Source organism: Coregonus lavaretus (assembly GCF_964263955.1).
Source record: "Coregonus lavaretus genome assembly, chromosome: 26".
NCBI lineage: Eukaryota > Metazoa > Chordata > Actinopteri > Salmoniformes > Salmonidae > Coregonus > Coregonus lavaretus.
Genome location: NC_140013.1, coordinates 28,009,628 through 28,081,716, shown reverse-complemented (window position 1 = coordinate 28,081,716; position 72,089 = coordinate 28,009,628). Strand labels below are relative to the sequence as shown.

General features: G+C 44.0%; 1 protein-coding gene across 1 annotated transcript; it reads right to left on the bottom strand.

Moving 5' to 3' along the window:
• Positions 1–22,618: 22,618 nt before the first annotated feature.
• Positions 22,619–48,771, bottom strand: LOC311101302 (G protein-activated inward rectifier potassium channel 4-like; the record flags this gene model as incomplete). The annotated part of the gene is made up of 3 exons (XM_084142431.1): positions 22,619–22,977; positions 40,409–41,282; positions 48,709–48,771. The coding sequence occupies 3 exons, from the start codon at positions 48,769–48,771 to the stop codon at positions 22,619–22,621; spliced, it is 1,296 nt and encodes a 431-aa protein (XP_083998557.1).
• Between the last annotated feature and the right edge of the window lie 23,318 nt (positions 48,772–72,089).

Genomic DNA, 72,089 nt, shown 5'->3' with positions numbered 1-72,089 from the left:
ATAACACTCTGTGCAGCCATTACACAGAATGGGGTCCTCCACCGCCATGCCCATATGGGCCCTTACAACACAGCACTCATACTTACATTCTTGGACCAATTGCACAACATAACAGCAGCAAATCAAATCGATCATATGCAATACATTGTTGTCTGGGACAATGTGTCTTTCCACCGCTCTGCTCTGGTTCAGAACTGGTTTCAGCAACATCCACATTTCACCGTCCTATATCTTCCACCATACTCTCCATTCCTCAACCCTAAAGAATAGTTTTTCTCGGCATGGCGGTGGAAGGTATATGATCTCCGTCTCCAGGCTGAGGTACCCCTCATCCAAGCCATGGAGGAGGCCTGTGACCAGATGGAGGTAGCAGCAATGCAAGGATGGATTCGTCATTCAAGACGTTTCTTTCCAAGGTGTCTTGCTAATGACAACATTGCCTGCGATGTTGATGAAATTCTCTGGCCAGATCCAGCTAGGCAAAGAGACAATGTCTATTTATTTTTATTTTTTTTGAACTTACAATACGTAAAGTGACGTTTGGTTACAGTATTATGAATCTCCATGTCAACATTTTGGGCGTGTTGAGAAATAAATGAGTTTCTTCAGTCTGCAACATTGGTCTTGTGTAGTGTTTGGTGAATTTACATTATATTTGTACTTTGTTGATAGTAGCCTACTCTAATCATAGGGAAGTAGAAGTGCTAAAAGTGTTTTTGGTTTATCACAGCAGAGTGTAACTCGTGCAAACAGAGTATAGTAATGTGAAACGTGTGTGTTTCATATGGTAACAAAGTGTGGTTTTTAAAAAGAAGTGTATAGTTTTTACAAGAGTGTTTAATTTTGCAAAGGATCTGTAGTGTTTTGCTAATTGGGTGTGTGGTTGTGCTAATTGTGTGTAGTGTTTTGAAAACACGGGCCCTGTTTTGAAAATCGTGCTTAAGCAATAAAAAAAAACTGTAATACAAACTTTGAGAAACGTCCACAATGTGTTTTGTGCGGGGAAGTGCTTAGTAGTGCTTAGTAATGAGTCTCTCAAAACGAACAAATTAAAACGACACTTCCTGACCAAACATCCACAGCATGACGGTAAACCCATGGAGTTATCAAAGATGTTCTAACTGTGGAGTTATTTCAGAACAGGGCAGAATGCTTCAAGAAACAATGCTTCGACAGTGGAAATGTAAGTCAGCGAGCAAGGCATTGTTGTCATTTTATAGCAGGTGATGATAAGCAGAAATAAGGGAGTATTATGACTCATAGTAGTAGATGTCAGTTTATTTTTCTAACAATCCCGTTGCACGCAGCTAATGTGCAGCGAATAGCTGGATATAGGTTACTGTTGGTGACTTGGGGGAATACAGGGCTAAGAAAAGTGGGTAACAGGGCTGAGATAGGCAAGTAACAGGGATGAGGTGTATTGGCAAAGGAACTGGGGTCTATGAGTAACAAATAGGGCATTTAGAGCTAGGATATGGGTGTATCGGTACTTGATTGTACCAATATTAGGGTATTGGCATGTTGGTGTTAGGGTCAGGGCATGGGGGTAACAGGGCTGGAGTGTGTGGGTAATTGGGTTTAGGTTTGTTGATAAGTGGGCTGAGGTATATAATTTAGATATTGGGGCTGAGGAATAGGGGTAAATGTCTGTTCATTTTATTATAGGCAAACCCAGAGCACATGTCAGAGAACATTAACATATATATAAAGCAATATGGATTACATGTTAGGGTTACTAATGGCATAAGACCTGCATAGTGGCATGTCTGGGAATTTCTTTGGAACAAATGAGTTAAGTGACATGTCACATGGGGACTTTGCCCTCCTGCCTACCTGCAGGCCTGCACTGTACGCCTTGCCTTACACACAACATTCCAGACACATTTTCTGTGTACACTCTTTACTTTTTATTTATTGACTGTTTGTCTTATTCAGGTCAGGTGAATATCTTTTGCATCGCTGTTTAGATTTAGCATAGGTTTTTGTGTAATGTGAAATGATAAGAAACCACATTTCATTTGTTAGCATTTGAAGATCTGTCAATTCTGATCTCCAAATGACATTTCGTTCAGCATCATGAAACGTGTGCCTTGAAAACACACACACTCCCTTATGTACGCATTTATGGCATCACATGGAGTGTAAAAATATTCCTGGAAATAAGTGTGTTTGCTGACAAATGGTAGCATTTCACTCAACATGCCGTGTTTACTGTAAACCCAGAGCACGTCAGAGAACATTAACATTTTATCATGAACAGCTCCAGCTCCAGACCTAGGTGTAAATCTCTTGATACAGCCTTGGACATTTGCTTAAAGACAAGAACACAACCACAATGGAAATGTTGCATTGCAAAGCTAGTTGCTCTCAAACATCTATGGTTTAAAATAATTTGGCTAACAAGGGAAATATGGGGTTAGGAATATGCTTGCATAATAGTGCAATGACACTTTTTTTCAAAAATCCCCCCAAAATCATCATGCAATTCAAATTATTTGAGCAAAGTAAAACTCCATGCTCTTGTCGACCAGCTCTTGATGTGGTAACACCCACCCACGCTATGAAGAGGTCAACTTCGTCTCTCTCCATCTGCCCGATACAGAAAGACTTGAATAATAATCCTAGAAAACAATGTAAAAATACAGTGGTAAGTAGACTGTTTCATAACCCTTAAAGCAGTGTTTTCCCTGCCCTGATAATATTCATTCCAGCACTTGGAGAGGAAAATAGATCCCATGGCATTCTGAAATAATGTTGAGGACTTGTATAGTAGGTTTGTCAGTACATGTTTACTGTATTGCTTCAAATAGTACTATGACTATCTGTCACAACTGTTGCATGCACTTTTACTCATTTATTTTACAACATTAAAATTGATGTAATTTAGGTCTATCTGTGCCACTGAAAACAGGGAGCTGATTGAAAACATGTACAGAATGACTTCACCTCTGCAGTGTGGAACTGAATTGTAGGTGATCCAAGCCTTCTTTTCAAAGAGTCCTTAAATGACAGTGATATATGATGTCATTAGAATCAGTGGAGCTCAACCATGTATGGCTCACTGACTGGCTCTCTCCCTCCAACTTAACCCCTCCCTAACCAGCCACTTGGCAGCAGCAGTGGGGGTCTGATATTGGATGAGAGACCTCAGTCTATAATCTCAGTGAGAGCCATTTACATGAAGTAAATATGATTACATAATGAGGGTTTGAGAAAAACATATTTAGCCAAGCATGATTGAGGGAGAGTCGAGGAACAGTGGGCAGCCTAAATGCATTCCGGGCTTGAACAAGTAATACATTTTCTTCTGTGTGGCTTATTCTTTCAAAACGAGACCATATATGACAGACCTGAATAGATTTCTCTCTGTTCAATGAGGAAAAATTGTTTCAATCAGCAAACAAGGGGGACCTTCATTAGCTGGCCTCATGCTAAAGCTGCTTTGTAGCTGCAAAATGGCTCCAGTGCAGACTGTCTGCTTGGCACTTTTATGGGGGACTGTGTGCTGCAGAGTCGGATCAGCAGGATCTATATATCTGAGGCTTATCTCCGAGCACCAAATTGAAGAAGAATTTGAGCCAGCATAGCTCTACATCTCAGTGGCCACAAAAAGAAACACTCCAGGCCACCCGAGTTCAAAGGATCCCAGTGCAATGTTTCTGCCCCCTGCAACCGTTGTCAAAGGCCTGCAAACAATAAATCATGTTCTGGGTGTCTACCAGTAAACACATTTTGGTTCCCACTACATGGTTAGAGACAATACTCAGCTCACCTCATCTTGCAGTCATGATGTGAGCTTGTTGCAGCCTTATGGTTCACAGGGAGTGAATAGCAGTAAGTATAAGTAACCTCACCTTGTCCATTTTCTTTTCAGTGTTCTAAGAATGTTAGTTCTAAAGGAACTGTCAAGCAACGTTCCCAGAACTCCAGGGGCCGTTCCTTGATCTAATTATGACATGAATAAAAGCTTTTCCTTGGACTCTGATCATTTCTGAAAGGTTGTGCTTGACTGAGCATTTTAGGACAATCCTGGCAAACATTGCACTTTAAGGTTATCTCACAACCAAATGGGCACCAGACAAAAAAAAGTATTTGTATTCTATTATCTGGTTAGCTGGCCTTACAGAGTTGAATGTGTCTACACACAACTAACTGAAGTGCCACTAGTGATTCAAGCATTGTGTTATAACTGTATTCTGAGAAAAAGGAGCCAGAGCACTGGATTCTCAATAAGACTGACAGGCACCAGGCTGGTCTGTCAGGAGCTCATATAGCCTCTTCTAACCCCCACCACTCTCTCTCTCCCCTTCAGCCACGTTGTGAAACTGAGGGAGCTGGATGTGTTCTGTGTGGTGACGTCCCAGAGGAGAGGGATAACCCTGGGGTACAGAGGCAGGCAGTGAGGAGCAGCTGGAGAGAAATTCTCCCTTGGCTGCTGTCCCAGTTAGCGTGGTCTCACACAACACGCGTGCGGACACACACACACACACACACACACACACACACACACACACACATACACACACACACACACACACACACACACACACACACACACACACACACACACACACACACACACACACACACACACACACACACACACACACACACACACAACATATTGAATAGCCTCTGGATTGCATTAAGGCCTGTGGGGCCAGAATGCCAGTTACTGGAAAGAAAAGCATGCAACCCCAGTTTGACATTTAGACAACTCTAGTAAATATCTACCTCACAAACACGTTTTTATTTTCTCTGACTTTAAAATGTTCCACCAATTCATTTATATTCTGTAGTGACATTTGATTTCTGTATCGTCTTCTCCATTAGCATGGTGGTCTTTAGAAACCATAACATGATTTAACAAGACATCAGGACAGGAGTTAAGACCAGGACACATCCCTGTGGTTATGGACATGTTGGCACGAACCGTCAAACAACCCTCCTTTCTGTGGTGACTCAGCTTCTTGCTTTCACTTGGCACTTCCCTCTCACAGACTGACAATCTGTATCCAAGTGGTGTCCTCATCCTACCAGATGTAAAAAAAAAAATCTCTGGCAGCATTGCAACAGTCTCTGTCCTGACAACAAAGCTGTATGAAGCCATAGATCAGCAGAATATTCGCCAGCCAATTCTCTGCTCCTTGGACCTGACCAAGCTCTTCTTGGCAGTGGTAAAGCAAAAACTGGGAAATAATTTTCATCTTCATTCCAACTGTGTTCGTTGCAACTCATTCACCCGCCCCTACGCCCCACTTTATTATTCCAGCTTCTCCTAGTATGCAGATTTCAAAGGAGGCTTACTGTGACTGGGAGGGACATTTAACGGCGGCACCATTTTGAGGTCCAGTCTTGTTCTGTCTGAGCTCATTATACCGTCTCCACAGGTGACTGACAGCTGTTCTCTGGAGCTCTGCACCACCACAAGGGATGATGGGAAAGTGCTGTAGTGAGGGAGACAGAGAAAAGGGAGGGAGGAGGAAATGAGCAGCCATTAAAAGATTAAACATTGAAGATTAGGGATGGAAGGAAAGTGGAGACGGAGCTGTTAGACTGACTCCCTGTGGAGGGAGGAGGCCACAGAGGATCCTCTCTGCTGCAGCAAGGAGGAATATAGCCAGAGGTTAGGCCCAATTAGAACATTAACTGTAATTGTTTATGCACGACAGTGCAGCAACACTGCTAATTGTTTACGACAACACTAACCTAATATGACACCTCATGGTGGATCCATAGTACTACAGTTTATGGTAGTCACTGAACGTGAGTGTGTGAGCCATGCAACGCTTCTAAATAAACTACCATCAACTCGATCTGTGTCTGGACATTACTTTATTATTCATATTAAACATATGGAATATTATATTAACCAATCAAAACTCCACCACAGGAACACATTAGGGGGTATATTAGACCCTGATCACACCCAATCAATAATAACAATCACAGCAGCAAATGAGATGGTTTGCTTATCAATTTACAGATGTTGGTTATTATCCAGAGATGGTAGGTGTGGGCACAAGTCCCAAAATTGTGTGCAATTTGAAATGTTCAGATACTAATGGATTCCCTTCCCGTTGTGGAAGCAAATTGAAGCTATAGTGTTGAGAGACATCGCCACATTTTCAAGTGTAAAACAAGGAGAGCCAATGAGCTCAGGTTCAGCTATTGATATTGTCATAGGAACTTAGCTCCCTTGATTGGCCTGTAGAAGGGAGGTGTCAGGAGGAGTAGATCTGATCGGATACTGAAGTGGTCCTGACTCCTGGGACATGATGAGAATGGACGGGACAGAGTGGGGATCGGGGATGAGTCAACAGCACTTCTGTTTGCAAGGGGGTACTATGATGAAACTGAGCCAAGCAACCAATTGTCTGTGAAACAGAAGGCAGCAGTCACATAACGTGAAGGATGTGAGAGGGAATGGATTTTAATGACTGGGAGCAGACACAGCAGACTGAGGTGGACTGTATTGAGGACTCAGGGCTCTTGGAAAGGGAGAAATGCTTTGCCACTGTGAGAGTTGCTGGTGTCAAGGCTCCTGGCCAGAAGCCAGTGTAAATCTCCTACAATGGCTGTGTCAGCAGTGGTTTCATACACATAGCTTGGCGTATTATGTTCTCTCCACTCCTCCTTCACCAGTTTATGAAGAAACCAAAAAATTAAAACCCAGTTGATGTATGCCATGCTGACATGTTGCACAATGTGTCCTAGTCACCAGGCTTCCATATGATCTCATCTCCTGGCATGAGGATTTTGTCGTGCTGCAGATGGCTCGCTGTGCCTTGGCCCATATAATAACACATGACAGGAAGCTCCCCACTGGGAATATTATTGGATTAAGAATGACACAGGCATGAATTGGAGCATTGATATACTGCACATTAGTAGGGTAACAGACTATACATTGATTGTATGATGTCAATATCCCTGGTTATCAAATAGTAATGTCTTCACCTTCACCACCTTGATAAATTACACAAGCCAAAGGCAGTACTTTGGAGCAGATCATTTCTAATAGAAAAATCATCATAACTCAATGTTCTTTTTTGGAGTAATACAAGCTCTTTAAAATGTTCCTAGAAATAAAATACACACTTTAAGGAATGACTTGAGCTGGGCCATCTACCTTGGAGGATTCAGCATACTTAAAAATTATTTAACAACCCAATAGTCAAATGTCCCTCCATCTCCACTCTACAGCCTTCCTGTACCTTGGTTGTGTCTCTGAGGAGAGAGAGACTGTACTAGCAGAGAACAGCCAGCCAGCATACAGGGAGCCATCCAACTGTAATTATAGAGGCCTTAAAAGCTCATTCCTTCTCAGTCACCTGAAAAGGAACCACACTGGTCAAGTCCAATCGCAAAACCAATGGGTAACAAGCATTATACATTCAGACACACTTAACTCCCAAAGAACTTGTGAAGTATAAAACGGTGGGCATAAAGTAAATAATACATTATAAAATAGCCTTTTGGGTGACAGTGATATGTTCTAACACTGAGTGGTGGAAGTGAGTCACTATGAGTGACAACAGCAGGAGATTGAGTTGTTAGGTGTCACTGACGATTGACGTCAAAGTCCATTCAGTGTTAAAGTACTTGGGTTTCAACTTCACATGGACAAATTGAATGGGGGTCTTCTATGGTTTCAAATGGGGCTAGGAGGTTCTTTTGAATCTTTTGTACACATTTTTTAAAAAGCTTTGAAGGAATTGATTAATAAAAAAGTATATTGTTTAAGTTATTCTATTGTATAACAGGCATCCAATTCTAAATAATCAATAACAACAACAAAACAAAACAAACAACTTTTTGGAGATAACTTTCTCCTCGCCACCACCTCATGGTATAAATATTAATTTTTCAGAATAACCTATTATGAGTTCTCACCTCCAGTGTGGTGTGGTACTGTACTTGGGGGGACCCTGGGGTAAGGTGCCCTGCCTGCTTGGGAAAGAGGGCTAATATTAGTCATAAACAAGAGTTGGACTATATCATGAAAGCATGCACACACAATACATTTTATGTCTACCCCGGTGTCTTATGTTTTGTTTCTGAAATTACATTTGTCCAAGTAAAGGATCTATGGGCCATTCATTTGATAAAACACAGACATATACAAATGGCAAAAAATACTGCATACTGCATTAAGCAGATTCAAGCAGTCAATACAGTCATCTGCGTAAATTAATCCAAATAGCTACAGTTCCAATTATCTATGGCATATAGTCAATGTGGGAGATTTAAAAGAAAGCCATTGAAAACGATCCTGTCAAACATTAATTGACCGTAACAATGCTAAGCTAAGCCCCTCTGCATATGGTTGCATAACTGAACACACACTCTTTAGTCAGGACAGTAAGAACAGTACAGTACCAAAACATCCCAAGAGGGTCTGCCTCTGTCTTCCTCATGGAGCACAATTATGCAAGGGCACGCTTTATGTCTCGAGAGGCCTGGGTTTCAATTAGATGATGCTACAGCACTATGTGTGCACTACGTGTTAACAAAGCTTACCTTTCAAACCCAAGTCCATGTTAATCAGACGTCCATGTCTAATCCTAGAGCGTGTAGGCTAAACAATAGGATCACAACAAAAGGGGAAGATAAAGGTAAAGTGAAGTGGATGTGGGTGTTGTGTTGGAAGAACACGACTTTGTTCTTTATCAACGACACAAGTTTATTAGCTATCACTCTAACATGCCCACTTCCTTGAGCTCGCATATCAACAACATTTTGCCAAAGTACGATGTCCCTTCAGGATAACAATACGATGAGTCAAAAGACCCACACAACAAACTCACAGGAGCTAAATAATGAACATAACATTCCCCCTCCCAAAGTCTATGTATGAAACATAGTATCAAAGTCCTGACAGGTCTGGGCTCAGGGGAAGACAGAGCTGGCTGTTGTTCAGGAGTCTGAGCAGGTGGCATGGCAACAAGAATGTCCTGCCTGACCACTGGAGCAGTGGCCACGTTCAGTGTGTTCACGGGAGCAGGAACCATGAGTAGACAGCTGGCGTGCCAACGAGATCCATCTGCCAGTTGAAATGTCACTGGGCCCAGTTGACGACTGACCTGACTTGGAGAGGACCAGAATGTGCTCAGTTTGTTGGCCCGATGAGGTCAACGGGCTCGGACCCAGTCAGACACCTCGATGATTGGCGGCTGAGCTCTGTGCTTCTTGTCGAAACTGTGCTTCATGTCATGCTGATGCTTCCGCACTGAAGATCCAACTGGTGGGCGAAGTAGCAGTGCCCTTGGTGGCTAAGTCTGGTGAGGGGTAGCACAAGCTCACGCCCCAACATGAGTGAGGCGGGGGAGACTCCCGTAGTGGAGTGACAAGTTGCACGGTAGTGGAGAAGGGTCTGGGAGAGTGCAGTCCCCAGAGAGCAACCTTCGGCCATGTCAATTCTTTTGGGACTGATTAAATCTTTCCACCCCCTCTGTTCGCATGCGGGTGATAGAAAGCAGTACGGATGTGGGTGACACCTTTGGCTGCGACCCCTGAGGACTGAAGGGATCACTGCACAGTGACCTCATGCAATGCAGGCATCACCCCAGCATGACAGTTCGTTTTCACATGTGAGAATGACTTCAGTTCTGATGGGACACGGGAAGGCCATCTATTCCTGATGTACTCAATTAGTGTGCCAAATGATGGTTCTGCAGTCGATGTGTCCTCGAGTTCCGTGTTCTGTAGAGGAGAGTAGGCAAGATGCACCAACTCCTCTTTACCATCTGTCACCATCTGAGTTGATGAGCTCTGTGTGGTGATGGGACGGGACAGGAAGTCTGCTGCAACATATTTTTCCTGGAGTGAACTGTACTTGGAAATCGTACTGTTGTAGGCGAGCTGACCACCTATGGAGACGGAGGGGCCTGTGTCCCCTGCCAGTGGTATACAGTGAGGGAAAAAAGTATTTGATCCCCTGCTGATTTTGTAAGTTTGCCCACTGACAAAGACATGATCAGTCTATAATTTTAATGGTAGGTTTATTTGAACAGTGAGAGACAGAATAACAACAACAAAATCCAGAAAAATGCATGTAAAAAATATTATAAATTGATTTGCATTTTAATGAGGGAAATAAGTATTTGACCCCCTCTCAATCAGAAAGATTTCTGGCTCCCAGGTGTCTTTTATACAGGTAACGAGCTGAGATTAGGAGCACACTCTTAAAGGGAGTGCTCCTAATCTCAGCTTGTTACCTGTATAAAAGACACCTGTCCACAGAAGCAATCAATCAATCAGATTCCAAACTCTCCACCATGGCCAAGACCAAAGAGCTCTCCAAGGATGTCAGGGACAAGATTGTAGACCTACACAAGGCTGGAATGGGCTACAAGACCCTCGCCAAGCAGCTTGGTGAGAAGGTGACAACAGTTGGTGCGATTATTCGCAAATGGAAGAAACATAAAATAACTGTCAATCTCCCTCGGCCTGGGGCTCCATGCTAGATCTCACCTCGTGGAGTTGCAATGATCATGAGAACGGTGAGGAATCAGCCCAGAACTACACAGGAGGATCTTGTCAATGATCTCAAGGCAGCTGGGACCATAGTCACCAAGAAAACTATTGGTAACACACTACGCCGTGAAGGACTGAAATCCTGCAGCGCCCGCAAGGTCCCCCTGCTCAAGAAAGCACATATACAGGCCCGTCTGAAGTTTGCCAATGAACATCTGAATGATTCAGAGGAGAACTGGGTGAAAGTGTTGTGGTCAGATGAGACCAAAATCGAGCTCTTTGGCATCAACTCAACTCGCCGTGTTTGGATGAGGAGGAATGCTGCCTATGACCCCAAGAACACCATCCCCACCGTCAAACATGGAGGTAGAAACATTATGCTTTGGGGGTGTTTTTCTGCTAAGGGGACAGGACAACTTCACTGCATCAAAGGGACGATGACGGGGCCATGTACCGTCAAATCTTGGGTGAGAAACTCCTTCCCTCAGCCAGGGCATTGAAAATGGGTCATGGATGGGTATTCCAGCATGACAATGACCCAAAACACACGGCCAAGGCAACAAAGGAGTGGCTCAAGAAGAAGCACATTAAGGTCCTGGAGTGGCCTAGCCAGTCTCCAGACCTTAATCCCATAGAAAATCTGTGGAGGGAGCTGAAGGTTTGAGTTGCCAAACGTCTGACTTGGAGAAGATCTGCAAAGAGGAGTGGGACAAAATCCCTCCTGAGATGTGTGCAAACCTGGTGGCCAACTACAAGAAACGTCTGACCTCTGTGATTGCCAACAAGGGTTTTGCCACCAAGTACTAAGTCAAGTTTTGCAGAGGGGTCAAATACTTATTTCCCTCATTACAATGCAAATACATTTATAACATTTTTGACATGCATTTTTATGGATTTTTTTGTTGTTATTCTGTCTCTCACTGTTCAAATAAACCTACCATTAAAATTATAGACTGATCATGTCTTTGTCAGTGGGCAAACGTACAAAATCAGCAGGGGATCAAATACTTTTTTCCCTCACTGTACATCAGGGCTCTCAGGGCTTGATGGTCTGTTCTGAGGGTGAAGGAGCAACCATAAAGGTAGCGATGCCACCGTTCACAAGCCCAGATGCAAGCGAGAACCTTGCGCTCCCCTGCTGAGTACTTTTGCTCTGTCGGACTGAGAGCGCGAGAGGCGAAAGTTATGGGCTTTTCCACGCCATCATGCAGCTGAGACAGGGTGGCCCCCATAGCCACTGCTGAGGCGTCGCATGCCACCAGCCTGGGGCAGTTCAAGTAGAAATGAGCCAGGGTCTGAGACGTGGTGAGAAGGCGTTTTAGTTCCTTGATCGCTGCCTGACAGGCCAGAGTCAAGTTCCAAGGAGCGTCCTGCTTAAGAAGCTGTCGCAGCGATGACGTGATGAAGAGGTATTCTGGTAGAAATCACAGTAGTAACAGGCGGTCATACCTATGAATGATGCCAACTGTGAAGCTGATGTGGGTGCGGGCACTTCGAGGATGTAATCCACATTCGACTGCAGCGGAGAGATACCCTTGCATGACACCCGGAACCCCACAAAGTCTATGACTGACGCTGAGAACTCACACTTGTCAATGTGAGGTGTGAGGTGATGGCGGTTGAGGCTGGTGAACACCTGCTGTAGGCGCTCATCATGAGTGGCAATGTCTGACCAATGTACCACAATGTCAGGTAGACCACAACACCAGGGCAGCCGGCGAGGACGGTGGTCATGATTCTCTGAAAGCAACTTGGTGCTGAGCTCAGGCCAAAAGCCATGCACTTGTAGCGATACAGTCCGCTGTGAGTGATGAAGGCCGTTAAGTTCCTGCTCTCCGGATGAAGAGGAACCTGCATATAGCCCTGTCAAAGCTCGAGCTTGGAGAAGATGTGGGAGCCATGGAAGTGTGTTGTGAGCTCCTCCGTTGTGGGTAGTGGATATTTGTCAGGCACCACTTCTTTGTTGGCTGCTCGCATGACAACGCAGGTTCTGATGTCCCTTGTTTTCTTCTGAACAATCGCCAGGTTCAAAACCCAGGGAGAGGCGTCAATGGGTTCGATTAGATCCTCAGCCACGAGGCGTTTGAGATCCTCCTCGACGTCTTTGCGGAGGGCCAGGGGAATCCGACGCAGCGGTTGAATTACAGGAGGAGCCCTGGGGTCCAAGAGGGGTTTGTGTGTGAATGCAGTCAGACATCCCAAACCACTGAACAGCTCTGGATACTGTTGATGCCACGGAGAAGACACATTAAGTATCTTGGCCCCACTGTTGTCCTGTAGAGAGAATCCAAGACTGACAAAAAGGTCCAGGCCTATGTTATTTGCACCCTGGCGTGTGACGTGAAACGGGAAGGAGTCTAAGGCCTTGGAACCATAACGTACTGGGAGGTGGAGGAGGCCGACGACGTCTATCTTGCTCTGACCGTAGCCACAGAGTGTGGTGGACGGAGGCTGCAGCGGTACGTGCTGGAAGAACTGGTTGTATGTTGTTGTATGTTTAGCGAAGGCACCGGTGTCAAGGAGAGCGGGAACGCAGCTCTTCCAGGTAGAGAGGGCACATAGTAAAGTTCTCAGAGTGGGGCTCCACTGTATGGATCACTACCTGTGTGTTGTGGCTGTCGGAGGCATGTGGTTGCGCTGATGCTTTGGTGGGTGTGGAGCAGCTTTTCAAAATGGTTCAACTTTTGACATGTCTGCATGTCTGGCCCTTAGCTGGGCAATCTGGAGACCTTGAAGCATGATGGGTAGATCCACAATTTCCACAGCGCCTCTGCTGGCACCCTTGGTGAGGCTGTGCTAGCTGTTTGCGGCGGTTGAGTCTGTGTCACACACCTCATAGCTAGTATGTAGCTGCTGCACTGACTGCTCCCTAATGCTAGTACTTGTTGTGGGGTAAGCTTGTGTTTCAGCTATTTTAGCAGCACATTCAGTGGCAGATTAAATTTGTAGAGCAAGTGTGTGAATTAGCAAGGGTTAAATTAGCATCTTCAAGTCTTGTGTTGCTCCAAAATTACGACTGTGCTAGAGCTTTCAAATCAGCTACAAACTGGCTAGCTGACTCACCAGCTAGCTGATTGACCAGCTCGCTGACGTCATTGTTTGAACAGAAGCCATCTCAGTAGAACATTTTGAGATTTCAAAATATGTCAGTTAAGAGCTGCTATTGTTTCTTCTTTCCTGGCGCCGGCAACAGTATCCAGTCCTATGGCTAGAAGGTACGTTTCAAGCAAGCCTTTCCATTGCTCCTAGGGAATGACAAGATCGCCTGGGTGACGCAGAAACGGGTCCGGAGGAGGCAGAGAGATGGTGGGGATGACGGGTGCGGTATCAGCCATCCTCGTTCCCAAGGTTGTGTTGGAAGAACGACACAAGTTTATTAGCTATCACTCTTACATGCCCGCTTCCCTACGCTCGCATAACAACAACGTTTTGTCAAAGTACGGTGGCCCTTCAGGATAAAAATACGGTGAGTCAAAAGACCCACACAACAAACTCACATGAGCTAAATAACGAACATAAGATAAGACTGTGGACTTGGCAAGGATCAGTGGAAGCTATCATTAACATAAATGCATTCCAGTCGCAAGGTGCTCATTACCATGACCGAAAGGGCTAATCACAGTGAACTGCACAATTAAAGATGCACTTACACGTACAACGTTTCATTATTACTTCTAAAACATTAACTATCAAGATGAAATCCAAGGCGTTTCTGTCACTTAACATATGACCCTGTGAGAAGCATTAAGTATGCTGCAGTGAGGCTGAGGAGAGAGCTGACTGAGAACTATGGCTGCAGGCTAGAGGATGTCAGGGGAATCTGCGGAAAGGTCACAAGCCTGTACTTTCTCTGTTTGAGACTAACAGCAATGGAGAAGAAACTCACGTTATAGAACAATAAAGTGTGGTTGAGACTGAGGCTTGCAAACTATTTTGTTTAGTTGTATAGAGCAGTGACAATTGTGTGAGCAATTTCTCTTTCATTTTAGCTTTGTATGTGTAAGTACAATGCACTATACTATTGCTGACGATTGAAGGATGACTCATCCAGCGGGACCTTGCATGCTTCTATACAAGAGTATTTACACGAAGGCACAGGCAGTACACATAAGCAGTCAATAGAGTACATACTTACAGTAAGTCTATAAATTGCAGAGGCTAAGGAAAATGATGGTTCTGGTTGTTTTGAATTTGTTCCTTGTCATCTGGCGCTTCCCTCATAATCCAAATGCAATTTACAGCTAGAGGTTTCCAGCCAGAGGGGTCAGCCAGGGTTCACTCACTGAGGATTTAATTTGGATCAGATGAGTAATCACTGAACTTTCACTAGAGTCTTTCCCCCTTGGCCACACTAACTTTTATCTACCTTCATTACCATTTACCCTGACCTGACTTAACCCACCAAATGTTCCAAAAGTCAAAATATCCTGCAACTACAGTAAGTAATAATGGTATGAAACTCCATTGAACATAAAGGGCCAATTTTAGTCATGGAATTGGCAGAGTCCGGGAACCGGTCCAGAATATCCGTAACCTTAAAAGCTAAGAAGAATGATGCAGCAGTATGGATATGTGCCCCAATACAGCGGTGGAAGAAGACAATATATTCCGCTTAATAAAATAACGAATGGGGTGGTTTTTGCCTTACGCTGAATATATTAAGCTTAATGTTGCAGTTTAAATGAAATATATTATATTTATGAGGGACGGTAGGTGTCATTTTGTATGGGTGAGCAGAAAAATGTATACTGTTAAACTATACTGTTTAGTCATCCAGCGATGCGTCACGACTGTAGTGAGAGTGAGTACAGTATACCTCTTATGTTTCACACTGTGTTTTAGTGTGTAGGTGGAAGTGGGGAACACATAGTCAAGGTGAAGTACTCTAGTAAACAAATAATAGAGCAAAAAATAAGTGGCTCAAATGTCATTTGCTCCCTGCAGTTAATCAATACCAATAAGTAGCAAATTGCAAAGTAGGCAGTACATATTCTTTTACAATTAAAACTGGCCATGAAAATGGCACCTCAGGGCATACCCACTGGGCACACACTGGTTGAATCAACGTTGTTTCCACGTCATTTCAATGAATTTACGTTGAACCAATATGGAAGAGACGTTGAATTGACGTCTGTGCCAAGTTGGTATTTTGTCAGCAAGTTATTCAAGTGTTCTTTACAGATAGTTAATCACAATCTTTTTGGACACAGTGGACATTATTCTACAGTAGAGGCCTTACTACAGGTAGAACTACTGACTCAGTCCTACTGTATACAGTGGTGGATCTTAAATAGCCCAGAACCATTTGTCTGCCTTTTGAAGTCTGTTTATCAGATTCGGCTGAACAAGGAGGTTGCACCCCAACTGGTTGTAGAGTTTGAATATTGGTATAGAAAACTGTCTCGGCGCAGAATCAAGCCCTGCAGAAGCTCAAAACTTTGTTACAACAAAGTATCTTTTGACGATAGAGCTTCAAGACACAACTAACTGAGGCCTCTACTTAGAGCCATTGTTTGGGCCTATTGATTTACCAGTACCATTGATGTAGGTTTTCTCACTTTGAACAGAACACTCTCTCCCTCTTGAATCACCAGAGGCCTAAATGAATACTAGAACATTGGTCGCCAGGATTAATTATTGCATAATGGTGCAAGTTAGACACATGTTCATTATAGTCATACTGAGAGGTGATGTAAGGCTCGCTACCTTGACTAGATCCTCCTGAGACGCACGGGGCCTGTTGCATTTATTCACATAATAATGGAGTCAGATTGATTAATGTAGTTTATTATTATATTCAACATAATTCTACACAACTACACATGTACACTAATCTAAATGGGAAAGAAAGCAGTAGCTCCTGTTTTATTTACCATAGTTTTAATGCAAATCAAAAGTGTAGCTGAACTAGTCCTTTGACTTCGAGCACACTAGGAAGTGGAAATGTTTCAATTTTTTGCTTCATCCTCATTTGAATGTTCCTTCACTAAAGATGTCCAAATCATTAGGGAGATGTAGTCATTTCTCCAATAACCATCTGGATGCCCTTTTCCTTAACTGCATGTTATGAGACTGAAAAGCTCAAAGACAGAAGGTACTATCAGACGGACCTTTATTGTTTCCTGTCTAACAAACAAAAATTGTCAGCGAAAGCATCACTCAAACTCTGTAGACATAAACTACATACATTATGATTCAAAATGTAACTATTTGTGTTCAATGCAGAATGGGATGCATTTCACTACCCATAAGCACCTCATATATTTTCTAGTGTAGTTAATAATGGCTAGCTAATGTACCTCCAGACCACTTCAATAATGTTCCAGGCTCAAGATTAATCTAAATAAGCTCATGATCTGTCTTTCAGAGTTTGAGCTCATGCTCAGTAAAGTACTGAAAAAGCCACAGAGCCCAAGAAAAGTTTGCTGTTTATATTACATTTCCTCCCTCGCCCAAAAATGTATCTAATTCTTAAGTCTGAGTCAGAAAATGAAACACCACCAGTCCCAAAAAGATTTCAACCCTGTCATGAGGATTTTATTCCCACCGAAACAGATCAAGAAGTCCTTCTCATATGAAAAACATAATCTCACATTGCCTTTTACCTCAGTGGTCGATATCCCTTCCTGTGGGTTGACTGTTGAGCTTGTTGTTCCAAATATAATCTTGTTCCTGGGGATGTGCGGTCATGTAGCACAGCAGGTGACACGCGCCTCACAACAACTCAGTAGGAGATGGTTTCCACTGCTAGGAGAAGGGGGTTGTAACATCCCATCAAAGCCCTGACACATAAAAGGGTCAGACCCAAACTCTCTCTCGCCTCCCTGGTCCCGAGGGTGAAGTCAAAGATCTGTCTGATGGAGAGATGATCACATCCACCGGTGGTGCACCTCAACACTTGGAGGAGAACATTGAAACCAGGGGCTCAAAGAGGGAAATCAAACACATTCACATGACATCTACATCAGCCAGGTCTGTGAGGGCGGTTGGAGGAAGGGAATGATCTGATTGCTATGGGTAGACCTAAAGCGATTCAAGCTTTGTGATGCTCTTCTCTCTGGTTTTGGTCTAAATAAAACAAGCATCATTGTAGGAGGTTATGTGGATGATTGTAGATATTTATATTGAACAAAAATATAAACGCAACATGTAAAGTGTTGGTCCCATGTTTCATGAGCTGAAATAAAAGATCCCAGAAATTTTCAATACGCACAAAAAGCTTATTTCTCTCAAATGTGTCTACATTTACATTTTCAGTCATTTAGCAGACGCACTTATCCAGAGCGACTTACAGTTAGTGAGTGCATACCTTTTTTTTTCTCATACTGGCCCCCCGTGGGAATCAACCCTGGCGTTGCAAGCGCCATGCTCTACCAACTGAGCTATACGGGGCTGTTAGTGAGCATTTCTCCTTCGCCAAGATAATCCACACACCTGACAGGTATGGCATATCAAGAAGCTGATTAAACAGCATGAGCATTACACAGGTGCACCTTGTGCTGGGGACAATAAAAGGCCACTCTAAAATATCAAATTTTGTCACGCAACACAATACCACAGATGTCGCAAGGTTTGAGTCAATTGGCATGCTGACTGCAGGAATGTCCATCAGCGCTGTTGCCAGAGAATGTAATGTTAATTTCTCTACCATAAGCCGCCTCCAATGTCGTTTTAGAGAATTTGGCGGTACGTCCAACCGGCCTCACAACCGCAGACCACTTGTAACCACGCCAGCCCAGGACCTCCACATCTGGCTTCTTCACCTGTGGGATCGTCTGAGACCAGCCACACAGAGAAATTACGAAACTAAGGGTTATTTCTGTCTGTAATAAAGCCCTTTTGTGGGGAAAAACTCATTCTGATTGGCTGGGCCTTGCTCCACAGTGGGCCCACCCATGGCTGCGCCCCTGCCCAGTCATGTAAAATCCATAGATTAGGGCCTAATGAATTTATTTCAATTTAATGATTTACTTATATGAACTGTAACTAAGTAGAATCGTTGAAATTGTTGCATGTTGCGTTTATATTTTTGTTCAGTATAGTTCAGAGAAAAATAACACAAGACAGTATGTCTACCAATTCAAAATTAATACATTTACAGGTACAGGCTATCTCTAAAAGTGGAGTGTGTGTGTGTGTGTGTGTGTGTTCAGTAGTGTGTGGGTGTTGTTCAGTGGGGTCAGAGATAGAGTCTGCCCACTCCATTGTTTTGGAACAAATGCCAAGTGAATTCCTCCCACTTGCTTTTCCCTAAGTTAAATTCTCTTGCTTAAACAGGATGTTCTGTTCTGGTTACATGTTTTATTGTATTTTTTTTTATACTGCAGATAGATTGTATCTTCCCTCAATGTAATTGTCTGCATCATTTCCAATCCCCCATATATATATATTTAAATATGTATATACATATCTTTAAAAAATATATTTTCCTTTATTATTTTGGTTACATGTTTGTTAATGGACGCTGCACTTATATTCTTAATGAGCATGCATTATTGAAAGGTAAGAGAACCTGCATAAATTGCAATGGATGGCCCTGGTAAGAACAGTAGCCCCTTAGTCCAGGTAATGTATACTAACTGTACTGTATAGGTACATTCATCAGTCCTAGAGAGTTTAGCTTTTTTTCTACAGTGAGTGTGTCCACAAGCACACACACACGCAGGCACACCCACACGCTCGCACGCATGCATGCACGCACGCACAAACACTCGTGAATTTTCAGGACTTTTTGGGGAGTAAAAATGTATTCCCATTCAAAATCCTATTTTCCCTAACCCCAACCCTAACCCTAACCTTAACCCCAAACCCCTAAACCTAACCTTAAACCTAACCCTTAAAAAAGTCCTGACTTTTCTAAACATTTCTTGTTTTCCGACCTTGTCAGGACATTCTGATAATGTAGGAAAACTCAAACCCACGCTTAAGACTAAGGGTCTATTCAATCAGATCCGCTTCAGCCGACATCCGCATAGTGGTTGTTTTGGCGGTGTCGGAGGTGGAACTGCGTTACAGCTGTAAAATCCACAAGAGGCTCCTGTCATTATACTTAAAGCGGAAATTGCCATTGGCTGAACGTCGCATTATGAGAAATCCCATGCAGCCTTGTTTCCAAGTTTGAACACTGGAATATGATATGTAATCTACATCTCGATTAGATGATAGAAATCCTCATTATTATTATTATTATTTTTCTTCTATGTAGCCTGCACTTTCTCGTTCTGAACATCTAACACCAGTGGGGCGGATGTTGCTTCATGACAATGATTGCAATAGCAGTTGCTCACCGATTTGACGGCTCCAACTCGCCAGAAAATCCTCTATGCTGGTGTTTGCTATCGATGGTAGCTTGATCTGATTGTCCTAGCCTTTGATTTGAACCCAAGCAGAAATGTAATTATGGCAGTGACTTTTGTGGCGGGTTGTTTCTCTGTTCCCTGTTAATAGCTGTGACATCTTCATAATCGTTCAGCAGGCTGTTTCAGGGGGAAAGGCAACCAAATGAATCTCATTACAAATATCATAATACACTGAAGAAGCTGACTCAGAGATGGTGTTTTGCTGCTGGGTGGTGAGTATAGCTATTTCTGTTACCAGGGATTCTTACTCAATCGGAAATCATTTGGAAAGGCAACAGTGAATAAGCTGGGAATCATATAGCTAGGATTTGGCTCCTTTCCCTGGTAACCTATGACATTATGTTTTTGGTCAATACCGATGAGCACAGGAAAACTGTATCACCCACACAGTTCTTGGCAGTCATCCAAGGATTTGTGGTTCAATACATGCTGTATGTACAGTACAGATGGTGCTAAATTCATATATAGCCTTGGATCTCTATTTTTTGTTTGTATCATTGTTCCCTACCAGCTGCCTGTGCTGAGCAATGTGTTTGTGCCCAGAGCTTCTGTGCAAGATGAGATTGTTCCACACCAATTACAAATGGTTGCTTAAGTTTGTTTCTCATGATTTGATGCACCTCTAATCCAGTTGTCAGGTAGCATGTGTAAAAGTCACAACTGTTTTGCCGAGCCTTGGGTGAAACCAGGCCTCGCTTATGCAGCAGCTTCTACTGTGTGCTCTCATTTCCACTAGCTCTCTCTCTCTGTGAGGGGAATAACTCCTAACCACACATACTTACAGAGGACTAAATTAACACACTAACAAATGCACACACAGGTGTGCATGGACAGGCAGACAAAGAGACCCACATAAACGTGCACACACGTGTGGGCACACACAGACACACACACACACACACAAACACACACACAAACACACACGCACGTAAACACACACACACAGTTCTCTAACAGAAACATACTGTAATGTGCTTTTGGTCATATTAGGTTTATTCCCATGAGAACACACAGAAAACAGATGACATTCCAGCTATGGGAACTGTTTTTTTCTCTAATGATAAAGGATCTTTATGCAAATGGCATAAATATGATGCTACAATGTCACAGTGAAATAAAATACATTGATGGGACAAGTGTCCGGAAAAATGCAAATAAATGTTATAGAAGGGGGGAGAAGGGTTAAAATTTAAGAGATTTGTCATCTTAGCTATCATCAACATATTGGTTGTCAATATATGTAGAAAATGTTCATTGTAGTTTGCATGCCTAGAAAATACCCTGTAGTATTAGTAGTGTATTAAACTTGCTATGTCGGGGGGACAGTTCATTATCATGCAAGCTCTGTCACACACATCCTCAAAAGAAAACTGTAGAAAATGTGACACACAGGACAAGTGACAGGGTCATACACTCTCTCAAGCAGAGACAACAGGAGCTAGCTGAGTCCAGACCAGGACTATGGGTAGAATGGAACTGAATCTGGACATCTGCAAAATGTGTGTACTCGACCAATACAATTTTATTGTATTTTGATTTGATTTAAAGATAACTAACCAAAGGTGAAATTAGAGAAATAGCACTAATAGCTTGTATTATGTCACAGTGCAGGAAATAAATACTCATGAGCGTAGACATCATTATAAACCTGCTTGTATCATCAGTAGCCTCTACTCAACACCATGCACTAAAACAGGGTTCTTCAATTCCGGTCCTGGAGGGCCGAGACACCTCTGTTTTTCATCCTCTCCTTCTAATCAGTGGCTAATTCAGACCTGGGACACCAGGTGAGTGCAATTAACTACCAGGTAGAAATAAAAACAGAAGTGTTTCGGCCCTCCAGGACCGGAATTGAAGAACCCTGCACTAAAATATGCACCAGTCAGGGGCAGGAGGGGGGACAGGGATGGAGGGAAGGAAGGGGGGTCACAGAACTTGTGCTTATGTATCATGAGTATCAAAATGAGGCACTGCCCGTTCCTCTGGGTCCAATACTGAGGGGCTGTCTGGGCCCTGTGTTTTGCTCTAGTATATTCATCACACGTAATGCGATTAAGCATGACAGTGGAAACGCAAGGGTGATTGGACAAAATGCGAAACGGGGCTAATCGTACCCAATACAAAGAGACAGAGCTTGATCTATAGCGGCGAGCTGAACTGAGCTGAGCTCCAATTCCTGCCTACAGGAACGAAGGAGTGCTAAAGCGCGGCTGCATACATATTGCCTTCAGTTAAGAGTTTCCGTAGTGGAGTAATAACAAAGCGTGATAGAATTGAAGATAATGATCTGGTCCGCACATATTCTGTCACTGTGTTAGAAGCAGCAGGGAGCAACGTGGGGCGATATTAGCCAAGAGATGGAATCAATACTCGATCAGCAGAATCAACAACCTCTAAAATGAGGATATTGGATCATTTGTAAGCTGTGATATTCGTTCGTCATGGCTAACTGTTCCACTTCAGGTTACAGTATATCACTTGAACTATTACTACTGTAATGGAAATATGTGGTCGCCTCAAATATAAAAAGACAATACGACCAATCCGGAGCATATTATGTGTACGTTTATGTATAAGTGTGTGTGTGTATGTGTGTGTGTGTTTGTGTGTATTTGTGTATACAAAACAAATATATACTATAGATTGACACTCTAGAGAAGTATTGCATGGGGAGGGGGGGATCTTTGATCTCCAAGCAATGCAATGGAACAAGCTGGCCATTGACTAAATTAAGCATAGTCTTTAGTAACTTTGTTTCTGGTTTGGCTTATCTGAAGTAATCAGTCCAGTGTAGGCTGGTCTTCCAAAGCTGCAGCTGAGCCGTTGATCTCCCCCCTCTCCCCCTCCTCTCCTTTGTCCACCTCTTTGGTGAGAGGGTTGTGGGTGGGCAGGGGGTCCAGGGTGTAGGGTTTGGGGGGCTCGGGCGTCAGCAGAGAGAGCGTGGGGAGCAGCTGGCCCTCTCGTAGCGTAGCGGCTAACTCTTTAGCGCTGCACGATGGCGTGTTGGTCTCGTAGATGTCGTGGAAGCTGTTGTAGTCCACCTCGTAGAAGCCCTTCTCCAGAGACAGGACCGGGGTGAAACGCCAGCCCCACAACACCTCTTTGTCCAGATAAGAGCTCCGGGCCTGGCAGGTCATCCCTGTTAACACACACACAGGCACGCACACACATGCACACACACACACAAACGCACTTGCACACACAGAAATACACACACACACACACACACACACACACACAAACACACAGAAAATGAGAGCCAGATGGAGGGAGGAATAGTAAATTATTCACAAACAAGGCTCAACTCTAGAATCAATAACGGTCTGAGATCAGAGAGGATCAGTGAGAATAAGGTATGAGGAGCATCAGGACTGAGAGGTCCAAGAATATGTACTCCACCTGGGATTCTCTGTGTGTCTACGCCAATGTCCATGCCTCCGGAGCCTCTGTCTCATAACCTGATATAAATCCAAAGTGTGCTCTACAAAGTATTATAAGTTAGATCTCACTAACGATACTGCCCTCACTGTAGTGTCCAACATATTTGATGGGGAATATCTATCCACATTGAGTATGTAGCCTATACTGCCCTATCAAGCAAAATGGCAGTAACTGCACATTTGGTCAAAAAATGTGATACTGACATTTTTGAAACATTTAATACATACTTTATCATGTGGACATAGAGTATATCCTGCCTCCATTGTTTTGTGTTATGGAGAAAATGGGGGGTCATGTTGGCAGTAGCTGCAAAAAAGTTACAGTGAAACCAAGGAAAAAAGCTGTAACTGCCATCACTTACCTCAGTTAATGCCTTTTACCTTTTAGCTTTGGGCTGCAGTGTCTACGGTTTACCTTGGTATTATTGATTGTTCTTTGCTGATACAAGTATTAAACTATATGAAATTGACAGCCACATACAAATAAATCTATGAACACAAGTTTGTGTAATAATAAATTGTAATGGAAACATATTCTAGTGGGTGTACCAAGCAAGAAGGCAGTAACTACCATTTAGGGTCAAAGGTCATATCAGAGGTCAGGGTCAATATGAATAAAAAATAACCTGTTAGTAAGACAACAAATAAACACATTTCCAGTGATCTGCCTACAACTAATTTGGTTTGACAATAAAAACACTTTAAAACCGTTTTTCTCAGTTCCACTCAATTAGCTGCTCTTTTGCTTGGTAGGGCAGAATACTGGAGGGTCCTCATGGTAATTGACAGCGCACAGCGTCCTTGATACACAATTAATTGATCTGCAAAGCCAACTGCTTCTTTAGCGAACTGGCATAGGATATTTTTTTTGGGTGAATCACTGAATAAATATCTCTTGGTCTGTTGGGGAAAACAAAGACCCACCTATCTGCTGTGATCTAGAGCTAAATAACAGCATCTCCAGGAGCCTGCTACTCTCCTGCTGTGATTACATCAGGGCATAGTAAATCCATTACTCTGCGTGGGAAGAAGAAGACACAAACACCTACTACAACATCTATTCTATGGGAAAAGAGAGAAAGATGCAGTATGCTCCTGTTGACTCAGCCTGGTCTCATAGTCTAGACGTAACATAGTAAACATAAACCAGGAAATCAAATTACTAAAAATCCAGGACTCCAAATTAGTATGATATGTTAAGTTTGGTATGGTTACATAAGACAGATGGCTACTTAAGGCAAAAAGCAAAGTAGGGTGGTTGGGACGGGCGTATAACGTGAATGTCTAGCAACACAAAGGTTGCTAACGTTAGCAACCTAGCGACTTAGCTAGAATTCTTAACGTAACATACGTTTAGCAAATTTGTAGCATATTGTACTTTTAGAAAAATCGTAACATATTGTACATTTAGTAAATTTGTAACATATTATACGTTTAGTACATTAGTAACATATAATACAAATTGTAATTGGTAACATATCTTACGAAATGGGTGATGGACATCCACAAATTAATACATACCATCCAAAAGTAACATATCATACTAAATGGATATCTCGGATTTACATACAGAATAATACGAAATGCTCTAAGACCTGGTTGGTTGACTGTAAGCAGTGTTTGTTCATGTTTCAAATTAAGTAATAAATCCACTTGATAATGTACAATGGATGTTTTCCATACAATTTAAAAATCTAGGTTAACATGTGAATTACATGTGGGCTCAGTGTACATTATGCAAATGTACAGGCTACACGAGTAACCTATATGCGGTTATATCATGCAAATGTTACATTTTGTTACATAATACAACAACAAAAAACGATATTTAACACATTCATTCATGAATCTGTTAGTCATTCTGTTTTAAGTTTGACACGCTCTTCTTTGAAATCACACAGTGAGCAGGAGGGATATTGGAGAAGACTGTTCAATAAACAGACAAAAATGTATTTATCTCTCTCCACACCCTCCCTCCCTTTCATATGCCTAGGACTAAGTTTATTCTCTCTTTTAAAGGGATGCATACCCAAGGACATCTTTATATAGATTTCAGCATTTACACAACAACAAAGATGTCGGAAAATGGAATATAACAGGCATATTTGGTCTATAAATAAGGTGAAACTGTCTCATCCCCCAACTCTTCTGAAAACATTAAAAACAACAGCAGTGCGTGTAGGCAACAAGAAACACTATAGGAAGCTGTTTGATTACTAGGGTCTTTGGGCATAGTAACTCCACTAGCTACTAAAACACAAAAGTATATTCCACATAAAACATTTTTTGGGGAAGTAAACCAGTGCTTGTAGCATGTTGTTCACCACAATTTCTGAACAGCTCTTCTTGGAGTTGGGATTGGAATAATCCATGGGCTTTTATAACACTACTCCATGGAGGTCTTTACCCACCCCTCCCCTCCCCTCCATCCCCATCCACAGTCACTTCTCAGGGCCCTCAAGCTTGAAGAGGCATGTGTGGGAGAGAGATGTCACCTCTCTGCATCATTCATTTAGCATCCAGCAGCAGCAAAACAGAGCCCATTCACTCACATACTGGACCTGGATCCCTCTTAAGCCTGGGAGTCAATAGAACACTGGAACGTGTTTCTGGCCCCTTCTATCTAGAGAGCTGTGTGTGTGCTGCCTGACAGTGAATTCAGCTGACGCAATGGAACGCTCGTACGCACGCATGCATGCACACACACCACTGGGTAACACAGTTTCTCTGGACCCCCACAAAGTCTATTAATGCCAAAGAATACAGTCAGTCCATCCTCAAAACACTAGCTTAGAAGGGATTGTTTCATTATGCAGTGTACTATCTATGCCTATATATCGTATTTAGCTGCTATTTAGATGATATTTAAAAGCTTTTTATAAAAATTACACATCAAATAGCCTAACAATGTGGAAAAAAGTAGTCAGCTTGAGGATAAATTCAGCAACTATTTACTGTTGAGCTCAGCGTGTTTTGTCTGGCTATTAGCCTACACAAACGGGCTGCAATATTCAAGGCAAATTCTGTAGCTCAGTTGGTAGAGCATGGCACTTGCAATGCCAGGGTTGTGGGTTCGATTCCCACGGGGGGCCAGTATGAAAAATGTATGCACTCACTAAAACTGTAAGTCGCTCTGGATAAGAGCGTCTGCTAAATGACTAAAATGTAAATCCTACTTGAGAGACTCCCCTGATGTCCTGCTTTTTTTGTGTGCAAATGTTTTCACCTGCAGGGCCAGAATGATGCATGCCAAGATACACCAGAGATAAGGGACTGTTGATATTGCAACTACACAATTCAAACGCCGGTTCCCCAGTATGAACGAATCGCAAACCGCTTTTTTTGTTCAAGCGCTCAAGAACTGTTGTCTGCTAAACATGATAATCTATTTGCATCTGCTAATTTATCGGCTGTCCAGTGTACAGACGACCTGTCCCCAGAGCTTCCCATACAGTTAATCTCTTTCCGTAACGTGTTGAGGCCGGCAATTTTGGAGAATGAGAGGCTCAATTAAAGATGTTGCAGAACTAGTATTTAAAACACAACTCCCTTCTGCCCAGTTTCCCTGATGTTGCTAAGGCAGTCAAGCTGTTTTTACCATCCCTGTAACTTCTGCGGAGAGATTGTTTTCTAAACTAAAAATCGTAAAGAACTACCTAAGAAGCATTAGGCTCTCGGTCTGATATGCGCTTTTGAACACCTGAGTAAGCTCCACTCATTGCACTGGCGCTGTCTTAACCTTGGCCAATGGTATTTATTCACCGACATCCCCTTATACGTTCAATCAGTAAAAAAAAATGTTTAAGGCCTGAGGCACTTTTTCAGTCACATTCCTGAAGCCCAAGAAACAAACACTTAGCTTCCTAGTACATATGGAAAGGGTTTATGATTGACTTTTTAGAGGGTTACTATTAAAATGATAAAAAAAATTATGATAGGCGCATTGGCTCCCAGAGCTCGTTGTGCCCCCCTGCCTTGCGGGGGCTGCGGGGGTGTCCGGTACGACAGTGACACACACACACACACACACAGGATGACAGCTGTTAAAACAATGCAGGCTGCATGGGGACACAAAACACCCAGTTTTCTCATGTGCATTGCAATACCTGCTGACGTGTTTTCTGTTCAGTTTGTCAAGGAGGATTAAAAAGGTGGGTTATTAGCTTAGCTAGGCTTGAATTTTAAATGTAAGAGGGTCTCATAAGATGTTAATTTGTGATATTGTATTTGAAGCAGGTTCTAATAAATAGTGTATTGACATTTTTATAATATACAGTATGTGCTGAGAGAATGATAATCAGAGTATCTTACAAGACCATTTGATGCATTCCCTTTATACAGTGGGGAAAAAAAGTATTTCGTCAGCCACCAATTGTGCAAGTTCTCCCACTTAAAAAGATGAGAGAGGCCTGTAATTTTCATCATAGGTAAACGTCAACTATGACAGACAAATTGAGATTTTTTTTCTCCAGAAAATCACATTGTAGGATTTTTAAGGAATTTATTTGCAAATTATGGTGGAAAATAAGTATTTGGTCACCTACAAACAAGCAAGATTTCTGGCTCTCACAGACCTGTAACTTCTTCTTTAAGAGGCTCCTCTGTCCTCCACTCGTTACCTGTATTAATGGCACCTGTTTGAACTTGTTATCAGTATAAAAGACACCTGTCCACAACCTCAAACAGTCACACTCCAAACTCCACTATGGCCAAGACCAAAGAGCTGTCAAAGGACACCAGAAACCAAATTGTAGACCTGCACCAGGCTGGGAAGACTGAATCTGCAATAGGTAAGCAGCTTGGTTTGAAGAAATCAACTGTGGGAGCAATTATTAGGAAATGGAAGACATACAAGACCACTGATAATCTCCCTTGATCTGGGGCTCCACGCAAGATCTCACCCCGTGGGGTCAAAATGATCACAAGAACGGTGAGCAAAAATCCTAGAACCACACGGGGGGACCTAGTGAATGACCTGCAGAGAGCTGGGACCAAAGTAACAAAGCCTACCATCAGTAACACACTACGCCGCCAGGGACTCAAATCCTGCAGTGCCAGACATGTCCCTCTGCTTAAGCCAGGACATGTCCAGGCCCGTCTGAAGTTTGCTAGAGTGCATTTGGATGATCCAGAAGAGGATTGGGAGAATGTCATATGGTCAGATGAAACCAAAATATAACTTTTTGGTAAAAACTCAACTCGTCGTGTTTGGAGGACAAAGAATGCTGAGTTGCATCCAAAGAACACCATACCTACTGTGAAGCATGGGGGTGGAAACATCATGCTTTGGGGCTGTTTTTCTGCAAAGGGACCAGGACGACTGATCCGTGTAAAGGAAAGAATGAATGGGGCCATGTATCGTGAGATTTTGAGTGAAAACCTCCTTCCATCAGCAAGGGCATTGAAGATGAAACGTGGCTGGGTCTTTCAGCATGACAATGATCCCAAACACACCGCCCGGGCAACGAAGGAGTGGCTTCGTAAGAAGCATTTCAAGGTCCTGGAGTGGCCTAGCCAGTCTCCAGATCTCAACCCCATAGAAAATCTTTGGAGGGAGTTGAAAGTCCGTGTTGCCCAGCGACAGCCCCAAAACATCACTGCTCTAGAGGAGATCTGCATGGAGGAATGGGCCAAAATACCAGCAACAGTGTGTGAAAACCTTGTGAAGACTTACAGAAAACGTTTGACCTGTGTCATTGCCAACAAAGGGTATATAACAAAGTATTGAGAAACTTTTGTTATTGACTAAATACTTATTTTCCACCATAATTGGCAAATAAATTCATTAAAAATCCTACAATGTGATTTTCTGGATTTTTTTTCCTCATTTTGTCTGTCATAGTTGACGTGTACCTATGATGAAAATTACAGGCCTCTCTCATCTTTTTAAGTGGGAGAACTTGCACAATTGGTGGCTGACTAAATACTTTTTTCCCCCCACTGTATCTGTTACTGTTGCAATGACAAAGACATGGACATAATGTTCTTTGACAAGATTAATCATCATTTTGTTTTCTAATTATCTGAAATGCTCAAGGCGAGAGAGAAATTAAAGTTGTCAGTGATATAAGCGGCTGACTCAATGTTGTCAGTGTCGGCCTGGGAAAACTGATGATGGGCCATTAACATGAAAATTAAGCTGTTCCAATCCCTCAACATCTCTCAATATTTTATCCCTGTCAGAATTCAGAATGCTGTAGCATTCTATCTGCAGGCGGCTCATACCTTATAGATTGTGTGCTATGAGTGTTTATATGATAGGCTCTGTTGACAGCAGCAGCATATGTCAGATTGTATTTTTGTCAATGAGATTATGCTTACACAATCAGATGCTTGCTGCAGGGCTATAAATGTCCAACTGCAAATAAATTACACGAAAAGTGCAAGAGATGGAGATGTGTTTTGCATTGGTGGCTGTTTAGCATATCCTCTGCTTGGCTATAGGAATGGATCCCACTAACCATCCAGATGATTCCCCTATTAGTCTGAAAATCATTACTGTTTTGTCAACAGCACATTAACTACAGTACAAGCCTAGTAATTTAGCACTGCAGCAGAGGATGTACCCCATCTAAAAGCTATCTAGCCATAATAGAGCAGACTAACAAACATGTATAATGACAAGTGTGGACATACTGTACATTCAAAAGTTGCTGCAGCATGGCCGTACTGGAGCCTGATCTTCCTGCACCTTCGTCGCTGGGGGTGCCTGTGTCTGCGGCCGCAGTGCCAACTACTACGATTTCGAAGTCGACGTCGGCAACCTTCCGTCCCTGCTCTGGATTGAGCGGGGCTTCACCATCTGTCGGAGGCTGTCATGCCCTGGCTCGGGGGACTCTTAAATGTTGAGCCAGGGTGTGGAATTTCTGTTACATTTTCTATGTTTTCGTTCTAGATCGTTTAGATCTATGTTGGCCAGGGTGGTTCCCAATCAGAGGCAGCTGTAGCTCGTTGTCTCTGATTGGGGACCATACTTAGGCAGCCTGTTTTCACTAGAATTTTGTGGGATCTTGTTCCGAAAGGTTTGTGTTGTAACCTAGGACTTCACGTATCGTTTGTTTATTGTTTTGGTTCGTGTTGTGTACACAAATAAAGAATGTACGCTTATCACGCTGCGCCTTGGTCCGCTTCATCTGTCAACGATCGTGACACAAGATCCCACCACCAGAGGACCAAGCTGCGTGCCCAGGAGGAGAAGAGGGCGATGGCTCAGGTGGGCGAATGGTGGTCATGGGAGGACATATTCACGGGCAGAGGGTCATGGGCAAAAGTAAATGCCCAGGCAGGAGAGGAGAAACGGCGCCAACCGTGCCGACGACGGACACGCGAGAGGCAACCCCAATACATTTATTTGGGGGGGGGCACACGGCGTGGACGACGGGGCTGCTGGAGGCAGCTACAGGGCGAATCGGCGGACTAGGAGAGGAGGCCACCAGGTTACGGGGGCTATTGGTCACGAGGGAGAAGGAGAGTGTAGAGGCACGGCGAGAGGAACTGGTTAGGCAGCAGAGGGAGCGGAGGTTTATGAGGAAACCCAGTCCCGCTCCTCGCACCAAGCAAGTGGTGTGTGTCACCAGTCCGGTCCGGCCCGTTCCTGATTCCCGCACAAGGCCAGTGGTGTGTGTTCCCAGTCCGGCCCGACCTGTTCCTGCTCCCCGCACCAAGCCAGTGGTGCGCGTCGTCAGCCCGGTCCGGCCCATTCCTGCTCCCCGCACCAAGCCAGTGGTGCGCGTCGTCAGTCCGGCACGGTCCGTGCCTGTTCCACCGGTGCCTGGTCCGGCACCGGTCAGCTGCCCACACCGGAGCCAGAGCAATCCGCTCCACCGGTGTCCAGTCCAGCTCCGGCCAGCGGGACCAGACCAGGGGCGCTACGGGGGGGTAGACAGAGAGTGGTGGTCACGTCCGGAGCCGGATCCGCCTCCGAGGCGGAATGCCCACCCGGCCCCTACCCCGTTGTGTTGGTGTGGCGCGGTCGCAGTCCGCGCCTTTGGGGGTGGGGTACTGTCACGCCCTGGCTCGGGGGACTCTTAAATGTTGAGCCAGGGTGTGGAATTTCTGTTATATTTTCTATGTTTTCGTTCTAGATCGTTTAGATCTATGTTGGCCAGGGTGGTTCCCAATCAGAGGCAGCTGTAGCTCGTTGTCTCTGATTGGGGACAATACTTAGGCAGCCTGTTTTCACTAGTATTTTGTGGGATCTTGTTCCGAAAGGTTTGTGTTGTGACCTAGGACTTCACGTATCGTTTGTTTATTGTTTTGGTTCGTGTTGTGTACACAAATAAAGAATGTACGCTTATCACGCTGCGCCTTGGTCCGCTTCATCTGTCAACGATCGTGACAGAGGCCTGCATCCTGTGAAGTGTGGGAGTGGGCGAATTTCCTTGTCCTTCTCGCCAGCCGTGATTTTAGGCAGCTCCATGGTAAAAAATGTGACCGTTCCTGGTGCAAAAACAATGTCCTATCCCGGAGCTCGAGTAAATGACATTACTAAGCTGATCCCGAATGTGTCAGGACATGGAAATCGATTCTATCGTAGTCCATGTGGGTTTTAATGACATTATGAAGGGCAGCTCTGAACAGTTGAAACTGAATTTGATTGACTCTCTGCTAGACACTAACAAAAAACCCATAATATCTGGCCATGTGCCCTCTCTGAATTGTGGCATTGAATGCTTTAGCAGGATTCTTGCTCTTTACAACTGGCTACGTGATTATTGCAGCTCAATGGGTGTAACTTTTGTTGTCAATTTCGATACCTTTTGGAAACAAAACACATTTTATAAGGACGATGGGATCCACTCAAATAATTTGGGTTCCTGGATCCTTTCACAGCATTATAAGGCTGCGTTGAGACAATGACTTAGCAATGACCCAAGCCCAGCTCAGCTAATCCCTACCTTTGTGACGCAGAGTTGTCAAAATGCTTCAGCAAATGTACATTACATCAGGGGCGTCAGTAGTCACAATATAAGTAACCTAATTTATGTCCCTCTAACTGCCCTGAACGCCACCGCTGATCCTACAGCTATTGTGTGCAGTAATCATGTGCTTAAGAACCAGATTTATACTGTTAGCACATGAGCACATCTACTGCTGCTAAGCTTCCCAGTAAAGCAATAAAAACAAGTAAGCATCCCAGAAGGAAAGTGCTCAAAATAGCCCACGTTAACATATATAGCTTAAGAAACAAGGTTCATGAAATCAATAATTTGCTAGTAACAGATGACATTCATATTCTGACTATCTCTGAAACTCACTTAGATAATACCTTTGATGATACAGTGGTAGCAATACAAGGTTATAACATTTACAGAAAATATAGAAATGCCAATGGTGGAGGTGTTGCTGTTTATATACAGAACCCCATTCCTGTGAAGATTAGAGAGGATCTCATGTTAAATACTGTTGAAGTAAAATGGCTACAGATTCATCTGCCTCACCTAAAGCCAATTCTGGTGGGAAGCTGCTATAGACCACCAAGTGCTAACAGTCAGTATCTGGATAACATGTGTGAAATGCTTGATAATGTATGTGATATCAATAGAGAGGTATACTTTCTGGGTGATTTAAATATTGACTGGCTGTCATCAGGCTGCCCACTCAAGAGAAAGCTTCAAACTGTAACCAGTGTCTGCAACCTGGTTCAGGTTATCAGTCAACCTACCAGGGTGGTTACAAACAGTACAATAATTAATTCATCCACATGCATAGATCATATCTTTACTAATGCTGCAGAGATTTGTTTGAAAGCAGTATCCATGTCCATTGGATGTAGTGATCACAATATAGAAGCCATATCTAGGAAAACCAAAGTTCCAAAGGCTGGGCCTAATATTGTGTCATACAACAAGAGGTCATACAATACGTTTTGTAGTGATTCCTATGTTGTTGATGTAAAGAATATATGTTGGTCCGGGGTGTGTAATGAGGAGCAAACAGACACTGCACTTGACACATTTATGAAATTGCTTATTCCAGTTACTAATAAGCATGCACCCATTAAGAAAATGACTGTAGAAACTGGTAAATCCCTTTTAGGTTGGCAAGATTAACAAACTTAGGCATGACATGCCAGCAACAATTGCTGACACTACACATCCAAGTGTATCTGACCAAATTATGAAAGACAAGCATTGTAATTTTGAATTCTGTAAAGTGAGTGTGGAAGAGGTGAAAAAATTATTGTTGTCTATTAACAATGACAAGCCACTGGGGTCTGACAACTTGGATGGAAAATTGCTGAGGATAATAGCGGACAATATTGTCACTCCTATTTGCCATATTTTCAATTTAAGCCTACTAGAATGTGTGTGCCCCCAGGCTTGGAGGGAAGCAAAAGTAATTCCGCTACCTAAGAATAGTACAGCCCCCTTTACTGGCTCAAACAGCCGACCAATTAGCCTGTTACCAACCCTTAGTAAACTATTGGAAAAAATTATGTTTGACCAGATACAATGCTATTTTACTGTAAACAAATTGACAACAAACTTTCAGCATGCTTATAGAAAAGGATATTCAACAAGCACAGCACTTACACAAATGACTGATGATTGGCTGAGAGAAATTGATGATAAAAAGATTGTGGGGGCTGTTTTGTTAGACTTCAGTGCGGCTTTTGACATTATCGATCATAGTCTGCTGCTGGAAAGACACATGTGTTATGGCTTTACACCCCCTGCTATAATGTGGATAAATAGTTACTTGTCTAACAGAACACAGAGGGTGTTTACTTAATGGAAGCCTCTCAAACATAATCCAGGTAGAATCAGGAATTCCCAAGGGCAGCTGTCTAGGCCCTTTGCTTTTTTCCATCTTTGCTAACGACATGCCACTGGCTTTGAGTAAAGCCAGTGTGTCTATGTGGATGACTCAACACTATACACGTCAGCTACTACAGCAACTGAAATAACTGAAACACTTAACAAAGAGTTGCAGTTAGTTTCGGAATGGGTGGCAAGGAATAAGTTAGTCCTGAATATTTCCAAAACTAAAAGCATTGTATTTGGGTGAAATCATTCACTAAACCCTAAACCTCATCTACATCTCGTAATGAATAATGTGGAAATTGAGCAAATTGAGGTGACTAAACTGCTTGGAGTAACCCTGAATTGTAGACTGTCATGGTCAAAGCATATTGATACAACAGTAGCTAAGATGGGGAGAAGTATGTCCATAATTAAGCGCTGCTCTACCTTCTTAACAAGACTATCAACAAGGCAGGTCCTACAGGCCCTAGTTTTGTTGCACCTAGACTACTGTTCAGTAGTGTGGTAAGGTGCCACAAAGAATGACTTGGGAAAATTGCAGTTGGCTCAGAAAAGGGCAGCACGGCTGGCCCTTAAAAGTACACGGAGAGCTAACATTGATGACATGCATGTCAGTCTCTCCTGGCTCAGAGTGGAAGAGAGATTGACTTCATCACTGCTTGTTTTTGTGAGAGGTGTCGACGAGCTGAATGTACCGAGCTGTCTGTTTGGAATACTGGCACACATCTCGGACACCCATGCATACCCCACAAGACATGCAACCAGAGGTCTTGTCACAGTCCCCAAGTCCAGAACGGACTATGGGAGGCGCACAGTACTAAATAGAGCCATGACTACATGAAACTCTATTCCACATCAGGTAACTGATGCAAGCAGTATAATCAGATTTAAAAAAAATAGGTAAAAATACACCTTGTGGAACAGCGGGGACTGTGAAGAGACACACACACAGGTACATACACACATACATATAGACACTCACTCTACACACATGTACACATGGACGTTGTATTGTAAATATATGATAGTGGAGTAGTGGCCTGAGGGAACACACTAAATGTATTGGGTAAAGTGTTATGAAATATGTCATGTCATATTTTAAATTGTATATAACTGCCTTAATGTTGCAGGACCCCAGGAAGAGTAGCTGCTGCCTTGGCAGCATCTAATGGGGATCCTTAATAAATACAAAAATACAAATACATATACTGTAATGGTGTCTTTGACCTTATAATACATCCACTGGTTGTTAACTCTGAGTAACGCCAAAAAAATAAGTGAACCATCATCACCCAATCTAGGTACTGTGGGCTTTGATCAAACAGTAAGAGTTGTAGGCCTATGCTTTCTCTGGCTTATAGCCAATACCAAGATGACTGATCACTTGGGCCATTCGTCAGATGCAGTACTTTGTAATTTACACAAAGTCCACAAAATCAATGTCATTAGCAAGAGCCGACCATATCCCTGTAGCATGGATTTCCTCTCCTGCAGATGAACAACATTTAATGCAAAATGGTTGAAGGCCACAATTCCCAGGTCGGGAGAGGTCCTTCTGTTAATTCCTGTGAGAAAAGTTTGTGATTGCTAAAGACCCCTTTAGTATCATGACATAGTGGAGGAGGGGTCAGAATTACTCAATGATCAGTGATTGCCATGTGACACGGTCCAGTGTGCCATGCTCTTACTGGTCAAGAGGAAGGCGATGCGATTTAATGCCTGAGTCTAGGCATCAGGCACGGTGTGAGTGTGAGGGTTGACTACTGGTGGTAAGGAAAGACAAATTAAATAAATACAAATCCTAAAAGAACTAGAGCAGAAATGTTCACATGCATGAAAAGACGTGCCAGATAAAATTAGATGTTGGTGATTTCTGTATTTTAAAAACAGGGGAGGTTAAAATGCAAACTGAAAATCCTCTGTCCACCGATTAAAATATTCATAATTATGCTGCTGGGTTTTTCTTGTAGTCACTGCATTTATAAGATGGGGAGAGATATGTCTGTTATAAAAAGATGTTCTGCGTTTTTTACACAAAGATGAACTGTACTAGTTATTCAGGCTCTGGTCTTGTCCATCTTGATTACTGTCTGGTAATATGGTCAGGTGCGACAAAGAAAGACCTAGCAAAGCTGCAGCTGGTTCAAAATGCCTTGTCCTTAACTGCACACACAAAACTAACATCAACAACATGCATGATAGTCTTTCCTGGTTGAGGAAAGATTGACTACTTCTCTTTTTGAGAAACAGCTGTATGTTAAAAAATGCCTAACCACTTGTATAATCTATTTACATACATTTTAGTCATTTAGCAGACACTCTTATCCAGAGCAACTGACAGGAGCAATTGGGGTTAAGTGCCTTTTTCAAGGGCACATCGACACATTTTTCACCTAGTCGGCTCAGGGATTCAAACCAGTAACTTTTCGGTTACTGGCTCAAACCTCTTAACCGCTAGGCTACCTGCATATACTTTAAACAGACATACCCCACCAGACACGCCACAATGGGTTTCTTCACGGTACCCAAACCAAAACCAGATTTACAGAGCCATGCCATCATGTAATGCTGTGCCACCAGAGGTAGAACGTCGCGGCCCCGTTCGCCTGTGGGGAAAACAACCTGTGGTTACCTAGGTTACCCAATTGGTTCACAGCTAAAACGTTAATTTTTTCAAAAACGATTTTCTTGTTGTCTGCTTGTTTTAGTCAATTATAAAACTAAATTTAAGAAAAGTACAACAGGTCTAAATATTACTTTTCAACATTGCCTGCTCCCGAGCGTTCTCTCTACTTAGAAAAACCTAATATTGTAGAGCTTCCCTCATGTCCCTTTTCATGAAGGCGCTAGCAGCCACGTGAGTGAGTGCGTGAGTGAGTGCTAGCTAGCTACCGACCGGATCATTAAGCTAGCCAAGACCAACAACACAAACAAACAGATTATACAGCTACAAGTAATGTTACAAACGGACTAAACTAAACAATTTTCCACCAACATGCTAGGGTGGCTAATGCTACTTCCTGACATTGCGTACAGTATTCAGGGTAAACAAGAGACTGCTGCAACCTGATTGGCTGAACGCGATACGCAACATCCGGGACTAGCATTTAGCCACTCTAGCATGGTGGTGGAAAATGGTGATTCATGAAGTAAGTATGCATATTTCCCCCGTTTTCCCCCCCACCTTCTCACCATTAAATCGAGTTAAGGAGGAAATTGACGCCTTTGCGGTCCACGGGGATACGAGTGTATAGCAGGCTGCATACGTTCCCTTTGGACTGTAAGATGAAGCGACTCAATATCGCCATCTGCCTGCCTTTGGGCTAGGCCTTCATCAAGGTGCACACAGAAATAATTGTATCATTGTATCTTTGTACTCCCTGACGAAGGCCCTGCTGCCGAAATGTGTCAGAGTTTTAAAATATTTGTTTCATTGAACATGCCATACAAATAAAGGCATTGTAATTACATGAAGAGTGCCTTGGTTCTCCTTTCTTTTTAAAAACATTAATGTTCACTAGGATGAAGAAAAAACATGACCCTACCGAATAAAGTAAGCAAGTGACATGTATAATGCATTGTATTTAGATTAGTGCATTATAATCTGTCCTCCAACAAAGGCCAATACACAATGCGTAAGGCTTGCACATACAGTGTTTACCTGAGTGGACTAATACACCACAGGAACATATTAGGAGAAGCAAATAAGGAATTAGCAGTGGAGTGTGGCCAGGGCTGTACAAGTGTCTATATTCCCTCTGCTACTGTGATAAATAAGCAGATTTCCTCAATCAATATTGCATACAAAGACTTCCAAGGCTACCAGGAAGCTAGCTGGGGATCTCGTGAATGCAATTAATTCAAATTGAATTAGGCATGGGAGAGTTTTTTTACAGCTTGAATTTAAATGTTAAGAAAAAAAAAGTTTCATCACCTTTTCCTGGCTTTTTTACAGACATGTATAAAAAGGTGGTTCTGTGTTTTTGGTGGTAACTTTCCAGAGAAGAGAATGCGTTGGTCAGGCCAGTGCTGTCAGCAACCCCCCTGGAGCGGTTGCTTTCATTACTGCACCACCTCTCCCCAAACACAGACCAGTGTGGGCAGCTAACGCTCCAGGGTGGTTGCATCTCAAAGAGGCCTCCCTGATGCACCAACATAGGGGAGATGGGGGCCTCAGTATGGATGTGGAAACATTTGCCTACCTGCAACAACCTTCCAAATAAATACATTGGCCGCTGTTCTTTTTTTGGTAATTTGTCTTTGTGGAAAATTACATAGATGGTCATGGTAACAGGAAATAAACGATGCTCTCAAAAAGCTTTATTAAAAAATAAAAATAATGGTCTCATATGAAACTATAACAGCCATATTTACCTGAGTTGTAAATATATGTATTACTGTATATGCAGATCCATACCACATGGTGACTCTAGAAATTGTGTTTGTATGCGTTTGAAATTGTCGTTTGTTGAATGAAAGATATGAAATTATCAATGAATATGAAGAACCACAATGGATTTACTGAACAGACAAGAGTTGAAATGGAACTGACCAAGGCCCTATCCAGAAACAACCCCCAGCTTACCCCCTTACCCCCTATGCACTTGTGTAGATGCAAAGTTATTGGTCAATTCCCCCAATCCTATCAAAAGGCAAGGTGGAACTACTACTATATTGCTTATACCTATCTAATTATTTCAGGTCTACAGTCGTGGTCAAATGTTTTGAGAATGACACAAATACACATGTTCACAAAGTCTGCTGCCTCAGTTTTGGTGATGTCAATTTACATTTACTCCAGAATGTCATGAAGAGTGATCAGATGAATTGCAATTAATTGCAAAGTCCCTCTTTGCCATGAAAATGAACTTAATCCCAAAAAAACATTTCCACTGCAGCCCTGCCACAAAAGGACCAGCTGCCATCATGTCAGTGATTCTCTCGTTAACACAGGTGAGAGTGTTGACAAGGACAAGGCTGGAGATCACTCTGTCATGCTGATTGAGTTAGAATAACAGACTGGAAGCTTTAAAAGGAGGGTGGTGCTTGAAATCATTGTTCTTCCTCTGTTAACCATGGTTACCTGCAAGGAAACACGTCATTACTTTGCACAAAAAGGGCTTCACAGGCAAGGATTTTGCTGCTAGTAAGATTGCACCTAAATCAACCATTTATCGGATCATCAAGAACTTCAAGGAGAGAGGTTCAATTGTTGTGAAGAAGGCGTCAGGGCGCCCAAGAAAGTCCAGCAAGCGCCAGGACCGTCTCCTAAAGTTGATTCAGCTGCGGGATTGGGGCACCACCAGTGCAGAGCTTGCTCAGGAATGGCAGCAGGCAGGTGTGAGTGCATCTGCACGCACAGTGAGGCGAAGACTTTTGGAGGATGGCCTGGTGTCAAGAAGGGCAGCAAAGAAGCCACTTCTCTCCAGGAAAACATCAGGGACAGACTGATATTCTGCAAAAGGTACAGGGATTGGACTGCTGAGGACTGGGGTAAAGTCATTTTCTCTGATGAATCCCCTTTCCGATTGATTGGGGCATCCAGAAAACACCTTGTCCGGAGAAGACAAGGTGAGCGCTACCATCAGTCCTGTGTCATGCCAACAGTAAAGCATCCTGAGACCATTCATGTGTGGGGTTGCTTCTCAGCCAAGGGAGTGGGCTCACTCACATTTTTGCCTAAGAACACAGCCATGAATAAAGAATGGTACCAACACATCCTCCGAGAGCAACTTCTCCCAACCATCCAAGAACAGTTTGGTGACGACCAATGCCTTTTCCAGCACGATGGAGCACCTTGCCATAAGGCAAAAGTGATAACTAAGTGGCTCGGGGAACAAAACATCGACATTTTGAGTCCATGGCCAGGAAACTCAGCAGACCTTAATCCCATTGAGAACTTGTGGTCGATCCTCTAGAGGCGGGTGGGCAAACAAAAACCCACAAATTCTGACATCGATTATGCAAGAAGGGGCTGCCATCAGTCAGGATGTGGCCCAGAAGTCAATTGACAGCATGCCAGGGTGGATTGCAGAGGTCTTGAAAAAGAAGGGTCAACACTGCAAATATTGACTCTTTGCATAAACTTAATGTAATTGTCAATAAAAGCCTTTGACACTTATGGAATGCTTGTAATTATACTTCAGTATACCATTGTAACATTTGACAAAAATATCTTATAACACTGAAGCAGCGAACTTTGTGAAGACCAATACTTGTGTCATTCTCAAAACTTTTGACCACGACTGTACATGAAGGGTATATGGGCTAGCGGACCAATACACTAGTGAACTTCACTCAGGTGACCACTAACCTGGTAACCTATACTCTGGTGACCTATTAGCCTTGGTTCAAGAGGACGTACCTGTAGCTTCGACCATGCCCTCCAGGATGACCACAATCTCAAACTCCTCCTTGTCCATCTGCGCCTGGGACAGCTCCCAGAAGGGGCTCTTCTCATTGATCTCATGGGAGATTATGAGTGGGGAGACCAGGAAGAGACGGTCGTCTCCCGTGTCGAAGCCGATGTTGATATCCGTCTGGTTGAGAGGAATGAACTCCCCCTCCTTGGTCTGCTGTGAGCGGATCAGCTTGGCCCGGATGGAGGCCTCCACGATGTGGGAGTTGCGCAGGTCCCCGACTCTGAACATGAGACACAACTTGTTGTCCCGCACAGAGATCACCGCCTTGTGGGAGAACATGAGCGTCTCGGCGCGGTTCTTGGGCTGGGAGATCTTCACGAACATGCAGCCCACCATCATGGCATTGACAATGGAGCCCAGGATGGCCTGGATCAGCAGCAGGATGATGCCCTCAGGGCACTTCTCTGTGATGACGCGGTAGCCGTAGCCGATGGTGGTCTCCGTCTCGATGGAGAAGAGGAAGGCCGAGACGAAGCTGTTGAGGTTCTCAACACAGGGGGTCCAGCCCTCCTCGTCGCTGTGCCACAGGTCCCCTCGGATCAGGGCGATGATGTACCACAGCAGGCCGAAGAACAGCCAGTTGACCACGTAGACCAGAGTGAAGATGAAGAGGCTGAAGCGCCAGCGCAGGTCCACCAGGGTGGTGAACAGGTCGCTAAGGTAACGGTAGGTCTCCTGCACGTTGCCGTGGTGAACGTTGCACTTGCCGTCTTTCTGCACATAGCGTTGCCGGGGCTTCTTGATGGGGTCGGCGATGAGGTGGGTGCGCTCAGTGGAGATCTGGGCCTCCCGCATGTGTTTAGGAAGCTTTTGCACCTGGAGAGACAGAGAGACAGTTCCGCAGAGACGTTGGTGACAATATCATTGTCTTCAGTAGTTCATTTACATTTTAGTCATTTAGCAGACGCTCTTATCCAGAGCGACTTACAGTTAGTGAGTGAATACATTATTATTATTTTATTTTTTCATACTGGCCCCCTGTGGGAATCGAACCCACAACCCTGGCGTTGCAAACGCCATGCTCTACCAACTGAGCTACATCCCTGCCGGCCATTCCCTCCCCTACCCTGGACGAATTGTGCGCCGCCCCATGGGTCTCCCGGTCGCGGCCGGCTACGACAGAGCCTGGATTCGAACCAGGATCTCTAGTAGCACAGCTAGCACTGCGATGCAGTGCCTTAGACCACTGCGCCACTGTGTGGAGCCAGGAGTGACCAGTTCAGGAAAAATACTGAGCTCTCGTTACAGTCTATCGCTAGAGGCCATTGTTTTTCCTGGTCAGGTCAAATGGTCAGCAAAAACATCTGCCTCTATTCATGTGCAATGTCCTCATATTACCCTTGTTGCTACAATGTGTAAAACATCCTCATATTACACTTGTTGCTACAATGTGTGCATTGCAGTGCTGTCACACTGTCATGTTATATGAGAGTAATTGCTTTGATTTCATCCTCAACCACCTTCAACTGCCACCCTCGTTGACCAACTGTAAATAAATACGACATATACTGTGTCTCTGCTGCACCAGTGCTGGGTGAGGACCTCATACGATGCTCTGGCTAATTGAAAACTGCTCCCATAACATTGTGTGAGAGAGTGTCTCTCCAAGCACATGGTGCACCAGGACTGTGGGAGAGAGGAGAGAGAGAACACAAGGGTACAGGGTCTTCGTTCCTCACTGCTGGCCCGGCTCCAGCCAGGCGATCTGTCTCCACAGCTGCGCCTCCCCTGTCCCTAGTGCTGTACCTCACCCCCTATGGGACACTGGCACACACTGTACCCCCCCCCCCCCCCCCCCCCCCCCCCCCCACCCCACACACACACACACACGGGCCAAGGGCACATTGGCACTCTGTGTCCTGATCGTTGGAGATGACAAGCTCAGTTGTTAGTTGAAATGTGGTATTGCTGTTGTGGTGTTGTCCCTCCTGTGCCCTCTGAATCTCTGGGTGCTAATCAGACACCTGTGTTCACTGCTCAGTCTCTCGCCAGAGTAACGTTACATCCGAGGCTGCCAATCTAGTCTTTTTTTTTTTACAACCTGTATTGAGTATTATTCAGATCCAGCTCCAAAACTGAAATAATGGCTCCCGATGTTCAATTTAAGGAATTCAAATTAAAGACATGCCCTTGAAAATACATGCAATAGTCCTGCAAATGATTTAAATATAGATCTAAATACTGTAGGCAGATTTCCATTGACCCAGGTTTATTCAACAAAAAATTGTGACGCGTAATGGAAACAGACATTTTGTAAAGATCTACAACATTTGTATCCATTCGACAGGGGTGGATTCTTATTTTGTCAAACTTTATTTATTGCGACAAATGATGATGGAAACAGTGTTTTTCTAATAAATGATTGCCAAATAATTTTGAAGGTACGCAGGGCACGTGATGTCAACACGTAACTATGAAGCTACACTTCATATTTAATTCTAAATGCCTACTGCCTGTTAAATCTTTGCAGGATCCTTGTCCTGAATTTCAAGAATAGCTGATTTGCTTCGACTTGCTTTTCTGGTTGGCTGGATGCAACTTTCACCATCTAATTATTTCAGATCTACATGAGTGCAAGTTTCACCATGGCACGGACCGTGGCGATACGTTGGCACGAGAATTATTAGAATATGGCTATCCATGCTGGCTTTTGTGGGCTACCTGAGACATAAAACAGATAGGTGGGAGGGCATACAGGCTGTCACCAATTTATTAATCCGCAATTTGCCGAAATAGGTCATGGAAATATATCAACCACTTCATTTTTAATCAATACTGTAGTTTTTTTTTTTTTTTAGGTGTGATGTCATTTCGGCCAGCTGTTTTCATCCACACACGATAGTTAAATGTAAACGCACCATAGCAGGCAATTGAATCTATTTTCTATGAAAAAATCACTGCACAAGTTAATGGAAACATAGCTACTGTTGTCACGGATTCTGCCGAGACTGCCCTTCCTTCTGGCTCGGGCAGGCTTCGGCGTTCGTCGTCACCAGAATACTAGCTGCTGCCGCTCTATGTTATATGTTTCTATGTTCACTTGATTGTTGTCTGTTGTTGCACACCTGTTCCCCATTATGTTAGTTTGTCTGCCTATTTAACCTGTTCACGTCCACTGTTTGGTGTGCGTGTTTATTGTATGGTACGAGTGTCATTATTGTGAGTGGGTTTTGCGCCTCTGTTGTTTTGGAGGGCCCTGATCGACCATTATCACTGCAGCTTAAGGGAGGACGTCCGTCGGGAGCTGGCCTGCAGGGACACCGATCTCACCCTGGACCAATTGGTGGACATGTCCATCAGGTTGGATAACCTATTGGCAGCCCGCGGACGTTCTGATCGGGGGCCGTCCATTCCATCCCCCAGCACCTCAGAGTCTACCCCCATGGAGCTTGGGGGTGCTGCGGTTAGGGAGATGGACAGAGGGACCATCCCCTGCACCAACTGTGGCCGCAGAGGACACACTGCTGGTCGGTCTTGGGGAGGGTCCTCAGGAGGTCGAGGCAGGGCACTGGTCGACCATCTCAGGTGAGTAGGCACCCGACTCCCACAGAGCCTCCTGTTGCTAATGTGTGTATAGATATTGTTTTCCCAGAAGTTTCCTCCCATTCCCAGCATAAGGCGCTAGTAGATTCAGGCGCGGCTGGGAATTTTATTGATTGCCAGTATGCTCGTAGTTTAGGGATTCCTACTGTGTCTGTTGATAAACCTTTCCCTGTGCACGCCTTAGATAGTCGCCCGTTAGGGTCAGGCACAATCAGGGAGGTCACCACCCCGCTTCTGATGAGGACGCAGGGGGGTCATGAGGAGAGGATTAGCCTCTATATGATTCTCCTGCGTATCCTGTGGTGTTGGGTCTTCCCTGGTTAACCATTCATGACCCCACAATTTCATGGCAACAGAGGGCTCTTAAGGGATGGTCCGGTCAGTGTTCAGGGAGGTGTGTAGGAGTTTCCTTGGGGGCAACTAAGGTGGAGAGTCCAAACCAGGTTTCCACTATGCACATTCCTGCCGAGTATGCCGATTTGGCTATCGCCTTCAGTAAAAAGAGGGCGACTAAATTACCACCTCATCGTCCGGGGGATTGCGCGATAAATCTCCAGGTAGGAGCTGCACTTCCCCGGAGTCACGTATCCTTTGTCTCAGGAGGAGAGTGCGGCTATGGAGACATATGTCACCGAGTCTCTAATACCGGGATACATTCGGCCATCCACTTCACCTGACTCCCCAAGTTTATTTTTTGTGAAGAAGAAGGATGGTGGTTTACGCCCGTGCATTGATTACCGTGGCTTAAATCAGATTACCATCAAGTACAGCTATCCATTATCCCTGATAGCTAGTATGTCGGAATCATTGCACGGGGCACGCTTCTTCACAAAATTGAATCTCAGGAGCGCGTACAACCTAGTGCGTATCCGGGAGGGAGATGAGTGGAAGATGGCATTTAGTACCACCTCTGGACATTATGAGTATCTTGTCATGCCATACGGGTTAATGAATGCTCCATCAGTCTTCCAATCATTAGTGGATGAGATTTTCAGGGACCTGCATGGACAAGGGGTAGTGGTGTATATTGATGACATACTTATATACTCCACTACAAGGGCCGAGCATGTGTCCCTGGTGCGTAAAGTGCTTGAAAGACTGTTAGAGCATGACCTGTATGCTAAGGCAGAGAAATGCTTGTTCTTTCAGGAGTCCATCTCCTTCCTAGGGTACCACATGTCCGCGTCTGGGGTGAAGATGGAGAGTGACTGCGTTTTGGCCGTGCATAATTGGGCGACTCCAACCACGGTAAAGGAGATGCAGCCTTTCTTGGGGTTGCCAACTACTACCGGAGGTTTATCCGGGGCTTTGGTCAGGTAGCGGCTTCCATTACCTCGTTGCTGAAGGGGGGACCGGTGCGTCTGCGGTGGTCAGCTGAGGCGGACAGGGCTTTTAGTCACCTGAAGGAGCTGCACGTCACCCAAGCTCCGCCCCTGTGCTTTCTTTTTGAAGAAGCTCAGCCCGGCAGAGCGCAACTATGATGTGGGGGACCGGGAGTTGTTGGCGGTGGTCAAAGCCCTGAAGGCGTGGAGACATTGGCTTGAGGGGGCTAAACACCCTTTTCTCATTTTGACTGACCACCGCAATCTGGAGTACATCTGAGCGGCGAAGAGGTTAAACCCTCGCCAGGCAAGGTGGTCCATGTTTCTAATCCGTTTTGTTTTCACCCTTTCTTACAGGCCGGGCTCCCAGAATGCTAAGGCAGGTGCTCTGTCCCGACTGTATGACATGGAGGAGAGTTCCGTGGAGCCCACTCCCATACTTCCGGTGTCGTGTCTGGTTGCACCGGTGGTGTGGGAGGTTGACGCGGGCGTTACGTAGCGAACCCTCTCCTCCCCAGTGTCCAGAGGGTCGTAAGTATGTACCGCTAGAGGTCCGCGATCGTTTGCTCTATTGGGCTCACACGTCATCCTGGCATCGGTCGGACAGTGACCTGTCTTAGTGGGAAGTACTGGTGGCCCACCTTAGCCAAGGACGTGAGGGTTTATGTTTCCTCCTGCTCTGTATGCGCCCAGTGTAAGGCTCCTAGACACCTGCCTAGAGGGAAATTACAACCCCTACCCGTTCCACAACGACCCTGGTCCCACCTATCGGTGGATTTTATGACTGATCTTCCTCCCTCAAGGGGGAACACAACCATCCTATTCGTTGTGGATCAGTTTTCTAAGTCCTGTCGCCTCCTTCCTCTGTCCGGACTCCCTACGGCCCTACAAACTGCCGATGCCCTGTTTACACATGTCTTCCGGCACTACGGGGTGCCTGAGGATATAGTGTCTGATCAGGGTCCCCAGTTCACCTCAAGGGTGTGGAGGGCGTTCATGGAACGGTTGGGGATCTCGGTTAGTCTTACCTCAGGTTTTCACCCCGAGAGTAACGGGCAGGTGGAGAGAATTAACCAGGAGGTGGGTATGTTTCTGCGGTCGTATTGCCAGGACTGGCGAGGGGAGTAGTCGGTTTTCCTACCCTGGGCAGAGATGGCTATAAACTCCAACCGCCACTCCTCAACTGACCTCACACCATTCCAGTGTGTGTTAGGTTATCAGCCGGCCCTGGCACCTTGGCATCAGAGCCAGATCGAGGTACCTGCGGTGGACGAGTGGGTTCGGCGCTCACAGGAGACCTGGGACGCTACACATGAACGCCTGCAGCGGGCCAGCAGGCGTCAGAAGGCGAGCGCCGACCGCTACGGCAGTGAAGCTCCGGTGTATGCACCGGGGGACCGGGTCTGGCTCTCGACCCAAAACCTGCCCCTTCGCCTGCCCTATCGGAAGTTGGGTAGGCGGTTTGTGGGCCCATTTAAAGTCCTGAGGAGATTGAACGAGGTATGTTATAGGTTACAACTTCCTGTTAATTATCGTATTAACCCCTCGTTCCATGTGTCTCTCCTCAGGCCGGTGGTAGCTGGTCCACTCCAGGAATCTGAGATCCGGGAGGTTCCTCTGCCCCCACTGGACATCGAGGGGGTACCGGCGTACTCGGTCCGTTCCATCCTGGATTTGAGGCGTCGGGTGGGGGGCCTGCAGTATCTCGTGGAGTGGGAGGGGTACGGTCCGGAGGAGCGGTGCTGGGTTCCTAGGAGGGATATCCTCGATCCCTCCTTGTTGAGAGAAATTCATCAGAACCATCCCACTGGACAAGTTAATGGAAACATAGCTACTGTTGTCACGGATTCTGCCGAGACTGCCCTTCCTTCTGGCTCGGGCAGGCTTCGGCGTTCGTCGTCACCGGAGTACTAGCTGCTGCCGCTCTGTTATGTTTCTATGTTCACTTGATTGTTGTCTGTTGTTGCACACCTGTTCCCCATTATGTTAGTTTGTCTGCCTATTTAACCTGTTCACGTCCACTGTTTGGTGTTTATTGTATGGTACGAGTGTCATTAGTGTGAGCGGGTTTTGCTCCTCCTTTGTTGTTTGGAGGGTTTTGCTTGTATTTCTTTACTACTCAGTAAAGTGGTTCTTCATCTCATTCTGTGTCCTGCGCTTGAATCTGGCCTACCGCATTCCACCGACATTCGTGACAACTGTTTGAAATTCTAGTTAGGGACTCTTCATTGTAGTTCTATAAACACACACAAGAGAGTATTCCAGGTATCAGACGTTGCTTTATTGATCTTTCTCTAGATTATAGTTAATGAGAGGTTTGACAGTGAAGTGAAAGACAACACCCATTGACCAATACAGCAATTAGTCACTCAATGACATTGGGCTCCTGTGACGTGTGTTTGGGAGAAAGCAGGGGTTACTTCAAAATGTAATGTCTCTATTTCCTTACGAGAAGGTAGCTTTTAGCCATCCCCTACAACAAGATCAGTTTACGTTTCCTCAAGGCCTTTAATTGTACAGTAGGATTTTAATTTGAGCCAGTTTTCTACAGTAGGAAAATAATCCTGCAGCAACAGGAAATGTGAATTATTATGTGGATTAGAATGGACATTTTTTTTAGGGGTTGCTACATTTTTCGTAAATTTCAAAGTGGAAATTACAAACTTCAGAAGCCTTTTTAAACCTTGAATACACTACAAGTTTAAAGTTTATTCCTGCATTGCAAGTTATCCTGCAACAGGGTGATCAAATGAAGATCCTACATCTGTACCTGTACAGTCCTAAATCAAAGACAATGGACCTATTTGTTTCCATTTGAGAGTGTTAAAGAAATTCCTAATTGAGTGATTGATGAAGCCATCACAGACAGTGCTACAGTAGTGCAGCCAGCCCAGAGTCAATGACGTCCCAAGGGCGGATACTCCATAAACAAATTCATTAGCAGTTGCTGTGTGCTGGTGTTTTTCCACAATTGGTTTGCCTCACCACACTCGGTTAAGAATAATACATTAAAGACAATTAACCTAGACTATTTCGCCATTCATTATCAGGACATGTGAGTCGTTTTCTCACAATCATCCTCTCTTTCCCTCTCCATGGTAGTGGGCTGAACCATCCATCCTCTTCTGCAGAGACAGTCAGGCACACACACATGATCACCCTTCTTATAGGAAACTCATGATCCACAATGGTTCCCTCTTGTCCCCTTATATTTTTCCCTTACACCAGACACTTCCATCTTTCACTACCCCCTCTTTCTTTCCCTATTCCTCGCTCTGCCCCCTCTCTCTCTCTCTCTCTCTACCTCCCAGCAGTGTTACACAGGACAAATGGGGAAGGGAGAGGACTGTGTGTGCGGATGGAAAACATGTTCTTACCGCTGTGGGTGTGACTCCTATCTCCATGTCGTGGTCCATGTGGACTCGAGAATCTCCTGCCATCCTCAGGTGGAGCTCAACACCTGTGGGGAGAGAGGGATATGGAGGTTCAACAAACTGTGAATCTCCAATGAATTCAGCATTTCACTTTAATTAATGTACAGAATTATGCATCAATCAAATCTCAACAATGAATTATTTTTCACAATATATCCCATAAGATCAATCAGGAAAAATAAAGGATCAGGAAAAATTCTGCATAGTCAATACTACATTGACTGATAACCCCCCAATAAATAGTCAATCACTTTAATGAAATCAATACTTCTATGCCATTCATCTGTTTGAATAGGAGCCACTACTAACAGTGAGCCTGAATCTTAACAATGCATGCTCAGGTCTCCATTTTCATGTCAAATCTAGGCAAAAAGGCTATGTTCCAACAACCATACTAGCATGCCACTAAGAACGCAAATCCAGTACATTACTTAATTCATCACTTCATGCTACAGTAGGTGGTACGTGAGGACAGTGAAGTCAGTAGTGAGGACATTAGGACAGAACCTCAGTTCATCATAATAAGACAGACCTTTTTCACCAACACAGAATGCTAATGTGTGGATTAACTCTGGACTCACATGGGAAATTGGACTCTGTTCAAAATGTGCATCACTCTGTTAGCTAAATTGTAATATCTGAATGAAGCAGTCTCAGCTGTCAGTAGCTACCGTGTTCAACCTTTGTTATCCCCCCGAGGAGGAGAGGTTGAGAACACATCAGTGCCAGTACGCTACCTGGGCTGAACACCAACCCAGCTGTTAAAAGCCCAGATGCTGCACGGACAAGCTGACCACTACGTGAACCACAATAATCACCAGCCTGGACCATTCACAATCTGTCCAGAGCAGATTTTTAAGTCTTAAGTCCTTTGTTTAAACTTCCCATGTGACAACAATAATAGCTCTTTGGCTTTTTTAAAAGTAACACCATGAAATGTGATTTGATGTAGTTTCGAAGACTTCTTTCGAACAGTAAATGTGGTTTCTTTGTTGTTGGTTTAGGTCTGTTGGTGTAATACAGTGATCTAGTGACAGACTGCAGTATCTGTGATCTGATTTTAAAATGCTGGAAATTGTATTTTTAAACATCAATTACATAAGATTCAAACCGACAGAGAAAAAATAAAATAAAAAATAGGATTAAATAACACATATAGGAAGTCAGCACTACAGATATGAGAGGGGGAGAGGGCAAGTCGATAGGGACTAATTTTAGCTGCAATTTCACAACAACACTATTTCAGTTATTTAAAAGCGTAATAACTGATAGTGTCACTGGTGTTTAAAAATAAACCAATAGAGTGACAGAGTGTATGAACTATGTGTTCCATAATCACCAATCAGCAGAGGTGTGGACTCGAGAAACATGACTTGGACTCGAGTCTGACTCAAGTCACAAATCTAATGACTTGAGACTCGACTTGATAGAAAATCAAATTTGAGACTTGACTTGGACTTGGACCCGCAAGACTCGGGACTCGACTTTGACTTGAGACTGATAACTTGAAATGATCTGGCCAGAATGGCTAGTGAAACGCACACTCGGCCCTCTGATTGGAGCAGGAAACTGTCAATCAACACAGGTCGGATGAGCTAGATCAGTGGTTCTCAAAGTGGGGAGAAGGTTTTCATACATATTTTAATAGGCTACATACAGCCTACCATTTGTATTATATATATATATATATATAGTACCAGTCAAAAGTTTGGACACACCTACTGATTAAAGAGGTTTCTTTATTTTTACTATTTTCTACATTGTAGAATAATATTGAAGACATCAAAACTATGAAATAACACATATGGAATCATGTAGTAACCAAAAAAGTGTTAAAGAAATCAAAATATATTTTATGTTTGAGATTCTTCAAATATCCACCCTTGCCTTGATGACAGCTTTGCACACTATTGGCATTCTCTCAACCAGATTCACCTGGTATGCTTTTCCAACAGTCTTGAAGGAGTTCCCACATATGCTGAGCATTTGTTGGCTGCTTTTCCTTCACTCTGCGGTCCGACTCATCCCACACCATCTCAATTGGATTGATGTTGGAAGATTGTGGAGGCCAGGTCATCTAATGCAGCCCTCCATCACTCTCCTTCTTGGTAAAATAGCCCTTACACTGGAGGTGTGTTGTGACATTGTCCTGTTGAAAAACAAATGATAGTCCCACTAAGCCCAAACCAGATTGAATGGCTTATCGCTGCAGAATGCTTTGGTAGCCATGCTGGTTAAGTGTGCCTTGAATTCTAAATAAATCACAGACAAAGCACCCCCACACCATAACACCTCCTCCTCCATGCTTTACGGTGGGAAAAACACATGCTGAGATTATCCGTTCACCCACACCGCGTCTCACAAAGACATGGCGTTTGGAACCAAAAATCTCCAATATGGAATCCAGACCAAAGGACACATTTCTACCGGTCTAATGTCCATTGCTCGTGTTTCTATGCACAAGCACATCTCTTCTTCTTATTGGTATCCTTTAGTAGTGTTTTCTTTGCAGCAATTCGACCATGAAGGCCTGATTCACACAGTCCCCTCTGAAAGGTTGATGTTGAGATGTGTCTGTGACTTGAACTCGGTGAAGCATTTATTTGGGCTGCAATTTAATGAACGTATCATCTGCAGCAGAGGTAACTCTGGGTCTTCCATTCCTGTGGCGGTCCTCATGAGAGCCAGTTTCATCATAGCGCTTGATGGTTTTTGCGACTGCACATGAAGAAACGTTCAAAGTTCTTTGAGCTGTTCATGCCATAATATGGACTTGGTTTTTTACCAAATAGGGCTATCTTCTGTATACCTCCCCACCTTATCACAACACAACTGATTGGCTCAAACGCATTAAGAATGAAATAAATTCCACAAATTAACTTTGAAGAAGGCACACCTGTTAGTTGAAATGCATTCCAGGTGACTACCTCATGAAGCTGGTTGAGAGAATGACGCTGCAACGCTGTCATCAAGGCAAAGGGTGGCTATTTGAAGAATCTCAAATATAAAATATATTTTGATTTGTTTAACACTTTTCTGGTTACTACATGATTCCATAAGTGTTATTTTATAGTTTTGATATATTCACTATTATTCTATAATGTAAAACATATTACAAATATTTTTACAAAACTTGAATGAGTAGGTGTCCAAACTTTTGACTGGTAGTGTATCTATATATCTATATATCTATATCTCTCTCTATCTCTCTCTCTCTCTCTATATATATATATATATATATATATATATATATATATATATATATATATACAGTTGAAGTCGGAAGTTTACATACACTTAGGTTGGAGTCATTAAAACACGTTTTTCAACCACTCCACAAATGTCTTGTTAACAAACTATAGTTTTGACAAGTCGGTTAGGACATCTACTTTGTGCATGGCACAAGTAATTTTTCCAAGAGACAGATTATTTCACTTATAATTCACTGTATCACAATTCCAGTGGGTCAGAAGTTTACATACACTGAGTTGACTGTGCCTTTAAACAGCTTGGGAAATTCCAGAAAATGATGTCATGGCTTTATAAGCTTCTGGTAGGCTAATTGACATCATTTGAGTCAATTTGAGGTGTACCTGTGGATGTATTTCAAGGCCTACTTTCAAACTCAGTGCCTCTTTGCTTGACATCATGGGAAAATCAAAAGAAATCAGCCAAGACCTCAGAATTTTTTTTGTAGACCTCCACAAGTCTGGTTCATCCTTGAGAGCACTTTCCAAACGCCTGAAGGTAACACGTTCATCTGTACAAACAATAGTACACAAGTATAAACACCATGGGACCACGCAGCCATCATACAGGAAGGAGACGCGTTCTGTCTCCTAGAAAAGTGCAAATCAATCCCAGAACAACAGCAAAGGACCTTGTGAAGATGCTGGAGGAAACAGGTACAAAAGTATCTATATCCACAGTAAAACAAGTCCTATATTTACATTTACATTTTAGTCATTTAGCAGACGCTCTTATCCAGAGCGACTTACAGTTAGTGAGTGCATACATTTTTCATACTATATCGACATAACCTGAAAGGCCGCTCAGCAAGGAAGAAGCCACTGCTCCAAAACTGCCATAAAAAAGTCAGACTACGGTTTGAAACTGGACATTGGGACAAAGATCATACTTTTTGGAGAAATGGCCTCTGGTCTGATGAAACAAAAATATAACTGTTTGGCCATAATGACACCATCCCAACCGTGAAGCACGGGGGTGGCAGCCTCATGCTGTGGGGGTGCTTTGCTACAGGAGGGACTGGTGCACTTCACAAAATAGATGGCATCATGAGGAAGGAAAATTATTTGGATATATTGAAGCAACATCTCAAGACATCATTCAGGAAGTTAAAGCTTGGTCGCAAATTGGTCTTCCAAATGGACAATGACCCCAAGCATACTTCCAAAGTTGTGGCAAAATGGCTTAAGGACAACAAAGTCAAGGTGTTGGAGTGGCCATCACAAAGCCCTGACCTCAAGCCTATAGAACATTTGTGGGCAGAACTGAAAAAGCGTTTGAGAGCAAGGAGGCCTACAAACCTGACTCAGTTACACCAGCTCTGTCAGGAGGAATGGGCCAAAATTCACCCAACTTATTGTGGGAAGCTTGTGGAAGGCTACCCGAAACGCTTGACCCAATTTAAACAATTTAAAGGCAATGCTACCAAATACTAATTGAGTGTATGTAAACTTCTAACCCACTGGAAATGTGATGAAAGAAATAAAAGTTGAAATAAATCATTCTCTCTACTATTATTCTGACATTTCACATTCTTAAAATAAAGTGGTGATCCTAACTGACCTAAAACAGGGAATTTATACTAGGATTAAATGTCAGGAATTGTGAAAAACTGAGTTTAAATGTATTTGGCTAAGGTGTATGTAAACATCCGACTATATATATACAGTGCCTTCGGAAAGTATTCAGACCGCTTGACTTTTTCCACATTTAGTTACATTACAGCCTTATTCTAAAATTGATTAAATTGTTTTTTCCCCATCATCAATCTACACACAATACCCCATCATGACAAAGCAAAAACAGGGTTTTAGATTTTTTTTGCAAATGTAGCAAACCAACCACAACTGAAATATCACATTTCAAATCAAATCAAATGTTATTGGCCACATGCGCCGAATACAACAGGTGCAGACATTACAGTGAAATGCTTACTTACAGCCCTTAACCAACAGTGCATTTATTTTTTAAACAACAAAAAAGTGTTGAGAAAAAAATAGCAGAAGTAAAATAAAATAACAGTAGGGAGGCTATATATACAGGGGGGTACCGATGCAGAGTCAATGTGCGGGGGCACCGGCTAGTTGAGGTAGTTGAAGTAATATGTACATGTGGGTAGAGTTAAAGTGACTATGCATAAATAATTAACAGAGTAGCAGCAGCGTAAAAATATGTGGTGGGGGGTGGGGGTGGGGGGGCAGTGCAAATAGTCTGGGTAGCCATGATTAGCTGTTCAGGAGTCTTATGGCCTGGGGGTAGAAGCTGTTGAGAAGTCTTTTGGACCTAGACTTGGCACTCAGGTACCGCTTGCCGTGCGGTAGCAGAGAGAACAGTCTATGACTAGGGTGGCTGGAGTCTTTGACAATTTTGAGGGCCTTCCTCTGACACCGCCTGGTATAGATGTCCTGGATGGCAGGAAGCTTGGCCCCAGTGATGTACTGGGCTGTACGCACTACCCTCTGTAGTGCCTTGCGGTTGGAGGCGGAACAGTTGCCATACCAGGCGGTGATGCATCCAGTCAGGATGCTCTCGATGGTGCTGCTGTATAATTTTTTGAGGATCTGAGGACTCATACCAAATGTTTTCAGTCTCCTGAGGGGGAATAGGCTTTGTCGTGCCCTCTTCATGACTGTCTTGGTGTGTTTGGACCATGATAGTTTGTTGGTGATGTGGACACCAAGGAACTTGAAGCTCTCAACCTGTTCCACTACAGCCACATCGATGAGACTGGGGGCATGCTCAGTCCTCTTTTTTTTCCCTGTAGTCCACAATCATCTCCTTTGTCTTGGTCACGTTGAGGGAGAGGTTGTTGTCCTGGCACCACACGGCCAGGTCTCTGACCTCCTCCCTATAGGCTGTCTCATCGTTGTCGGTGATCAGGCCTACCACTGTTGTGTCGTCGGCAAACTTAATGATGGTGTTGGAGTCGTGCCTGGCCATGCAGTCATGGGTGAACAGGTAGTACATTAGGGGACTGAGCACGCACCCCTGAGGGGCCCCCATGTTGAGGATCAGTGTGGCAGATGTGTTGTTACCTACCCTTACCACCTGGGGGCGGCCCGTCAGGAAGTCCAGGATCCAGTTGCAGAGGGAGGTGTTTAGTCCCAGGATTCTTAGCTTAGTGATGAGCTTTGAGGGCACTATGGTGTTGAATGCTGAGCTGTAGTCAATGAATAGCATTCTCACGTAGGTGTTCCTCTTGTCCAGGTAGGAAAGGGCAGTGTGGAGTGCAATAGAGATTGCATCATCTGTGGATCTGTTGGGGCGGTATGCAAATTGGAGTGGGTCTAGGGTTTCTGGGATAATGGTGTTGATGTGAGCCATGACCAGCCTTTCAAAGCACTTCATGGCTACAGACGTCAGTGCTACGGGTCGGTAGTCATTTAGGCAGGTTATCTTAGTGTCCTTGGGCACGGGGACTATGGTGGTCTGTTTGAAACATGTTGGTATGACAGACTCAGTCAGGGACATGTTGAAAATGTCAGTGAAGACACTTGCCAGTTGGTCAGCACATGCTCGGAGTACACGTCCTGGTAATCCGTCTGGCCCTGCGGCCTTGTGAATGTTGACTTGCTTAAAATACTTACTCACATCGGCTACGGAGAGCGTGATCACATGGTCATTTACATAAGTATTCAGACCATTTACTCAATACTTTGTTGAAGCACCTTTTGCAGCGATTACAGGCTCGATGCTTCTTGGGTATGACGCTACAAGCTTGGCACACCTGTACTTGGGGAGTTTCTCCCATTCTTCTCTGCAGATCCTCTCAAGCTCTGTCAGGTTGGATAGGGAGTGCCACTGCACAGCTATTTTCAGGTCTCTCCAGAGATGCTCGATCGGGTTCAAGTCCGGGCTCTGGCTGGGCCACTCAAGGACATTCAGAGACTTGTCGAGAAGCCACTCCTGCATTGTCTTGGCTGTGTGCTTAGGGTCGTTGTCCTGTTGAAAGGTGAACCTTCGCCCCAGTCTGAGGTCCTGAGCGCTCTGGAGCAGATTTTCATGAAGGATCTCTCTGTACTTTGCTCCGTTCATCTTTATCTCAATCCTGACTAATCTCCCAGTCCCTTCCGTTAAAAAACATCCCCACAGCATGATGCTGCCACCACCATGCTTCACCGTAGAGATGGTGCCAAGTTTCTTCCAGACGTGACACTTGACATTCAGGCCAAAGTGTTTACTTCTTGGTTTCATCAGACCAGAGAATCTTGTTTCTCATGGTCTGAGTCTTTAGGTGCCCTGGCAAACTCATGTGTCATGTGCCTTTTACTGAGGAGTGGCTTCCGTCTGGCCACTCTACCATACAGGCGTGATTGGTGGAGTGCTGCAGAGATGGTTGTCCTTCTGGAAGGTTCTCCCATCTCCACAGAGGAACTCTGCAGCTCCTTCAGAGTGACCATCGGGTCATCACCTCCCTGAAAAAGGCTCTTCTCCCCCGATTGCTCAGTTTGGCAGGGCGGCCAGCTCTAGGAAGAGTCTTGGTGGTTCCAAACTTCCATTTAAGAATGATGGAGGCCACTGTGTTCTTGGGGACCTACAACGCTGTGAAAATGTTTTTGGTACCGTTCCCCAGATCTGTGCCTCGACACAATCCTGTCTTGGAGCTCTACTGACAATTCCTTCGACCTCATGGCTTGGTTTCTGCTCTGACATGCACTGTCAACGGTGGGACCTTATATAGACAGATGTGTGCCTTTCCAAATCATGTCCAATCAATTGAATTTACCACAGGTGGACTCCAATCCTGTTGTAGAAACACCTCAAGGATGATCAATGGAAACAGGATGCACATGAGCTCAATTTCGAGGCTCATAGCAAAGGGTCTGAATACTTATGTAAATAAGGTATTTCAGTTTTTTTATTTTTAATACATTTGCAAGAATTTCAAAAAAACTGTTTTCGCTTTGCCATTATGGGGTATTGTGTGTAGATTGATGAGGATTTTATTGAATCTATTTTAGAATCAGACTGTAACGTAACAAAATGTGGAAAAAGTCAAGGGGTCTGAATACTTTCCGAATGCACTGTATTATGGTAAAATAATGACAGTATTTGTGAGGAAGAAAAGGGCTACCTAGTTGACAAGCATTCTGCAGGCAGGCGGCCCTCCAAGGTGATAGTGTTTGGTGCAGACAGACCATGCTTTCCATCCGATCCTGCACCCTCCGCTGCATACAGGTAGGCCGTATGATTCTTCTTGCTCTGGACTCCAGAGAAGTGACATGATATCTCTACTTGATATTGGCTGCTAACATTAATGACTTTCAACTCAAAATACAGGTGTACATTTTTTTTTGAAAATACATTGCAATTTATGGCTGTTGTGACAGACTACATTTGAGAAGCCATTGTGCGCTCATGCATGTGCGTGCGCGGGGGTCGCAAGCTTTGAACCACAGTTTTTTGGGGATGGGGGGGGTCAAAAAGTTTGAGAACCTCTGAGCTAGTGAACAGATTGCTGATTTGCTATACAGCTATAGGATCGGGTGCAGCACAAACATCAAATTGTAGGGAGAGGATTGCCATGAATAAATATGCAGCTCCCAAAAATGTGTGATCAAGAATATTAACTGTTTACTTTGCAAGCTCACCAGCAATGGGGCAACAAGCAACAATTACTAGCATAGGCCTACTGGTCTTTAGGTACAGTATGCCAAAATTGCTTGAAATGTATAATTTACTTATGAAGCTTGCATTTGGAATTTGTTGTTAAAATGAATAATCAAAATATTCTGTAGACAAGATAATGAAAAGGGCTGTCTGGTAGCTTCAATAAATAGACAAATATTTGTAGTTGAACAACTCATTGCAGGTATAGCTTATTTCTTTACTTGAGACATGATTCGTCTCAACTTGCTCTTAGAATGCACGACTAGGACTTGACTCGAGTCTCGACCCGTTCTACTTGGGACTCGACTTGAGACTCCAACCTTGTGACTTGAGACTTGCTTGTGACTAGAATAATAGTGACTTGATCCCACCTCTGTCAATCAGAGAGCAATCACTAGATTGCTTCTACCGGAGAATAACAACACCATCTGATTTGTCTCTGTCCTGCTCTTACATTGCTCCGTTTTGATCAGTGAGATGCAAGGCAAGGTATCATGGAGAGAAAATGCAAAGCGGGGTGGAGGAGCGAGGGCCCACGTCACACATGAGATCCACACAGGAATACAGTGTTGACATTGACGGGTCTAAAGCAAAGGGCAGAGCGACGTGACAGGCATCTGAGATGTAGAAAGACAGACAGACAGAGGAATACAAGACACACAAAGCCCCAGAAGAACCCTGGGTGAATGCATTATAGTGTCACCAGGTCCTGCTTTCCAAGTCAGTTTAGGCTTTCATCCATTAAACATCTCCCAAGTGACTGGTGAACCCAGGACCTGTGTGCATACTCTGCCTGCGTTTGATTGCTGCTCTGCTCTCACTGCAGACTCACTAGCAGTTGTGCGAACACCGATTCCAGCTCAGCGTTTTATCTTTAAGAGGGTAACAAGCGTTTATCTTGTTACTTGGAGAGCGACAGGATGCTTTGGGTGAATTGTGTTTAGGAGTGTGCGCTTATCTGTCGGTGGCAGAGAAGTAAACCTTCTCTCTCTCTCTCTCTCTCTCTCTCTCTCTCTCTCTCTCTCTCTCTCTCTCTCTCTCTCTCTCTCTCTCTCTCTCTCTCTCTCTCTCTCTCTCTCTCTCTCTCTCTCTCTCTTGCAGCTGTGTCAGGCTGCTGTAGTGTTTCCACCTGTACACTTTCACATTATGTTTTTTTGAGGACAGTCCAATGATTGAGTTACACAAACAGCTATTGTAAGGTTTAATTATCTTCATTAGAGGCACTTTTAAAATGTAGTTGATGTCAGCCCTCTGTGCAGTTTGGAAAGGTGAGGGATAGCCGTGAGGAGCCAGGTGGCCAGGACAGGGTTTGTATCAATACTAATTACTGCTCCAATAACACAGTCGTCGGCCAAAAGAGTTAAACCGGCCTCTAGAGGACCATAGTACAGAGGCCTTAGATTACCCTCTAATCATTACTCTGCCTGAGAATTTAAAAAACTTGATCAACAAGATCACACTGGGTTTAGAGCACTTTATTTTATCATCATTTGAAGGTAATCAAAGCTCTTTAAAAGAGCAAATTTGGGGAGTCTGGGAAACAAACACATTTCCTGCCTGAAAATATCCATGAGACATGCATGTTTTGCAAATGGTTTCAAGCTAGATCTGTGAACAAGCTACAGTATATCACGATACTGTCCATTCCTCAAAGAATGATGAGTGAGGTGAGAAACTGCTAATTCTGCAGTAACCCTTTGGTTTACAATACAAATTCTGCTATTAGGGGGCACTCATCCATATATTCTGAGGTCATACAGAAGCTTTCCATTTTCCACAGAAAACCCAATTCTGAGGAGTCATCAAAACAAAGCACAGGTCTGACAGAGGAGAGGAAAGAGAGAGAGAGCTGAGTCTTTAAACAGTATCTGCGCAGAGATGATCTGCACAATCAGTGCATAAGATAGATGTCTCCTCTAGTGGAATAAATTGCTCCAATGTCTCTGACATCTCTGTGGCCCAGCATTGGGAGCTTACCGGAACTTTCCCTCCCCTCCCTGCTCCTCTCTCCCCCTTCCCTGCTTCTCTCTTCCCAGAGTTAACACTCAGCAGCAGTGTCATGATTACCAGGCTCTCATGCGTGAGTTAGTCACAGGCTAATGCCTCGATCACACCGAGAGCATCATTGCGCAAAATGGTACGCAGCATAATCTGGATATGTCTGCAACAAAAGTTCAATATTCACCTTCTGTTACCATTTCTGTCAAGCTGTCTACGCATACAGTTTTGCATACGTTCGATAAATCCAACATATGCACCACACAGAATGCACTGTAACTGCCTCTGCAACGCAATGCTGCAAGGCAAATGCAGTGTTCCATTGAAAATTAATGTACTTCTGGTGTACCAAAATGCAATGACGCTGTCGGTGTGATCGAGGCGTAAGACAAGTGGCCCACAGTGCAGCGCTTCATCCCTATCTCCGCTCACTTATGACACTTTGAGGTCGGTCAGGGCAAATGACTAAAAACGTCTCCAAAGCCTGTAGATGCCAGCCAGCTTGTCTCCAGGCCCAGACTCCTTTTTCCCCTCCCCGTGGCTGATAGCCGGCCTTGAGCGTATATAGTACAGTACTTGTATCATCTCTCAGGGATCACCTTCTCCTGAGCAACGGACACCGCCTCAGCTCGACGTCCTGCCCACACTGGAGACTATTAGTCTAATGAAATGACAACGGACCAAAACAAATGTATGCCACACAGCCACAGCCAGGAATAGCTGCTGCAAGTTGAGTCTCTGCTGCTTGCTCCAATCTCGTCCTCTCGCACCCCTGTGCCAAGGGTACGTGTATTTATAAAAGTGATGCCCCAGATTCCCCAACACTGTTGAGTGATGCTGGATGGACTGAGTACCAGGCCAAGCCAATAACACCCACTCCACTGGACCAGAGCAGTCCTATAGGACATGAATGTGGCGGGAGAGTGGGATGGGGGTTAAGGAGAGGACAGGAGCGCCAACACCCTGCAACACCCTGTCCCGCTTTTATCAGGTGCCTCGTCAGCCTCTTATCATGATTTACGGCCCAGAGCCCACATTCTCTCTCTCACAGCTCCATCTCTGTAGGAGTGAGAGAATGAGGGATGGATGGACGAGAGGAGGTAGAAAGCAGGAGAGGAAGAGAGGAGGGGGTGCCGAGAGCATGCAGGAAGAGCCAAAGGTCACACAGACCTAATTAGAATTACTGCGGCACCTCGCTCTGTCCCTGCACCAGTCCTTTGAGGAGGCCGCTTCTTCTCACCACCACATACCATATCAGAACATCCATGGTGTCACTCAATAGGCCTTGAGTCTGTTAGACATATGTCTGTTAATGGGCTGACTGAGGGCAACTTCTCCCCCTGGGTGATGGATGCTCACATTTGGCTTCATTGATAGATGTGTACGCAAAGGACAACCCCTCTGGAGATGGTTAAGTCAACAACATGTTAACTTATTTCACCTTAATAATAGCATGGGTTGTAATTATGATTCTCCAGGATAGACACCACTACTGCTTCATATTATAGAACCAATAATACATTCATGTTGTCATATGAAAGGGTTCTACTAAGCTAACATATGGAATTGTTTTATGATGGTTATACCATGGATCATTTAGCTATTAGATTTTTAGACCACTATATGTATAGAAAATATATATATATATATATATACAGTGGGGGAAAAAAGTATTTAGTCAGCCACCAATTGTGCAAGTTCTCCCACTTAAAAAGATGAGAGAGGCCTGTAATTTTCATCATAGGTACACGTCAACTATGACAGACAAATTTAGATTTTCTTTCCAGAAAATCACATTGTAGGATTTTTTATGAATTTATTTGCAAATTATGGTGGAAAATAAGTATTTGGTCACCTACAAACAAGCAAGATTTCTGGCTCTCACAGACCTGTAACTTCTTCTTTAAGAGGCTCCTCTGTCCTCCACTCGTTACCTGTATTAATGGCACCTGTTTGAACTTGTTATCAGTATAAAAGACACCTGTCCACAACCTCAAACAGTCACACTCCAAACTCCACTATGGCCAAGACCAAAGAGCTGTCAAAGGACACCAGAAACAAAATTGTAGACCTGCACCAGGCTGGGAAGACTGAATCTGCAATAGGTAAGCAGCTTGGTTTGAAGAAATCAACTGTGGGAGCAATTATTAGGAAATGGAAGACATACAAGACCACTGATAATCTCCCTCGATCTGGGGCTCCACGCAAGATCTCACCCCGTGGGGTCAAAATGATCACAAGAACGGTGAGCAAAAATCCCAGAACCACACGGGGGGACCTAGTGAATGACCTGCAAGGAAGGGACCAAAGTAACAAAGCCTACCATCAGTAACACACTACGCCGCCAGGGACTCAAATCCTGCAGTGCAAGACGTGTCCCCCTGCTTAAGCCAGTACATGTCCAGGCCCGTCTGAAGTTTGCTAGAGTGCATTTGGATGATCCAGAAGAGGATTGGGAGAATGTCATATGGTCAGATGAAACCAAAATATAACTTTTTGGTAAAAACTCAACTCGTCGTGTTTGGAGGACAAAGAATGCTGAGTTGCATTCAAAGAACACCATACCTACTGTGAAGCATGGGGGTGGAAACATCATGCTTTGGGGCTGTTTTTCTGCAAAGGGACCAGGACGACTGATCCGTGTAAAGGAAAGAATGAATGGGGCCATGTATCGTGAGATTTTGAGTGAAAACCTCCTTCCATCAGCAAGGGCATTGAATATGAAACGTGGCTGGGTCTTTCAGCATGACAATGATCCCAAACACACCGCCCGGGCAACGAAGGAGTGGCTTCGTAAGAAGCATTTCAAGGTCCTGGAGTGGCCTAGCCAGTCTCCAGATCTCAACCCCATAGAACATCTTTGGAGGGAGTTGAAAGTCTGTGTTGCCCAGCGACAGCCCAGCGACAGCCCCAAAACATCACCGCTCTAGAGGAGATCTGCATGGAGGAATGGGCCAAAATACCAGCAACAGTGTGTGAAAACCTTGTGAAGACTTACAGAAAACGTTTGACCTGTGTCATTGCCAACAAAGGGTATATAACAAAGTATTGAGAAACTTTTGTTATTGACCAAATACTTATTTTCCACCATAATTTGCAAATAAATTCATAAAAAATCCTACAATGTGATTTTCTGGATTTTCTTTTCTCATTTTGTCTGTCATAGTTGACGTGTACCTTTGATGAAAATTACAGGCCTCTCTCATCTTTTAAAGTGGGAGAACTTGCACAATTGGTGGCTGACTAAATACTTTTTTCCCCCACTGTATATATATATATATATATATATATATATATATATATATATATATATATATATATATATATTGGCCTTTACTAATGTATAGCCCACAGAAACACATTGAATAACACATTCATAAAGGAATAAGGTTTTGAAGTGTCTGTCCTATATCTAGGAGACATAAGAAAGCTCAGGAATTTTGTTAGTTTTTTGGACACATATTTAACCCCTTTTCTTTGTTTACATTTACATTTTAGTCATTTAGCAGACGCTCTTATCCAGAGCGACTTACAGTTAGTGAGTGCATACATTATTTTTAAAAATATTTTTCATATTGGCCCCCCGTGGGAATCAAACCCACAACCCTGGCGCTGCAAACGCCATGCTCTACCAACTGAGCTACATCCCTGCCGGCCATTCCCTCCCCTACCCTGGACGACGCTGGGCCAATTGTGCGCCGCCCCATGGGTCTTTGTTGGCACACAATTACCTCCATACTTCTATTCAATTGTATGTGTTACCTTCAGATGAGTCCCGTGACACTTGTGGGGGTCGTAGAGCAAAACGTAGAACACCATCATGTTCGTGAGAGTCTACACACGTTTTCGTGAGAAGACCGATTTTCGGGATGTCTCCTGGTCTGACAAACAGCTATGTAGCTCTGACACTTTCCACCACAGATGCTGCTGCTGCCCATTGAAATCACTGGCCACTTTAAGAAATGGAACACTAGTCACTTTAATAATGTTTACATATCTTGCATTACTCATCTCCATATATGTATATATTCTTAATTCCATTCCTTACTTAGATTTGTGTGTATTGGGTATATGTTGTGAAATTGTTAGATAATACTTGTTAGATATTACTGCACTGTCTGAGCTAGAAGCACAAGCATTTTGCTACACCCGCAATAACATTTTCTAAACATGTGTATGTGACAAATAACATTTGATTTGATTTGATTTGAAAGGCCGACATAGGCGGATGCGGTGGATTGAGAGGCAGCCCATGCAAAACCCCAGATGTCTCTAGCTTAAACTGACAGATTTTGATAGGGATTTTCTTATTATGTTAATTATTGATGCACGGGTGTGTCAATAGACTCTTAAGGATTATAATGTCATAAAAATATTTCTGAAGTAGATCATAATGATATAGTCATTAGGCAGATGGTTATATCCAAAGTGACTTAAGGTGAACACAAACTGAGAAAGGACTGATGCACCAGTCTGACCCTGAGAGAGATAAGGTGCATCTAACTTGACCTGCTTGTTAACCAGCTGGCCACAAGGAACAGTGGCATGAGATCTCCTCTACATTTTACATTTTAGTCATTTAGCAGACGCTCTTATCCAGAGCCACTTACAGTTAGTGAGTGCATACATATATATATTTTTTATACTCTAGAATGTCTTTATCAGGGTTAAAGAGCAACTGCCCCTAAAATCCAACTTCACATTTAGAAAACAGCCTATGTGGCATCGATATGAGTCCGAAACATTTATTTTACTGTCAAAATGTATTACAAAGTGTAAATGGGATAATTTTGGTCATAAAGTCAGTCTCATCCAAAATTACACAATGGACATGGGACAATATGTTCAAATTACAATAGCTCCAAATTTCAATAACTTTAAAACATCCAACTATAATTTCTAGAAATTAATATACAGATATTGAAAGCATTTAATGAGAGCTTAAAAGGTGTACAACATGAAAATATTGTCTCATTTACATTGTGTCATTTATTGACAGACCCTAACTAGACCGACCCGGAGATAGGCTATCCAAAGTCAAACCAATTTTGCTACGGTCGCACACCAGCCGGCTGAAGCTAATTGGCGAAAGAATTTGGCTAACTCTTCCCACCTGCAAACACACACGAGACACCCACATCAAACCACACCCCGAAACCAACTCACGTTTGAATTCAGTCATGGCCGCTAGCATTTCTTAATGAACCAAATCTAAAACGAGGCCAAATCAGGAAGTTCAGCCACCCTTTAACAATGGAGCTCCAGTCCGTACGAGCTGCAGCAACTTAATCCCCTTAATGACCTTAAAGATACAGTTGAAGTCGGAAGTTTACATACACTTAGGTTGTCATTAAAACTTGTTTTTCAACCACTCCACACATTTCTTGTTAACAAACTATAGTTTTGGCAAGTCGGTTAGGACATCTACTATGTGCATGACACAAGTCATTTTTCCAACAATTGTTTACAGACAGAATATTTCACTTATAATTCACTGTATCACAATTCCAGTGGGTCAGAAGCTTACATACACAAAGTTTCTTTAAACACCTTGGAAAATTCCAGAAAATGATGTCATGGCTTTAGAAGCTTCTGATAGGCTAATTTACATCATTTGAGTCAATAGGAGGTGTGCCTGTGGATGTATTTCAAGGCCTACCTTCAAACTCAGTGAATCTTTGCTTGACATCATGGGAAAATCAAAAGAAATCAGCCAAGACCTCAGCAAAAACATTGTAGACCTCCACAAGTCTGGTTCATCCTTGGGAGCAATTTCCAAACGCCTGAAGGTACCACGTTCATCTGTACAAACAATAGTACGCAAGTATAAACACCAAGGGACCACGCAGCCGTCATACCGCTCAGGAAGGAGACGCGTTCTGTCTCCTAGAGATTAATGTACTTTTGTGCGAAAAGTGCAAATCAATCCCAAAACAACAGCAAAAGTATCTATATCCACAGTAAAACGAGTCCTATATCGACATAACCTGAAAGGCCACTCAGCAAGGAAGAAGCCACTGCTCCAAAACCGCCATAAAAAAGCCCGACTACGGTTTGCAACTGCACATGAGGAGAAAGACCGTACTTTTTGGAGAATTGTCCTCTGGTCTGATGAAACAAAAATAGAACTGTTTGGCCATAATGTCGTTATGGCCATAATGTCATTATGTTTGGAGGAAAAGGGGGGGCTTGCAAGCCAAAGAACACCATCCCAACCGTGAAGCACGGGGGTGGCAGCATCATGCTGTGGGGGTGCTTTGCTGCAGGAGAGACTGGTGCATTTCACAAAATAGATGGCATCATGAGGAAGGAAAATTATGTGGATATATTGAAGCAACATCTCAAGACATCAGTCAGGAAGTTAAAGCTTGGTTGCAAATGGATCTTCCAAATGGACAAATCCAAAATTGTGTCAAAATGGCTTATGGACAACAAAGTCAAGGTATTGGAGTGGCCATCACAAAGCCCTGACCTCAATCCTATAGAAAAGTTGTGGGCAGAACTGAAAAAGCGTGTGCGAGCAAGGAGGCCTACAAACCTGACTCAGTTACACCAGCTCTGTCAGGAGGAATGGGCCAAAATTCACCCAACTTATTGTGGGAAGCTTGTGGAAGGCTACCCGAAATGTTTGACCCAAGTAAAGCAATTTAAAGGCTAAATACTAATTGAGTGTATGTAAACTTCTGACCCACTGGGAATGTGATGAAATAAATAAAAGCTGAAATAAATCACTCTCTCTACTATTATTCTGACATTTCACATTCTTAAAATAAAGTGGTGATCCTAACTGACTTAAGACAGGGAATTTTTACTAGGATTAAATGTCAGGAATTGTGAAAACTGAGTTTAAATGTATTTGGCTAAGGTGTATGTAAACTTCCGACTTCAACTGTAAAGGACATCATTGCTTTTACAAGGAGCTCTGTCTCTAAAACCTCAATGTCATCCCACATTGTTCTCCGGTCGGTGACACTGGACAGATTAGAGCATGGCCAATTATTACTCTCCTCCCACCTCCACCTCCACCTCGGTAACGGCCAATTAACCTGGACAAGGAACGTTCTCCCATTCTGCCTAGCTGAGTGGCTTTACAGGTCTGGAGCAAATTATTGCACTGCCAGACATGGCAGTAGCCTTCTTTTCAAATCATACAGACACACAGTGTCCATAGCACTTAATACAAATAATTGTTCACGCTTGGCTAAGCTCCTGACACAGATGCATTGCTGCAATAGAAGCGGGAATGGGCTGCTTTTTATCACAGCCATGCCTACCCCCTTCCCCAGAGACCCTGTCTTCACTAAATAAACAGACACAATTAATTATTCACACACACAGTAATCTCATCTCAATGTCTCCTTAGATTTGGGCTAGCTTTCTGGGCTGAATCGAACCTCTGTCCACAACATGAGAGAGACTGGATTGGTTTCAGTGGTTGACTGAGATGATGCACAGAGGCTGGATGATCATGATGATGGCTTTACAAGAGGAGTTACAGTAGAACTCTAATGCAGTTGACAAGGTCAAAGGGCCATCCATCAAAATCACTTACGGTGCTACAACTTTCACCCCGTGCAACAATCAAACAGCCGTCCAGGCTGCACTGTTTCATCAAAGGCTCATGTCAGATTGAAGGGATGCCTATACGGATAGACTGGTCAGAATGAAGTGATACCTATACGGATAGACTGGTCAGAATGAAGTGATACCTTTACGGATAGACTGGTCAGAATGAAGTGATACCTATACGGATAGACTGGTCAGAATGAAGTGATACCTATACGGATAGACTGGTCAGAATGAAGTGATACCTATACGGATAGACTGGTCAGAATGAAGTGATACCTATACGGATAGACTGGTCAGAATGAAGTGATACCTATACGGATAGACTGGTCAGCATTAAGTGATACCTATACCAATAGACTGGTTACACACACACAAACAAAACTGCACATTTACATTTTAGTCATTTAGCAGACGCTCTTATCCAGAGCGATTTACAGTTAGTGAGTGCATACATTTTCATACTGGCCCCCCGTGGGAAACGAACCCACAACCCTGGCATTGCAAACGCCATGCTCTACCAACTGAGGTACACGGGACACATTGCATCAAAAGGTGAGCCTAGAATAAAATATCTGCTATGTGCTACTGTTCTGCACCATCCTTCTCCTATAGTGTTTCCCTGTTAGCCCTGCCTTTACACTGCTCAATGGGAAATGTATGAAAAAATTATGATCACGTACACATTCTGCATGAGTACTGAACACTAGTACACCACCTCTGCATTCCCTGCTGAGGACATTCCCGGGAACATTGCGTAGGAAAAACATGCCCGTTGGACATGGCCACAGACCCCATTGTCATGAAAGTTTTACAGCGACAACTCTCAAGATATTTTGTGCAGAGTGCACTCAACCAGGACAGCCTATAAGAGCAGACAATAGCACATCACAGCCCTGAAACCAGCCTCCCTAATCCCCGGCTCAGAGAGGACTGAGTGCTTCAATGGAATCAATACAAATGATTTGCTCCGATATTCCAGTGGAAAGCTACCACAAACAGATAACGGCCTCTCTCTCTCTCTCTCTCTCTCTCTCTCTCTCTCTCTCTCTCCCTCTCTCTCTCTCTATCGCTCTCTCTCTCTTCTCTCTCTCTCTCTCTCTCTCTCTCTCTCTCTCTCTCTCTCTCTCTCTCTCTCTCACTCTCTCTCTCTCTATCCCTCTCTATCCACCTTCTTTCATTGAATGTGTGGAATCGGTAACACAACACACAGCGCTGTGCTGTCACCCTCTGTAGTAAACCCCCACGCTGTTGGCTGCTGCACTCGTAAACCTCCTGCATTGCACTGTAGGAGAATTAAAGCATCCTCTCGTACCAGGCAGCTAGGCAGTAGCATCAGCAGCATCTCAGAGTGGTCTGACAGGGCTGAAAACCCATTGCTTTTTGTTTACCTAGCCCTTGGAGTGAGGGCAAACACATGCATATGTGATCTACCACTGCAGTGACATTAGTGATATAGAACACAGGCAGGCTGTGATGGGACAGAGGTCGCAGGCAGGTAGGCAGGCAGGCTGGAGGTATCTGAGGTATCTCTCTCTTGGGGAGCATAAGAGCCATACTATATGATTTTAATTCACATACGCTCTTTGATCTAACACGCGGCTAAATGGATGATGGCGAGGTGGTGAATTACGGAAGGTAATGACAGCACGGCACTGCATTCAAAGGCAGATTTAACCGCTCAGCTGCAGCCTGAGGGTACCCTATAACCACAGCGTTAGGCTTGCATCAGCGCTATACTTTCTCCCCCTCCCTCTCTCTCTGCTACGTCCGTGTCTCCCCACTTTTTCTCAGTGTAGCATGAGTCTTACCTTTAGGTGGCTACAGGAGTAGCTGGCAGGCTCCCGTCGAGTCATTTCACGGCTGCTGCTCTCCCATGGACTCCCCTCTCCTTCCCTTGCTTTGTTCAGCAGCCCTCCTGCCTCCCAGCTCTTCTCTTCTCCTCTTCACTGCTCTAGTTCTGTGTGTGTGTGTGTGTGTGTGTATGAGGGAGAGAGAGAGCATGTGAATGTGAGTGTTTCCTCACCCGACCACCCCCTCCCCCTCTTGCGCTTCTCTCACTTCCACACAGAGCTCTTGTCTCTCAGGATTTGTCCTTTACATGTGCGTGTGTGTCTGTATGTGTGTGTGTCTGTGTGTGTGCGTATTTGTGCAAAGAGCGTCTATGTGTGTGCCTGCCTACCACATGGCTCGTTTCACTCTGCAGGCAAAGGCATAGAGGAATGAGCTGGGAAGAGAAAAATACTGAGAGAGAGCGAGAGAGAGAGAGAGAGAGAGAGAGAGAGAGAGAGAGAGAGAGAGGAGACAAGGAGAGTGGATGTGATGGGATCTGGGTGCATGGTGTCAAGGGAGAGAATTATTACACCACATTTTTAAGTTTCAAGCTTTAAGACAATAGTTTACCTCCTGAACTCCAGAACCATAGTATTATGTAAATGTTATCTGGGTTACTTTTTATTCATCAATTCAGCCATTTCCATACCCATGAGTACACATGTGATGTACAGTATTCACAATGGAGTTGCACTATTTTTGTTAGCTACATTGGATCCCAATAGTAAATAGGAAAACTGTGTTTACAGTGCACACGAAAGCTCAACTCTATAAGAGCATGTTGGGACACTGTGAATGGAAAGAAAATACATTACATACTCATACTAATTAATTTAGCCATGTACACTGAACAAAAATATAAACGCAACATGTAAAGTGTTGGTCCCATGTTTCATGAGCTGAAAAAAAAAGATCCCGGAGAGCTGATGAAACTGTGGGTTGGCACAACTGAAGGATTTCTGCACAAACTGTCAGAAACCGTCTCAGGGAAGCTCATCTGCGTGCACGTCATCCTCACCAGGGTCTTGACCTGACTGCAGTTCGGCGTCTCAACCGACTTCAGTGGGCAAATGCTCACCTTTGATGGCCACTGGCACGCTGGAGAAGTGTGCTCTTCACGAATTAATCCATGTACCGGGCAGATAGCAGACATCGTGTGGGCGAGCGGTTTGCTGATGTCAACGTTGTGAAGAGAGTGCCCCATGGTGGTGGTGGGGTCATGGTATGGGCAGACATAAGCTACGGACAATGAACACAATTGCATTTTATCGATGCCAATTTAAATGCACAGAGATACCGTGACAAGATCCTGAGGCCCATTGTCGTGCTATTCATCCGCCACCATCACGTCATGTTTCATCATGATAATGCACAGCCCCATGTTGCAAGGATCTGTGCACAATTCCTGGAAGCTGAACAAGTTCTTCCATGGCCTGCATACTCACCAGACATGTCATCCATTGAACATGTTTGGGATGTTCTGGATCGACGTGTAAAACAGCGTGTTCCATTTCCCGCCAATATCCAGCAACTTCGCACAGCCATTGAAGAGGAGTGGGACAACATTCCACAGGCCACAATCAACAGCCTGAACAACTCTATGCGAAGGAGATTTGTCGCACTGCATGAGGCACAAGGTTGTCGGATGTGACCCTGGAAAATGGGTCAGACATTTCCCTCCTTCCCTAACTGGTCTTTACTCCCTCCCTCCCTCCCTCCCTTGCATTCCACTGCCTTGTCCCAGGGTTCATTAGTTGTGATTGATCCTCTTGTCAGAGCGCATGATACCCCAATGAACTGAAATGTTACCAGCTCCCAGGAACAAGAAGGACCAGGCAGGTGGACCAGTTAGAATCAGAGCAGGGAAATTAGAGCACACCAAGGACTCACACCACGAATAAACTCCTCATAACGGAAGAAACAGGACTATGGAGTAAGGGAGGGAGGGATTGTTGTGCCAACCCCTACAAATCAGCTGGGCTAGACAATCTGGACCCTTTCTTTCTAAAACTAGCCGCTAAAATTGTCGCAACCCATATTACTAGCCTGTTCAACCTCTCTTTCGTAACGTCTGAGATCCCCAGAGATTGAAAAGCTGCCGCGGTCATCCCCCTCTTCAAAGGGGGTGACACTCTAGATCCAAACTGCTACAGACCTATATCCATCCTGCCCTGCCTTTCGAAAGTATTTGAAAGCCAAGTTAACAAACAGATCACCGACCATTTCGAATCCCACCGTACCTTCTCCGCTATGCAATCCGGTTTCCGAGCTGGTCATGGGTGCACTTCAGCCACGCTCAAGGTCCTAAACGATATTATAACCGCGATCGATAATAGACAGTATTGTGCAGCCATCTTCATCGACCTGGCCAAGGCTTTCGACTCTGTCAACCACAGCATTCTTATTGGCAGACTAAAGAGCCTTGGTTTCTCAAATGACTGCCTCACCTGGTTCACCAACTACTTCTCAGATAGAGTTCAATGTGTCAAATCGGAGGGCCTGTTGTCTGGACCTATGGCAGTCTCTATGGGGGTGCCACAGGGTTCAATTCTTGGGCCGACTCTTTTCTCCGTGTATATCAATGATGTCGCTCTTGCTGCTGGTGACTCTCAGATCCACCTCTACGCAGACGACACCATTTTGTATACATCTGGCCCTTCATTGGACACTGTGTTAACAAACCACCAAAAGAGCTTCAATGCCATACAACACTCCTTCAGTAGCCTCCAACTGCTCTTAAACACTAGTAAAACTAAATGCATGCACTTCAATCGAACGCTGCTGGCTCCCGCCCACCCGACTAGAATCACTACTCTCGACGGGTCTGACCTAGAGTATGTGGACAACTACAAATACCTAGGTGTCTGGTTAGACTGTAAACTCTCCTTCCAGACTCACATTAAGAATCTCCAATCCAAAGTTAAATCTAGAATCGGCTTCCTATTTCGCAACAAAGCCTCCTTCACTCATGCTGCCAAACATGCCCTCGTAAAACGGACTATCCTACCGATCCTTGACTTCGGCGATGTCATTTACAAAATAGCCTCCAACACTCTACTCAGCAAATTGGA